Raw genomic sequence first — 72089 nt, 5'->3', positions numbered from 1 at the left:
CCTGGGTGGGCTCCAGGTCTTGAACAGGGTTTTACACAGGTATTTTAGGTCTCTGCTGTACAAGCAGAGGGATAGAGGGTGGAGGTTTGATAAATACCCCCTTTCGAGAAGGAGAGGTTGGGCTTCTGAGTCCCTCTGGGAGGTTAATTTTTGTTTAAGTAAAGTGTAAGGGGCTGTGCGAGGGAGAAATTCCTGCCTGACCCTCGCCGCATTCGGCTCATACCGGAATTATGGGCTTTAATTAATCTTTTCTGGGAATAGGACTTCATATGTAACTACATATGTAATGAGAGGTTATAAGATCTTTAATGGATGAAAGGACTTTACCTATCAGTCCCTGATGTAGTGCTACCAGAGGTATTATGGTGGTATAATTACTTTACATTACCACGTGAGTGATGTTAAGTTACTGTGATGGGAGGTGTTTCCATGTGTGTGGGGGGGTGGAATTAATTTCCTTTACGGTAATATTAACTTAAGTAATGGGGTCTGTGAGAAAGTAAACAAGGATGCAACACAATAGATTTATATAGAAAAAAAAAACCCAAGATTGCATTTGAAAGTCAATGGGCTTAGCTATTAGCTATAAGGACCTTGTCTCCTACCTCGAGCTTTGTTTTCCCAAATCAGGAGGCTGGAGATCAAACCCACATAAAAGGCTTTGGGATGGAGAGGGAGGATTCGACCCACCAGAGCCGGCGGGGCTGGAGGCTGCTGCCCCAGGGGGTTCTAGCCCTGCAGGAACCAGCCTGGGTGGTTACCTGTTGTCTTTATTTTTTCTTTCTTTTTAAGACGTATTTTTTTTCAGGTGCTTTCATGCTATAAAGAACAAACAAAAACTTTCAAGAGCTGCTTTACTTGGTCAGTGCTTAACTTCATCAGGAGGTGTGGGGTTGGAGGCTTTGGGTGGAACGTCCCAGCTGCTGAGGAAACTGCAGCTGATTTATGGGGGCTGCAGCCCAAAGACGGCTCCTGTGCTCGTGGCCCCTTTTGTTCCCCCTCCTCACACGGCTTTCTTCTCCTGCCTACAGCTGCCTTTCCCTGCACAGCCCTGGTAGTGCTGGAGGGACAAAACCACCAGCCCCAGCACCTGACACCGGGCTGTAGCTTCGCTGCACGCTGGTGAAGCCCCTGACCTTCTCTTTTGCCTCTGAGCTTCTCCCCTTCATTGCAAGTTTGGGCTAAGTGGCCACACCAACATGAATCAATCATGCCTATTTTTTTCAGTAGAAGCTGATATATTATTCATTGCAAGGGGAGGGAATCCCCAGAGGAGACCCCAGCTCAGTCCCAGGGGAGACCCCGGGACAAGACGAGGTGGGGGACCAGAGCCCAAGCCCACCTGGTAATGGATTTTGGGAAAACACAGGTTATAAATCAGGTGCCTGGCCCAGCAGTCTACTTCTGCTATTTTTACAGAGTATTTAGGATATTAAAACATTGCCTAACTGAGTGTTAACTGTTTCATTAAACTTTTTGGATTTGCTTTGGTTTTACTTTTTAGGTTTTTTAAATGAAGTTTAAATTAAATCAAAAACTGTCCGGCCTGTGAAGAGGGTCTTAGGTGGTCTATGCGCGGCAGAGCTGAGGCCGGTGCGCTATCCTCATGGGCAGACGTCAGCTTAGAGCTGGCAAAAGGACTTTGAAAAGGCACAAAGGCACTTAGGGACAGAAACCTCTTTTACTGGGTAACAGATAGAGCTGGGCGAACCCCTGAGGATGATCAATAAGCAATCACGGGAACGGTGGCGTGGATGCAGCTTCGCTATCGTTACACGTTTCTTGCTTGTAGTGACATTTTGGCTGCCGTGGCACTGGCAGGGGCACTCCTGAACAGAGTGAGGATGCTGCCAGCCCCCAGCCCTGGGTCCTGCCCTGCAAGCAAATCCTGAGTGAAGTTTTTCAGCCTCAGACTACCACAAAAAGCCTCAAAAAAAACGGAGGACCATCTGCCTGAGTCTGCTGCCAGCCTGGAGCCTGATGTCCCCATCAGGCAATGCCACACATCTGCTTAGAGAGCGGAGGGGAAAAGCATCAACACCACTCATGTGAGCAGTTGTACTTAGCCAGCAGAGCTTAAATTTTGACCATTAAATAATTATGGCAAAATACTCACCATCCATCTACAGCCAGAGAATTATTTACTAAAGCTATTCAGCAAATAATTGGGAATAATGAATCCATCAAAGGAAACTGTATACCAAAAAAGAGGTGAAATTCACTGAAGGGATTATTCTCTTCAACTTATTCACTCAGCCCTGCTAGTAAAGAGTTGAAATATGGGCTTCAAGGAGACTGTACAGGCACGGGGGACTGTATGCAGTGGAGGGAGAGAAGGGTAAGAAAAAACACAGGCTGAAAAAAAGCACTGCACCAAAACGTACCCATTCCCATGGCTCTTGCTGTCACCTAATGACCCTAATGATGCTGGCACCTGCTCGGGAGTGCCAGGCTTCTGGCAAAGCATGGCTTTAAGCCCCCAAATATATCTTCTGGTGTTTGACTATAATATGGCAGAGAGGAGAGCATTGTGCCAGAGTCCGAGCTCAGAGCAGCAGCTCCCCGTAGCCACGTTACGTACCCCGGGCTGAGAGCTGTAATGACAGAGGAGAGTTTTCCTTGCCTGCATCAATTTTCTTTGTAATGAGATGCAAGTGGTGGTTAGTTCGGCTGTCATGGGATTTCACTCTTGCAGACCTTCAGTTTTATATATCCGATGAGCTTCATGTTCAAATAGGATGCGTTTAAAGTACACTAAAAGCTTTGATTAAGTAATGCGCAAGAAAAACATCCCTGTTCTTAAAAACAATGTCCCTGCACCCAAGCACTATTGCCTATAAAATACCCTGCCCAGTTTTCCTTATCCTGTTTTATTCAGGGACTCTGAATTTCAGAAATGCTTCTGATTTACCCAGCGTGGCAGTGGAAGGGCCGGAGTCAGAAGGGATTTCTGGAGGTGATGTGTTTTGCCTAAGTCCCTTGCTGCAAAATTTTGGCCACGTTTTGAGCAAGCAGTGCCCCTCCTGAGATGTCTCTCCCAGGGAAGCTGAAAATCATAAAGTAAATGCTCATTGGGGATGGCAGGAGCTCTGCATCTTTCTAGGTCATAAAAGGATGAGAAAAAAGCAATGTAGGAAAAAAATGCTTTAAAATATCATGTTTTCATTGACTGAAACCTTCCAGCTTCTGCAGTGACAGAGCTCCCAAACATCACGCCCAGCGTTTTGAGGGGAAAAGGGAGGGAATCAGAACAGGCAAATGTGGCGGTCAAAATGCACAGAAATGGCCTGCATGCATCATCTGGATTATCTGGATTTTTTTCTGCAGCCTCTTGTTAGACTTCGAAAGCAAAAAAAGAAAAAAAACCTAAACATATTTCAGAGTCATTGAACTGTGCTCACAGTAACTTACACTAAAATTATTTTTAATTAAATGAACTTCCCCTGTTTGTAGCTGGAAGGCACTTATGTGAGATAAAAACTCCGTTCTAATAACGCTGAGACTCACCACCACTTAATTAGCATCACAACTCAAGGCAGACCGAGCAGGGAGGCGAGCAGGGAGGTGGGCTTGCGCTGCTGGGTGGGATTTGGGGGCGAGATGCTCCCTCCTACGGCAGCCCCCATCCCAGAGCCCACCCAGCGCCACGAGGCACGCCAGGAGTAGAAATCACACCTAGTATTTGACACAGTTTGTGGCAAAAGCAATTATAATTAACATTATATTAAATATTAAGTCAAGATCATAAAATGTTGATTGGTACTGATTAGCTGTATAATCCATAATTAGAAATCACTGCACCCTTCACCAGGTACTGTAGTGCTTTGCTTATGATTTCACCGCTAAATTAAGCGAGTGATTCAGCTTTTGCCCTGAGTTTTACTTTTGCATTTAATTTAGGTCAGAACCACATTCAGGTGAAGAAAGGCTCAAGCCTTGTTCCCGCTGGGGCTGTTCCCGAACGCTCCATCCCAAAGGCAGCTCCCCATCACTTCCGCGCCGGTGGGAAGGCGACGGCCAAATTCTCCTTGACCAGCCCCAGCACTGCTTCGGTTGTGGGTGCAAGATATAGGAAGATGAAAGCTCCTTGTGTATTTATTCACCCTCAAAATGGCAAATGCAAAAGGTAGAGCCGAGGCCATTTGTGCCCCCCTGGCTGTTCTCAAGCCAAGGCAGATAAGTCAGCATTAAGCAGCTCCGAGATAATGACTTATTGCTAGCATAAACTAGGAGTACACTGGTACCTTAGCAAGGAGGGAGCGAGAGAAGACTCTTTAGTCAGATTTGACTTTAGAAAACTGAACCCATCTGTGCATCATCATTCATTAATGGGATGGAAACACCAACCCTTTGGCAAAACAGTTTGGAGATGGTGGTGGCTCTGGGCTGGCGAGCTGCTGTTTTGCTGTTATAGATGGGGTGAGTTATTCCAGGTGCTTAGGAAGGCTGGCTGCAGCAGCCCTGCCTCCCTGACCAAGGCCTTCTCCTGACTTTATGGGTCCGTTTATCATGGATAGCCATTTATAATGGATAATGTCGTCGTTGCACACTAGGAAGCATTCAAGTTTTGTTACAGCGAAAAACAAAATATGCTCATTATAAGATTTTATGTCTTTGCTACTGTTTTTCAGGGACTGCCCTGGCTGGAGAGCTATCCGTGCTATTCCATAGCATTTCTGGATAAAATGAATAAAATTTGGTGGATAAAATCCCAGCCTTCGGCTGGGGCTGCACGGCTAGAAGGCGCATCCCCTGGGTGGTGGATAGGGGATCCTTCTCTGGAGGGTGCACCGGATAAAATTGAAGAAGGTGCCGCGAACCAACGCAGCCTAAGGGAAGGCCACCCTGACAGAAAAACCACTGGCCCTCCAAGTCATGGGGGCTGGGCAGGAGGCCAACTACCTCCTCCCGGGAAAAAAATAAAAAGTTGCAGAAACGACGAGCATCAACTCGAGATGGAGATGGAGAAAATCAGTAATGAAGTGAGGAGGAGGAGATGGAACTGGATCGGTCACGTCTTGAGGAAAAAACCAACAGAAGACTGCGCTGTGGCCCTTGGGTGACTCCAGAGCACGCAGCCGCAGACCGATCGAAGTGGAAGAACGATGTTCGCGCCTTGTGTGCCTCCTGGCACTGAGAGAATTCGGATCAGATAAAATCCCAGACCTGTGGCAGCCTGGCCGTCCGGAGGAAACCAGCTGTACCTGCTTGAACTCCGGCAGCCTCCTTGCAGCGCTGCGGGCGAGCGGGTCCAGAGGGAGCTTCACGGGCCGAGCTCGGCGCCCGCTGGCAAACCCAGGGCTAGAAAAAGAAAATACGCTGCAATCATTTTTCTTTTCCAAGGGTGCTCTTTGGAGCCCGATGGAAGAAATCTCTTTATTCCTTCTGCAACTAGAGCACACGCTGTTATCTTTTGCACCGATTAATATTGCCTGGAAGTGGAGATGAGATGCTGGGCAGAGCCCGACGCTCTCAATCAATTAAATCAATGCAGTCGTGACGCTCCACCGATTTTCCCTAACCAAGGGTTTGGCCTAAGAGGCAGCATACACAGCATTACGGAGGACACATGGAATCACAGATAACGTGGCTGCCGGTCAGGCTGAGAAAAACAGAAAAGCTGTGCTCTGGGTCCTCATTTCCCTGCGACGGGCGCCGTGGGATGCAGCCCTGGACCGGGTTAGGGAGGCACTGCACCCCGTGATGCTCACACACTCGTTCTCACACCCTTTTAATTATTCTTATTATTATATCAATGGGTATAGTTTTATTTAAATGATGGCTTTAAGCTTGGATAGCTTGTCTCCTTCTTTTAAGATCTGCTTTGGGTTAGTCCAGGGAAACTCCACTGCGGTCTGTCCTTCGCAGGGACTGCCCTTGCTGAGCTCCTCCAACAGCCATGTGTCCTGGGCACATCTTTACCTGTCCTGCTGCAAAGCATCCAAAAAACCCAGGGTCACTCACCTCCTTCCCCTGAGCGTCCGGCAACCTGAAAAAAAACAAAAAAGAGGACCAAACCTTGTGTATTCTTTGCTGAAATGTTTGTACTGTAGGGATTACCTCTGAGTCAGCAGATAAATAGGCAGATATTTGAGAAGATTCCTATGCCACGACTATCCAAAGCAAGGTATTTCTACTCTTTCAGCACTCTCATTAGGGGGGGAAAAAAAAAGGGGGGGAGTAAAAAAATGCAGAATCTCCTCCCTGCGTATCACCCTTACGTGGGCAGCATCGAGTGCAGGCGGCTGCCACGCTGCTGGGCACAGGGTGCTGCAGCCTGCTGTAAAACTGTGTGTGCATCCACTTTACAGCCCTCATCTCCTACCTGTGATGTACAACAAATCCACCCACCCAACAGCCAGCCTGTTGGCTTATGAATACCAAAAAATGTCTTATTTTTCGCCTGCAGAACCAATGCATTAACTCAGAGAAGTGCAGCAGAATGAAAGCCTGGCCTTGCTGCCCACCCGCCTGCCCACCTCGGGGGGCTCCGACCGCTGCCACAGGGCTGTGCGGGTCTGCCCGCCCGGCAGCCGGAACGCCGCTCAGTAACGGTGGTGGGATTCCTGCAAAAGAAAGAAAAAAAACCCCTCCTCTCCAAAATGGCTGCAAAGAGTAGGTCTCCACAGTCCCTTCTTAAACACTGGATATATTTTCATTTAAAATTATCTACTTAAAGGCAGGTTTAATCTCAAAACGGCCTTTTCCAGGTTTTTTTTTTAAAAGAAAAAGTAAAAAATGTCTCAAGTTATTTCTCCTTCATTTTTTTTTTCCCAATTAAATTAATTTAAAATGAGCGAAAAATGTTTCATGCCCTAAGATCCTGAAACCTCCGGTGTCAGCTGAAACCGGCACTTCTGCTCTCAGCTTCAGCCCTCGCTGCAGGCACATCTGCTTTGAAGCCTTTGAAGTGTTTGTGGCACAGGCAGAGGCTCTCTGCAGAGAAAACCAGTCATTTTATATATATTTAATGTGTAAAGTGTGTGAGTGCGTGTGTTTGTATTAATATAACATGGATTTTCACAATGCATATGGAAAGATGTAGAAGAGTTCTGGACTTGCAGAACAAAATTGCAGGAAAAACCAGTGCCTGCTTTGCTGAGAGCATCCATAAGGTGCCTTTTGCCCGAGCCTGGGTCACTTCAGCATCGTCCTGAAGATGCAATTGAAACTATCTATCTGCTGACCTTCAGAGAGACTGAAACAGTTCATTTAGTTGTGCCTGTAGGACTCACTCGCTAGCCCCTCTCCCAGCATCAGGATTCAATCTTTTAAAGCTTAGAGGAAATAATGCCTCCAAGAAAGCACAAAAACACCAGGAGCAAAGTGGCTGCGAATGCCCGCCCCGGCTGGGAGCTGCCAAGCAGCTGCCATAACTGCCCTGCATTTATTTTGGGGATGTGACGCAAGAGCAATGCAATAAATTTGAGTAACGGCTGGGTTTTGGAGCTAATTATTTGACTCACGAGGTAACGACCTTGATTCTGGAAACGAGGTGTGTGATTTGAGAGGCAGCATCTCTGCCTGCATAAGAAACGACCTGATGCGAAGGCTCCACCTCAGCAAGCGGTAGGACTAATTTGGTGGCTGATTTGTTTAAATTGTTAAATTTCCCTACTTTTTTGGCAGGGACAGATTCAAAATTGATGCCTCTATTTCGGAATGAGCTGCATTTATTCACCATGCCCTGCAATTATTCCAGCTTGTAACTGATGAGGTTTAATCAGTAACAAAAAATTCAGACTTTAAAGCAGCCAGTTCAGGCTATGTTATTTGCGTAGCACTTCTGAATGGTTTGGTGAACGACTTCTCCCACGAACTGGTTTTTAAATAGAAGAAAAGTATAAAAGATTTCTAACAACATCTGAAATGGAAAAACAATTACGTTCCGTGACTCTGCAAAAATATTTCTGAGGACTGGTAATATATTTTGCCAAGGTAATGTCCCTATTCTAGGAGTGGTCCTTTCTTCTCAGCATTTGTTGCTTTTTTTAATATGTAAGCCACACAGGGAAATATTGGAAAATGCAGAGGGAAAATATAATTAACCCTGTGTTTTTCACACAATTGCCCTTTGTGCTACTTTATTTTTATTTTTCCTAGCTTTTAGGAAGCCATCATTAATCTAGTCAGCCAAGGTCAGGCGAGACTTTTTTTCTTCTTTGCAGACCCTGAAGCTTATAAACCTTCAATCTACTCTTCCATAACCAAATGTTTAGTACCTACCGGTTGGGTTAATTAGAGTGCATTCTTTACAGCTCTGATAATAATCACTACTACACCATCATAGCAGTGGCTGTAGACTATTTTTTCATTTGTTATTTCTTTTTACCAGTAAGCATTTACGTAGTCACGCTGTTTAAACCACCGATTCCTTTGGGTCAGCCGAGGGTTCATGTGCTCATACCTGGAAACATCAAGTTCCAGAAGATAAGAGCATCACCTGCACTCATGACAATTCCCAAACTAAATGCAGCATAGCACCTTGGGTATACCTCAAAAATAGGTAACTTTTCTTTTTTAAGAGGAAGAGAGAATATTCATAGGAAAAAAAAAAAAGAAAAAAAGATAAGAAGAAAGAGAGAAGATCAGTGAATGTCCAGCATCGATTTAGAAACAGGCTTTGCCAAGCAGGGTGAAAAGGAGCCTTCCCCGATCCATTCGATGTATGGTTATTAGTATTGATAACAGGGCTCTGGCTCCCAAGAGAAAGAGTGGTGAATGAATTAGGAAACAAATACATTTCTGTAAATAAAGTTTTTCCAATTCAGATTCTTTTTTTTAAGAAGTGGGAAAAAAAAAATCTGCTTCTCAAATGTCAAGTACTTGAAAGACTAAAAATAGATCACCGGAATAAATAAATTAACCCAGAAGACAGGACTGATGCTCTGCAGGCATCAGGGATTAAATAAATTCACTAAATTCAAAGTGGTATTCCAGATAAGAGCTCTTTGTGCTGCAGCATGTACAGCTTATTGATTATAGGATTGAGGTGCTGTGCACTCTTGTAAAATGTACTCTGGCTGATACGACTTAATCCTGCGGTAATGTACAGCCCGGTGCACAAAGCATGGAGTTAGCTTATATTTTCTTATTTATTTTAATTTCATTTGCGTCTTAATTTGCCACACCACATCTGTGCCCTCTCCCACCAGCACTTCCCTGGGCGGTGTTTGCTCAGGATGAGTGACGAGAGGCACCTCAGAAGGCGCTGACTCAGCAAGATGAGGGCTGGGCTGCCCAAGGGAAGCCCGCAGGACACTAGCCATGGGAATCTTCCTTGGTTGTCTTCCATAGGGATGTAAAGCCTGAGCACTTCACTTTTCCATTGCGTTGCATGGGCTGGCTTCAAGGATGAGTTGCCCGGTTGATGTAGGGAGCCTCGGGGAGGAGCTCAGATGCAGATACTTGTTCTTCAGACCTCCACATTTTGTTATGTGGGTGCACCAAGGCAGCAGAAGTGTGTCTAACCAAGGAGAAAACACTACCTTCCAGATAAGATGGATTTTTCTGGACAAAAAGTAGAAAGTTTTGTAAATCCTGTTGGTCAAAGCAAACAATCCCAGAGGGGCTTTTATACACCTAGCTGGAATGAATTTTTGTTAAGTTCCAGTTAACCCATTTTTCCATAGTAGAGGGTGCTTTCACCCTCCTGGTCAGATGTTGACCTGCCAAGGTCACTTCACACTAGTACAGAAAGACATTTCTTTCCTCCTTTGGAAGCTCTCCTGCCTCTGGTGCTCAGCCCAGCTCTCCTCTGCAGGTTGCTGTGAAGAGCCAGCAGACCTCTCTGAACGTGGACTTTTACCATCCAGTTTACCAAGAAAGAAGAAAACCTGCAGGCCTCCAGTGGTGTGGGAAAGCAGCTGGGCACAGCAGTGATGCTCTCATGGTGTGCTGGTCTCCTGGTGTGTCTCTCCTTGCGGTTGCGGCTCATCACCCAGCACCTTCCCAGCCGGGGGGGCATCCTAGTTTTCTGAATTATTGGTTAAAACGTTGGTCTAACCAAGAGGAAAAACTTTTATCATTAATTTTTGTCTCTTTCATATGAGGGAACAGCTGAATGAAGGATCTGCAGGGGCTTGGTTTTTTGGTAACCTCCCCAAATCCCCATATCTCCCACAGGTTTAGCAAATCTCCCAATATCTTACTTCACCAAAATCAAGCCTCTTAATCTTGACATATAGCCTCTACTGTGTAACACTGCTTCCTGAGCATGATCCACAGGGCCTGTATTTTAACACCCAAGATTCATTAATATTTCCTGCAGAGCGTTCAGTAAGTAGCAAATAAAGCAGGAAGTGTCCCAGATGTTGGAAAGACAAAATGGAATTATTCATTGCTTACTAACGTCAAATGCTAATGTGAGAAAAGCATCCTTGAAGAAATCCTTGACTAAAATTCATCAGAGTGATATGAAATCACGGTTTTAATTATGCATTTTTGAATGTATTTATTAGTCCCGGTTCTGATCTGACTTACAGATGTTTAACAGTGATAAGGGTCTACTGCAGTCTTTGGAATTACTCATGATTTATAATGACAAAACTTGGATCAGAATTAGGTCCTTGTCACTACTCTGTAATATCCTTTCATTAAACTTCTTCACATTCAACAGATGAAAGAGACGGTGGTTTCTGCAATTTCAAACCCTACCACTGAGTCCATTAGCTTGTTTTTTGAAATTTCTCCTCCAGAAATGATGATTCTCACACAAAATTTTGTCTGCTTGGGTTATATTTGCCACAAGAAACTTGAAAGCTGAGGAATTAGACTCTTTAGTCCACCAAAATGATGTGTTCAGTTAACACTTGTGCTGGCTAAAAATGTTGCATTTTAATGGCAGAGGTAATTAATTTAGTTATGCTAGTCTATAATCGCATTCTCTGTATCCTTATTGTTGTCACTATTAGAGTATGCTCAACACCAGAGGGCTTTTTAAAAAAAAAACATCTCCGTTCAAGAATGATTCAAAAAGAGTCATGTGTTTTTCAAAAGAATGATGGAGTTTTAAACTATTGCTCGTTCTAGAGCTGATCCAGAATGAGCAAGTCTCTAGGGATGGTTTACTCCCTAAGGCATGAATGCATGATTAAGCTAAATGTATTCCATAAATGCCTTGATGACATTAAACTAAATTTTTTAAAGAACAGATGGAGAAAGTTAATAAATATTTCATTCTATAATATAAAACTCACTTCTATATTCACAAATTCAGGGATCCTCAGCTTCACAGATATCAATAAGTCTGATGGATTTCTTGCTGCATTCTCATTCTTCTGCCCTGGTGTCTCTTATGGGATCATCATTTCTGCATGCTTGGATTGTTTTATGGGATCAGTGAAAGGCAAGTGACTGTAAATCTTGACCTCTTCTGCTCCTGGATTATATACTTTTATTCTTTGTGACCATAAGTGCTCATCTCTACACTGAATAGATAATTAAATGACAAAAATTATTCAAAGGGAATTTATAGTGAGAAATTATCACTTGAAGAACTGATGGGACGCAGGCATAACCCAAGGAGATATCGCGAAAAAAAAACAGTTTAGAATGGCCAAATAAAATACTGAAATATCTGTGTATTTGTAAATGTCATGAAACATCTATTCACCAGGAAAAAAACATGCTTTTTACCTGTGTATACCAATTCTACTCAAATAAAATTTCTATCAAGGGAAAAGAGTGTGAATTTTGTTTAAGAACTGTAGACCAAGCCTGTTAACTCATATGAAAGAACTAATCTTTACATGTGGGAATTACAATTTCTCACTCTATGTTTGCCATGAATCTTGTAAAAGAATAATTAGACCTTGCTCCAAAAGGAAAGAAATGCCAGACTTGAATAATATTTTAGGAAGAGCATTAACAAACATTTTTATACTGCCAACAATCTTCACTGCTTTCTAGAAGAGATTTACATTACATTATTAATTAACCATACTGAGTCAATAGTACGACATAAAGCTTGGGAGATATATGTTTAGCACAAGCTATGACATTCAAGAGAAAAGCGTGCATTTTTAGGAAGTTTGATTTAAAATTTATGCAAATGACTTCAGCAAGCAAGGGCCCAACAAACTACTTCAAAGCATCAAGATCCAGCCCAAAAAAACATGACAAGATCAAATCTTTGTCATTTCCCAAGTGTCTTTACAAACCTCTGCATATGCAGCATAAATTACTTCGCCTCCTGTACTTCGATAGTTTGGCATAAAATTAGCATGCATCACTCCGTGGGACCGCTGCAGTCTGTCAGACAACGTACACTGGAGCGACTGCAAGAATTTAAAAGTATCTAAATGGTATATAATTTGTCTTTTTGGAGCTGACTCTTGTGCTACGTCTGTAGAATCCAACAAGGTCCCGTGGTCTACCATAACAACCCAAAAATTAATAGCGCTACTGCTCCCACTCCCTTTCCCCTAACTCTGACCATCTTTCAGTTTTTGGGTTGAGAATCCCCACAACACTGCGTCCGGGGCAAATATTAAATGGAGAGTAATGCGGTGCTGTAAAGAAATACTAATTAATTCATCTTATGTTTCATGCCACAGAAATTGGTTTATTCACTTATTGAAAGTTAGGTTAGGTCCAGGTACATTTGTATCTTCTGAATCAGGGCTTTTAATGAAAAAAAGTTTCTCATGTTTCCCGACATCCCATTAAAATGGTTGTCCTTTGACGTCAATTAGAGGCAGCTAAAAAAAAAAATCATCCTTAATTGCTTTTCAGAAATAGACATTATAGCGTACACCATCGCAGCCAGATTCGATTACCTTTTACAAGAAACAAGGATGCTGGGAACGCCATAAAACTCCAGCCCTGCTGAATATGGATGCGGGGCTCCGCCAACAGCCGGGGGAGCTGCTTTTCGCAGCGAAGGCTTTTCCTTGGGCTGCAGAGAAAACTGATGCAAAACCCATAGACACCTCTAAATTTCTCCAAAGTGTAAAAATGCTGAAGCTGGACCTTCAGCTGGGGCTGGTTTGGGGCTGACAGTGGTTGGCTGCTCAGTGCTCCATCCCTGCCTCCACGTAAGAGTGAGTGTAATCATGCACCTATGCTGACAATTATAGCTACCAAAGTGATCTAGTCCTCAAAACTTGCGTATGTTTCGTTACAAGGAGCATCACCTATTTTCTCAAAGGCCTTCTCCAAATTTTTCTTACTCCAGGGACTTCATAATGTCTCTGCCGACCAGGTAGAAGAGGAGTCCGGAAAGTAAAACCAGGGGCACCCCCGCCGCGGCGAACATGAACGACCACCCGTAATACACGTGCACGGGTACATCGTCCATGCACTTCTCGCTTCTCTCCAGAAGGATGTACTTCTGAAAATCAGCCGCAAACTCCTTCCATATCACGAAGAGAAATATGAGCAGGAGAAATAAGCCTCCTGGAAAGAGAGACAAAGATGAGTTACTCTCTGCTTACAACCAGCATATGAAACACAGAAATAAAATTGAGAAAAGATCACAACGGATTTCCATTTATTCTTGCATGTCCTTTGCATGAAAGCTTAGCATTGCAGAATTATTATTCATGTCATTGCTCTGCAGGTTCCTGTGAGAGCCAAGCCCACTCGCCGTGGGAGAGACCCACACCACCGCGACCAGCTCCCGCCCAGCCGCAGCGCGCTGCCGCCGCGTGCTTCAACCGCCGGCGCTGGTGAGGGCTCCATTACAGCTGGATACCGCCAGGGAGAAACCATCGTGAACACGGCTCATGTTCACAGCAAGGATCTGCACGAGGCTAACTCTGCATTCCTGTCTTAAAGGTGAGTCGTTTTGCCTTTTTTTTATTTTTAATCTGTCTGAGAAAAGTGAGAAGGCGAGACTAAGACTTACTTTTTCCTTTTTTTATCTACCCTTCCAAGTAGCGTCAGATCCAATTTGCACCAGAAATGCAAAGATGTGGGGATCAATCCTGCTGATGGCAAACGTTATCTGGCATTGAACCTGCTACCCCCAGCACCGGTGCAAGCACAGCCCGTCCGTGCAGGCGCCGAGCGGCTGCTGCAGCTCGTGGCAGTTCCCCTTCACGTCTTGTGTTACCCTTCCTTAAACAGAGCTTTGCAACCAAGTATTAAAACACATGGCAAGGAGTATAGATGATCCTGTTTTGCAGAGAAATAACACATAATAGAGTGGAAAAGGCATGTAGCCATGAGATATTAATCTCAGATGGGCTACTAAATAACAGAATAATAAAAAGAATAACAAACAGCTTATACCACGAGGCTAGAAAGTCTTTTTATTGGCAAGTGAGACCTCCTTTGCCCTCCCCTGGAGCCAGACGGGAGCGGGGCTGAGGCCACACTCAAGCCCATGCAGTGAGTGCAAGGTCAGCATCTCGCTTAGAGAGGGTCCGCTCTCCTCGGAGCCTCCCAAGCCTTGCAGGATGCCTGTGACCCGAATAGCACATCTCCCATGAGACCTCGCGATCTCGTGTTTCCAGATGCATACCCGTCGAAGGTCAGCGTTTGCAGGAAGAGCTCGGTCACATCTGAAAATCACGTGGCGAACAGGCACCTCCTAGACCTGGCACAGCCCCTGGCGGGTTTGGGGGCTTCGGTGGCTTAATAGGAACCTCCTTTCCCCATAATTCAAAGTGGTGGTGGTCGGAGGCTGCAGGTCTAGCTCCCTCGTATGAAGCAGATGACAAAAACTAGAGTGGCCCCAATATTATTTACTGTGTCACATTAAAGAATATATATAGTGCATTTTAAAGTCAACATATATTAAAACTAGATAGTGACGGTGTGATGACAGATCTGAAAGCACTTCAGTAATATCTGATCTTGCTACATCACAGCTAGAAGCTTGCTATTTTTAAATGGTGCCATATAACATACAGATATACGCACATATGCACATATATATGAAAGAAATACATCACAGATTATAATATTTTTATAGTAGAAGTGAACAGTTGAAATTAATTCAGTTGACAAGTTACCACACAGTTCTGTGGATGTGTTGTGGCTTCTGCTGGATTTAATTTCTCCCCTTGCAATTTTTAAATCAAAGGTAGCTTGTACTATATTTAATTATTCTTCCTGGCAGCTTATACACTACAAAATCCAACTCCCATGCTAAGCAAAGGAAGCGAGTAAAGCTTGACATTGATATATCTACTTAGCAATGGCGGTTCCTGAAACCTCGGTCAGAGAAAACACGTCAGTGTTTAACTGTATTTCTGCTTATAATGGATATAAGGACAACTGCTGCCACAAACCTCTGCTTCACATCTTGTGGCCAAAAATTAGACTTATGTGAAGGGACAGAGGGTTCAAAGTCCTCACTACTTGTTATACAGAAGTTGAAGCTACCCATCTTAAGCTGTTATGTCTGTTAAAATGCCTCCTATACCCTAAGACTGCAAATTGAATCTTAATGATCAAAAATTGATGTAACCATACGAATATACTTTACATCACCACACGCTGCTATTTCAAGCCGTTCTCCCTTACATGGAAAAGTCCTCGTGTTTGCCGGAGAGGCAGGCTAGGAGTTAAATAGCAGCTGCTGTAACATTTGCATGTTCATTGAGATTTTGATACCACTTGAAATTAAGTGCACAAATAAATATTTTACACTTAATATGATAGTTGTATGCTTAAAATACCAATTATTCTACTATAAGAAAACGATTGCATGTTTAAATAGTCACGTCCTTTACAAAATACAATATATTGATAAGAAGGCAATTAAGTCTTTATTACTGATGTAATTTAAAATTAAATTAATTAGATAGCAACTGAACCTTGAAAAGTGCTCTTTTAAAGATCAATTTCTATTTCATTAACTTATAATACCTACCGTAAGAGACGCAAATAAAAACGTAGCCCCAGCGGGACAGAGGACACGGGTACAGTAGCGCACTTTTGAATTCTACTTTTCTTTAAATAATCAGGAGTTTTGCGTTGAATTGTCCCAGGACAATTAGACGGCCTAAGCCTCATTTATTGAAGAAATCAGATTAAAACTGAGGAGGGTGCGGGGAAGCCCCGTGTGGGTGGCACCATCCCCGAGCTCACTACGAGCCAAGGATGGGGAAGCGGTCCCTCCCCTCGCCCCAGGAGAAGCGCCAGCTCTCGATATGGAAGGATTTATTATTAAACAGGTACTGGAGGTGATGGCACGGCCACAGCATCTAAATTAAGAACACTTTCACACTCTGGGAAAATGACAAGAAAATGTAAAGTAAGCAGCCTTCTTCCCTGGAATAATTACAGCTGAGTGGCGAGGAGTCCCTGGGATTTACACCGTCTCCTTGGCGAGAAAAGAAAATCAAAAGGGCAGGTGCAGCCAAAGAAGGACGGTAGAGGTGCAGAAAGGGCAGCTCAAAACTCTTTGGCAAAAAAATGATTACTTGGAACAATCACAAATATTCATGAAACTGCCTAAAATTTGTCACGCTTTTAGACATTAGTAGACTCTTTGTAATGAGACTATCAGGATGTTTCACTCCCATATTACCAAAGTAAGTGTTTGGTATTTTTGTTTTAAAATGCTATTTTATTTTGGATATTTCATCTTTTGAACAGGTCTCACTTTACCACCTCCTTTTTGGGGCTTTTAGTCTCAGCCACAGCAGAAGGACATCTTCGGTTCCTCCCAGCCCCAAATGGCTTTTTATGTACAGAGACAGGTTTCTGCCTGCCTTGGGCAGCAAAATGAAAAACTGAAAAAAATCCAGTCTTCTCCCCAAGAAATGAGCGTGGCATCGGTACACGCGCCTGAGACACAGGACGTGTTGGGTTTGGCTAAGTGTGAGTGAAGACCTCAATAAACCAGACCATCCCCACGCTCCTCTCACCGTCCCGGTGGTTTATACCACTGGAAAATTAGCCGAGTGATCTCTTTCTTTCTCTCCCTTTCCATCTTTGCCTCTGTTCATTAGGATGGTATGGAATAAAATTAACTGCAAAATTCTGTCTCGTAGCTGATGAGGTCAACGGCATCTTCTGGGGAGGGGCTAATTGCAAGAAAATTGAGGTGGGGTATTAAATCTTTCTCCTTCGTATACTGCTAACTGCAGGACGAGGAACCCCGGTGCTCCATCTCCCCCTCCCAGGGGAGCTGCACCTTCATTGTGAGTAAATTGGAGTCGGGTTTTTTCTTTCTCTCGCTTTATACCCTTGTGACACCTTTATAGCTGCTAATTGTAGGGACAGGTGAGAGAACTCCATCTTTAGCTCTTATTCTGTGGAAGCTACTGAACTTTCGTGTAATCTGCTAATTACGAGAAAAATGAACTTTGACTCATTCGCCTTTCTCACTAGTTGCCTCTTAAGGATGTTAATCATGAGGAAACGGAGGAGTGATCTTCAGCTGCCCTTCCATAACTGTGAGTTTTTACTGCACGTGGCGAGCCTGAGATTGCCAAAATGGAGATGCTTGATTTGGCAAGAGGAATCTGAGCACAAAATTTGGCACTTTTAGTCATAGGACTGGTAAAGTGGCCTTTTTTTTTAATGCAGTCAGCTCACACTGAAGAACAGGTTGGTTTCAGCACATGCCGTGCTCTTCTTGCAGGACCACGACACGGCTCTAAAAGTGCGGGAGAGGCTTTGTGCTGCCTTTGCCCGCTGGAAACAGCCCACAGCCATAGCGATCCTGTGGCTGCGAGCACGCCCGTGTGCACCACACAAGTGGGGATGCTGGAGAAACAGCCCGGGACCACAGCGGATGGAAGAAGTGTAGACTGTACATGGTTCACCACGTACTTGGGCTTTCTGGTGTAAGGCAAGCTGATAACAAGCTCCGCTTTAAGTTGCTTAACATTACCTGGGACACGCATCCTTATTGCTTGCTTTGAAAACGCCGTACGCTCACGCTTTGCCTGTGCATTCCCTCTGGAGCAGCCTCCCCACCCCTGAGCAAACCCCCAGGTAGAGCTCAGGTCATTTTTTTCACTTAAGCCTACAGCAATGCAGCTGGTCCAGATGTGTTAGGGCAGCGCTGCAAGCTCAGTGATTGCCCTAGGTCTGGATGAAGCGTGGGCTCACTTCTAAGCTAAAATGCCCAAAGGAAATGAAATCTGAGGAGCACAACTACAGAAAACCAAGGAGCACAAGAAAAGTTGTCTCGGCAATTCAGTTTCCAGAAGCTGCAGTGTAGCGTTCACCCAGCCCTCTCGGTGACATTGTAGTGATAATTAATCATATTGTCATCTGACTATTGAAACAAGGGGACAATTAGTCAGCAGGCAGTATCTGCCTGCCCGGTGCAAGCACTGAAGCTTAGTCTGAGATGGCAAATGTTGGAAGGAAAGCAGCACGCCGGCTATTTGCTCGTGCAATTCGGGTGCTTTTGGGAGCAGGCTGGCAAGGATAACTGCTCAGCTGGGGCAGTAGATGTGCAAATGCAAGCAGCAGCAAATGTCAGATGGGCTCCGGCTGTATTTCCCGAGTCGCCCAGCAAAGGAAATCAAGGGGGATGGCTCCGGTCCTTTGAACGGGCTCTCAGAAACGCCACCCACCGAGTACTACATTTGTTACGGTAGCTGGCAGACAGTCAGATTTGTCCACTTGAAGGTACAGTAAATAAAAGGCATGTCGGAGAGGAAACCCAAAGGGATCTAATTGAGCGATAACAGTCATCACCCTTAGGCGCTGAGCTCCTCCCAGCGACGGAGGGGCACACGTAACTCCTCAAGATCGTGTCAGGCTGGTTATCCATAAATGCGCTTGGGAGTGCATTTGCACCAATAATGTCTTTAGAGCCTTTTAGTGGCAAATGTTGCATCATTTTGCAATGATTAACCATGGCTGTGATTTCATGACCTCAGCGTGGGCTGCTACCAAAAGGGGGAGAGGGAGTTTAAGGACAGAATAAAGTCGCAGATAAAGGATGCCCTGCGAGGCCGGGGCATCTTGCAGCCGTGGTGCCCCATCTCACCATCCGACTGCCAGACCACGTTCCCACTCTACAAATTGCCAGCATTTTCACACTTCCTCAAGGAGAGATCATTTCTGCAAGGGAGGTTAATTAACACTGACCCGCAGGCCATGATTAGAAGACAAGACACGCTTTCTCCTGCGTCGTCTCTCCACATCCCGCTATCCGAAGGAAAGGGATGGCTAGGGAGTTGAAGCTGTATTAAACCTATTGTTCCTACTGCTTAGCGCAATTATGCAAAATATTTTTAGAAGGGATAGCAATAAAATAACCATGGAGGGATGCATCCTGAATCCATCAGGAAGCCAGTGTCAAGCAGGATCCAGAGGTCTGAGTTCGGGATACCTCCCCCCAAAAAAAGGATCAGCTGAAACTCTTCTAAGCAAACTTTGCTGAAAATGCTGAAATACTATTGCATTCTCCTAACTATCATTTAGATTGGAAATATAGCAGGAAGTCTCTTCCAGCTGAACTCCTTTCTCCTAATGACAGTTAATAACAATGATTGCTGTTCAGATTGAAACTGCATTAATACAAACTTCAATTTAAACAGCAGCATCTTTGTCTAATGCCAAGAGGTTTATGTGATGCATAATCAGCTCTTCTAAAAAGTGTCACATTCTATGCCCCAGCCTTTTAATCACGAAGTAGTCAAATAAAGTGCAAAAACAATGAAAAAAAAAATGGAGTACAGTAATTCAATATTACTCGGCATCCTTTTCTGTGTGATATTTTACCTATCATCTGGCCAGTGTCAGAAGGTGACCGATCTCAGTTTTTCCATTTGGGCTGAAGGCTGAGTGTTTTGAAGAGGTAGCCAGAGTGTCACATCTGAGAGGATTCAAATATTCAGCCCTAGTCTCAGAAAAAGAGACTACTTCAACGCATACATACGTCAAGCGGCCACCACTACTCCGTAGACGGCATTGATACCGGATGGAGATCTGATAGCAAGACGTCAAATGAAATCCGTGTGTGTAAAACCGCATGAAATTTGCCTTTAGAAAAATTAAGCCCAGCCAAGCATTTATTAAACTATATAAGAGAGAGATAAGCAGATACCCACAGGCTTGCTGCCCTCACTTCAATAAGTGAAGACCTGGAGGCAAATGGAAAATTGGACAAAATGCAAAGCGAATTAGAAGAGGCAGGTAGGGCCACATTGATTTAGTGCCTTCCAGATTTTTTAGACAAATAGATAGCCGTGGTTAATTATTAGTACAACTGGAGGAGATAGAAATTAGGAAAGGAGCTATAAAATGGATAGGAAGCTAAATAATGGGGGAAAAGAGTAAAAGGTAAATATGGTAGGGCACAGTGAGACTGGAAGGAGTTTAGCTGGAGTTCCTCCAGGGTCGGTGCTGGGACCTCTCTTGTTAAATCTTTTCACTGATGTTTTTGGCCCCAAAACACTTGAGCACACTCAAAGCCCAAGCTGGGAGCAAAGACACCAGCTTGTGTTTGATTCATGCCATGCATAAGGAAGCAGGACCTGGTACAAGATCCATAACTAAACACTGTTTTTTCAGCGAAAGGCCTGACTTCATTATGAAGTTCTTCACTTGGCATGGCTCAGCTGAGCTCCAGCCTTTAGCTGCTTGAGTCGCAAAAAAAGCTTTTTTCTGAGTTTGAGTCACAGTTATAAATCAAGTACTTCTACTAGTTAAGCCAGTTATTCCTCCTCAAATACAAAAAAGGAAAAAGCCCAAGTGATAATTCAGTGGAATCATTTGTAATGGCAGTGGGAATAATGAATAAATGCCTATTTTTAATTCATTTTCCTGCTGTGCCACTGCTTTATCTTTTCAGGTTTTATTAAGCCAGCCCTCCCATTTTGAATCGCCGGGTATGCCTTTCATCGCTCAGTGGGTTTCCAGCTCTACCAGATGTTAACAGCAGAGACAGGAGAGGCCCAAATGCAAAGACTGACTTAGGGGAACAGAGCGTGGCTGATTGCTGCCCAGGGTTAACGCTGTTACGGACTTTACTAAAATAAAAGGCTTTGCTCCTCTGCGCTGCATAGATGAGTAGGGAAAAAAAAAAAAAAAAGTATTTTTCCCAAACGCTAGTCTTCCTAGGACTAAGGACTATCTTGCTAAAGCTTGGTTGAGCATAGAGATTTATTTCGAGTAGGGAAAGAGGGAAATCATTTACTCCAAGTCAGTGCAGCTCCCATCAGAGCCCCCACCTCCCTGCAGCAGCACCTCGTCCCTGGCTGCCTCCCCTTCCCCTGCATGCCCAAAGCGGAGCACGGCCGCTGCGTTCCTGCCCCGGCCCTATCCCGTGACCGCAGCTCGGCAGCTTACCCGAGACGAGGAGAAATCCACCTCCGACTTTGTAGGACCGGGGGCTGACGAAGGGCACGCCGCACACCAGCAGCAGCCCTCCCACCAGCCCGGCAGCGACGGCCAGCATGATGAACGCCGTCCAGAAGCCTCTGTACACTGCACGGTCAAAAAAAGTAAAGTTGGGGAAAGGAGAAGACAAGCAGTTTTCAGAAGTCCGTGCTTAACTCCTGCTTCAGCAACAATGAAAGCAATAACCTGTAATGCTGCTCTACGTTAGGCAGAGCTGGAGCTCCTACTTTGCTAACTCCCTGCCACGGCATGGGCGCAATGTGCCTGGAACCGGTGCAAGTTCAGGTTGGATGTCATGCCCTACATAACGGGATTGGAATGGGTACAAGGGGTTGGAAGGGTTTGCCAGGGAAGCACGCCACAAAAGGGGGTGAGAGTAAAGGGCACTGTCCTTAGCTGTGCCTGTGGGGGATGGAAGAACTTGGCAAGAAAGGAAAGAAAATAGCAAAATTTGGAGAGATGGAATCAGACCACATCTTTGTTCCATTTTAATTAACACTTACAGAAGGTGCCAGATTCCTGGTTTAAAATAAAGGCAGTTTTTGTTAGCAGGACTGCAGGGAAAACAGGAGCTCATGATTGCCCCCATTAATGGCCTTGCTTGACACCAAGTAAAAGAGCAGGGCAAGAGAACAGCTGCCTCTTCAGCCACTGAATTTGGGGGTTTTGCTGTGACTTCATGCAACCACACCAGCCAGCGCCGAGCAAGCCTGCATCCATACCATCCCATGGGATGGGACGTAGCCCGCTAATTTCAGTCTCCCAGTAGCCAAGTCTCTTCCAGTCACTGCCGTAAACCTTGGCCAAGGGTGGTGGCCTTCAGGCAGAGACCCTCTGATACCCTGCTCCCCGTTGCCCTGATTTATCTCATCCCCTCGGATGACTGCAGCTCACTCTGCCTGTTGTTTTTCAGAAGCACTAGTTAGAGAGATTTAAGCCGAGCACGAGCAAGTGGGTAATGCTGAAATGATTCACACTTGAAAGAAAAATGATACAGAGAAGATGCGTTTTACTCATTTGAAACCATTTTGTCAGGAGAGCCACTTAGGGAGAGATAAGTATCTTGAACTCTCCAAAACCACAGAATTCATTTTCATGTTTAACCTCCCGTCACCCATTTCTCTCAGGGAGCCTAAGAGGATGCAGATAAGGCAGAATTATCTCTGGAGCAGGTAATAGCTGGAGGACCCCTCTTCTTGGACAGCCTCCTGTTTTGTCATCATTTGCATATGAGGATGGACTGGTTTGAAACAAGATGAGCGTCAACGACAGAAGCGTCTGCTCTCTGCAGATGTCTGAATGCTTTGCAGCGGGGTAGGTGCAGCAGAGGAGCCCAATGCTCCCGCTGCCCTAAATGTGGGTGCTGAGACATCCTCATCTCCCCCGGGGCCATAGCGGGGTGGGTGCGGGCAGCCTCCGGGCAGAGCCCCGCAGCACCCCGGGGTGCAGCCCCTGTGCAGAGCCCCTGCCCGGCACCCTCCCGGGACCCGTCCCAACAGACATTTCCGAGAAGCAGCTGGAGAGGGTTTCATAGCAAGGGCTGACAGGCAGGGACAGATGCCTCCAGGGCCCTTTATTTAGTACAGAAAAAATAGTGTGTTTATCAGCAAGATCATTCAGAAACTAGACGTCATGCCTGCCTCTCCTAAGCTGAAAAAATCCCATTGCTTAACCCACATGGTTGCTGCACACAGCCTGCGACGGGCTCCTCCTTCTGCCATCGACAGGTCCTTCGTATCCATTTTACACTGCAGCGTGTTCCCCGAGGCAGGAATCCTGCACAGCGCAGCAAAAGAAACTAGCTGCTCTCCCTTGCATGCTCCTACCGACAAATGTGTTGTTTTTTTTTTAATTAACTCCTCATAAACAAAATATAAAAATAAAAAAGGTACTGCTAAAGGTTAAGGAAAAGGTCAAGATGTTTGTTTGTGCAGTATGCCTGCCCCAGATCCCCGGAGGCAACGCAGAGTGATGCACACTATTTAAAGAAATCAATTCATTTCAAAAAAGATCATTGAATTAATTCTAGCTGCTGCCACCAATTTAGCAAATTAAAATTCCTAACAGCAGCCGATTCATTAAAGAACTCTGAAAATATAGAGAAACATAAATAAAAAGGGAACCAGTTGAAAGGAGAGCTCTCCAACTGTGTTGTATTCGGTGTATTAAAAATAAGCCAGTCACTTACATGGATCTTCTAACAATTTCGCCTTTAACTGATTTTCCAGTGCTTGTTTATTTTGTCTTGCAACAAATCAACACTAGAGCAAGCCCAGGAAGCCAGACTCTGGAAACAAATCAGCGCTGGACTGCCACAAGCCTGCAGCCCAGGAGAAATTATTTGCATTGCTTGCCCACAGGGTCTGGATTTGGCCACGGGGCAGAAGCCCCTTCCCTCCAGCTCCTCCCAGCAAGTGAGGAGGTGGGAGGAGGGAAAGGATGGATTTAGCATCCTCCCTTGCTCATAGGAGTAGGCACCGAGCACCCAGCGGGAAGGTGCACGGCTCATGGCCCGGCATGGCTGGCTCTGGAGGAGAGAAGGTGTGGGAGAACATCTCGATGTGCTCATGGCTTGGGGCAGTCAACTAAGCAAGGCCATTTTGTAAAGGAGCTTTCAAAAATCTTGGTCATGCTTGGCCACGTGCATTTGCAATGGGAGAACCACAGCACTGACACACATCGTAAATCCCTGCCCGGTCGCTTGGGAAAGGAGCTGCTGAGGGAGCCGGAAAGAAACCCACCTGCGGTCGTGTCGTAGGAAGGATGGGGGAAAGGTCCGAGCGCAATTGGCATGGGAAAGAGGTAGCCATGCATGCAGAACTTGGGGTGTGCTTGGCTGGCTGAAAAAGAACAACAACAAAAAACGGTTTGCTTTTATTTTCTGCAAGGTCACAGTTACAGTATTCAGAGGGCAATGCCCTAGTCTGCAAAATCTACAAAACCCTCACTGAAGGCAGAAGGCTGGGGAGTAAAGAAGGATAGTAAATCCTGGTTAGAAATAAAAAAGAAAAAGGAAAAGAAGACTGATGAGAGAGGGGAGACATAACAGGATCTGAGACTGCTACCTGTACATCAGCTCATCTTCATAACCTGAGTCTGAGGTGGACACAAATCATGAAAGATGGAGCAACTCAAAATTACTGCAAATATTCCCGTTGCTATTTTCCTCCAGAAAATGGGTCAGACCATCTGGAAGGGACAAAGGTATTTGGGTACCAGAACAAGCTACCTTACGAGACCTCCAGTTTGTGAGAAGGGAAAGCACAATTAGAATGGAAGTGCTCCATCAATATTAATACCACTGAGGCTTATCATGATTAACGGTAATAGAATGAATGTTAAATGAATTAATTAATGGTTGGCCACTTATTTAAATATGTTCCCCAGCTCAAAGGAACACTTTATAATAGGTGGACATTAGTTCTTGCTAAATTGACTATGGAATACCTATTGAATTAATTATTACATCCATGAGAGCAGCAAATTAATTTGCCATGATCAATCCTATTATAATAAATACCTAAAGAAGTAACACAAATTTGCCAGTTATCAGAAAGAGTCATTTTACTTCAGGTAATGTTATATTATATCATGTATTTCCATATAATGTAATGAGATAGCAAACTCCCTCTTCTCAAGCCTGTCCTTTTTTACCAAAAAATTTCTGTGTGAGAAATCTCACGTTGTTCAGTTGAACAGTGGCAGTAATTGTTCCTGCAAGATTTTACAGGAAACACAGGTCAGGGACTGGGAGACAGCAAAGTCATCTGAAATTTTAATCACTGCAGAGTAAATTTATTGTGGGAACCTGCATTATTTGCAGCCCGTTGCCCTGTGAGGCGATCACGCTGCTCCACAGGCACGTAAGCATCTTTGAGCGGACCGAAGCACAGGGTCAAGGCTTTTGCAGTGTTTAAAACCTTTGCAGAACTTCTTTAAAAATCTTTTTTTTTCATCCTCAATACTCCTGTAGGGTTGTGGCATCCCAGGGAAAGGCTGTCCTCTAATTACCCACCGTGCGCTAATGCAAGCGCGCTGGTTGCTGGCTCGGCCGCCAGCGGGGCCGGTGCCAGGCATGTTGTGGGGTGGTCTCACTCCTTTGCTCTTTCTGGTGGGAGCACCTGGTTCACTGGGCCAAGACCCCACACTTCACTGCACGTGGGCCACCAGTCAGCACCAACTGGTGTCGCAGAACAGGTTTCACCTTCTCCTTCAATTTTTTTTTTTTGCAGAGTGAGTGTGCTTGCAGAAAAAGAATGATTTTGCATCCATCTCCGTTTATTCACACATGTAATTTCAACGACCTTAAAAATCAAAACAGGCAAGATCTTAAAATAAAGGTCTTGTGTGCTTAAGAGCATAAACATCTGTGGTTATGGCTCTCCATGGCCCACCACTGCCCACTGCTAGAGGTCCTGAGCACCCAGGGAGACCACACGTGTGCATGTCCAGCCTTCCCCGTGCTGAAACCAGTGGGAGGTGGGAACACTCTGATGGCTGAAACTGCTAACAGAAGAGCAATGCCGAGGGCCAGGAAAGGCATGGGCTCAAATTTAGCAGACCTCAGCTGAACACAAACATCAAAAGATATAGAGGGGGGAAGAGGAGTCCTTACTGGTGGAAGCCACCACTCCATAAGACTTTGTAGGTGATATATTAAATGGCATCAAGAGGCTCCTACATTTCTGCAAACAACCCTCTGAGAGCAAAATCCAAGTCAAAAAAAGAGCACAGAAAGGGTGAGCCAAGTTTGCTTTTGATAGAGAGACGATGGGAATGAGAAAAAGAAAAAAAAGAAATAAAATAAAGACAACTGTCTCCTCATCCCTGGGAGCCCTTGCTGTGCTTGTTTGCAATTCAAACTGTGAGCGAATGCTGTAAATGTGGTGCGGTGGCATCGTACTCACTGTACCAGAAGGTCCAGATGGTCTCCGGGTGGCCCTCGCCAAAGAACCAGCACCGCCAGAAGAAGCCCTCGTGATGGAAAGTGAGGACCTCCTTCCTGACCTCTGTCAGTGTTTCAGCCTGTGGAGGAATGAAAGCCCAGGCTGATACGGGGATGATCACAGTGGAAAGTGTGTATTTTTTCCTTAGACAGTTGCTGCTTTCATTTTTTGTTGGGGTTTTCATTTGTTGTTGTTTGAGTTGGTTTTGGAGGGTTTGGGGAAGACAGAGGCAGCTGCTGTCCTTGACCTTCTGCCGTATCAGAGCTACAAAATATTGTGATAACAAATCATTCTGCAGACCTTCACAAAACAGTTTCTTCTTTCTCTAATATCTTTAAACCACTGATTACCAGAGCTGGACGGGTATGCCAGGCAGCAGAGCATGCTGGCTGTATTCTACTTCTTTAATACTTTCCTTAAGGAAATTTTACTGCTGTTGTAACCAGTTGCAAGCAGGTTGATTACCAGGTAAGCAATTTTAGGGGTGACCCAATGCAACAGTTCAGATGTCCTTGCTACTCTGCAGGATCTGTGTAAGGTCTGGCTTAACCCCAGAAGACAGCCCAACTCTAACGCTCCCATTGAGCCTCTTCCAGTCACCAACCCAAAGATTTTCTTCTTTCTCTCCCTCTGCTGAGCCCAGCAGAAGTTATGCTAAACCTACATGAGACAGAAATCACTCTTTGTCCACCCCAGCCTTCTCATAGACCAGGAGAGGGATGTTGACAATTTTTCCTTTTTTGATGAGTCTACTTCAACCCCCAGACCAGACCCACGAGCACAAGGTTTAGACTATAACCAAAATCAATTTTGCCTTTATCACATACAATTTGGTAAAGGAGACATGACTGTTATAAAATTACATTTTGTGGAGGATAGAGAAACTCCACACAGGATTGAACCCTGTGAACTGGAGAAAGCAGAGGGGACTCAACGGGGAGTTGCTAGAAGATACCTCCCTCGCCTCGAGGTTTTTGTGCATCAAGTTACGACCGCTTCCAGAGCTCTGACCTGATTCTCCTTTTACTTTCAGGATAAAATACTAAGACAGCGCTAACGTGCAGCCCTCAAACTTCATCAGCTGGATGGCTGCTGACTTAGTGCATCTACGGCACGTTTAATTGCTGTTTGGCAGATAGTCAAGACTATCCTCGGACAGGATTTGCCAGTTTAAGAAAGGGCAGAGAAGGTAAAAACACAGCCCGTTGTACACAACTGGTAACTGAAATAGAGATAATAGAAACAGTGTCTGAAACAAGTAAAATAGCTCAGAGGAAAGAGTCAGAGCAGTTCCTATTTCTGCCTGGCACTTTTGAAGTCGCTCTGCCTTAGTGATAGGCACACTAACACTTGGCCAAGAGCGTATCTGAAATGTTTGAGATGCTTATTCGTGTCGCGCAGTGCAACGTCTCTAGTCTCTCCACTTTAAAAGACAACAGCACAAACAAAAATCTGAAACGATTAACATTGCCATTTCCCAAGCGCGCAAAAACTGAGTGGCACTCCTCCGTCCGTGACTCTCTGCCATCTCCAGGGCTTTACCGTGCTTCTTTAAACAGTAAAGACAGTGTCTTCTGCCAGGCAGTTTTTCTATCAGAATTTCTTTTTCAATAGAGAAAGTCATTTGGAAACATGACTCAAGCGAACAGTGTCCTACATTTGATTATGGGATTCTGAAATGAAAGAAAATATTTCTTGCTGGCATCATGATGCTTACCCAGTGTGACTCACCACACCAGAAAAAAAATCAAACCTAATTGGATTGAACTTTGGAGTAACAAAAAGTCTGCACACAACAAGGATCTTCCTGTCATTTTGTAATTGAAACCACACATTGATTGGTGCAAAAACATTTTTGAAGAGTGGGTGGCTCAGGGAGCTGAGCTGGTTGTTATTTCATTGAAGGGTTAGACAATAGCAAGTGCAGCTAAAATCAAACTTTCCAAAGGATCTATAAACAAGTGATACCAGCAGTTAGCACTAAAATACCAAATTGTCCTTTGAAAATTACATTTCCTGTTAACTAAAATCCTATATAAATCTCAATTTTAAAATACATAGTCCTCTTCTTGTTAGATGGGCAGGAATTCTTGACTACTCCATTCTGCATCTGATGTTTGCTTTTGTTTTCTGTCTGTGCTGTAGTCATATCACTTCAGATGTAGATGATTGCCAAGTCCTACACTTTAAAAGATGAACTATTTTTAAATGAAGAAACTACAGAGGGAGAAATCTTTTAATGGCAAATACCAGGAGATATCTTTTGTCTTTAGAGGCAAATGCTGTCAACAAGTAAAGCTCTTACATTTTTGCCTTTCGTTCCCTAATGTTCATATCTGCCAGATTACAGAGGCGCTGTCTTAATGTTTCCTAGACGCGCTTTACTTCAGTCAAAATGCTAGATACTATGGCAATGCTGGTTTGGATTATAAAGCTAGCTCAGGGTGACATTTTGCACTAGCAGGGCACTTTCAATGAGCATAAATATTATCACAGACTTAAAACTATAAAAATCTAAAATTTTAAATTATTTAAATAACTCAATTCTTTTAAAGTAAGACAAGATTTCAGAGTTTACCTCCCCGGTCTGCAGAGTGTTATTCCCATGCTCGAAGACACCGCAGGTCTCCGTAGCTAGAAGCCAGTAGTCCGTCCCGAAAGCGATGAGAAAGAGCAACACGCCGGTGCCGCCGAGGATCCCGGCTGCGAGGGCAGCGACTCCAGCCTTCATGGGGCAGCAGGTAAGCAGCAGAATTGGAAATCAGAAAAGAAGAAAACCACTGAAGTTTCCAGGGTCACTGGAAGAGGGGGACGAGAGAAGTGCTATTTTTGGACACGGATAATAATCTTCTCCTGGCTGGTGTGAGTTTCAGTGGGTGGTGGGAACTGGACTAATAAAAGCAGATGACCTGGCATAACCAAACAGCTGTGGCATTAAGGAACACGACAAATAGCTATTGAGACAGAGCAGGAAGATTTCCAAATAAACACATGGCCGTTCATTTCAGGAGAGCAGTGCAGAGAGCCCTTGGCCTCGCCTGGTCCGGCAGCGTCTGTAGGTCACAAGTAGTTACGATGCAGAACTGCCGAGGACACTGGAGAGTTTTTAAAACCCCATTTGTGCATGAGATTGGCAGAGAGGCTGTGGACGGCTTGAGCAGAGCTGAACTCAAAGATCTTTACCATGGCATGGAGCCCCCAGTTTCTGCAGCAATTGCTGTAAGGTACCTTTAGCCGTGTCCTCACAAGTGCAGTACAGAAGTGGCACTTCTGGAATACGCAGCTCCTTCAGCTCCTGCTTCTCTGAACGAAACGTTAATGGAGCTTTCACACAAAGTAACCCCAGAGATCCAAGCAATAACATCAAAACGCTGGTGATATCTTAAATATCTTGGTGCTCTCAGAAGTGATGCAATCAACCCATGCAAACATATTTAAATCAGGCAGGTCCACCTCTAGCTAGACAAGGAGCATTAAAATGAGGTGTACCTACCAATATACCTAGAGTGTCTTGCTATGCAGTTGTAGAAAGATGTTCTCTCTCCTGCCACAGAAGAGCGGACTATATAGCATCCATACCCCTCCCACCGCCCCAGCCTGCTGTGGAAGAAGTGTCTCATAGGGACGAGGACATCCTGCATGGAATTTTGTTGCCATTTGGTTCCTAATGTTTTTGTCTTCTGCTGGAGCATCTGCTGTAGATCACTGCCAGGAACGGGATGCCAGACTAGGAAAATTATAATTTCTGTAGGGCAATAACTATATTCCTTTGACATGCCAGGAGGCTGGGGGAGGAAATTTAAATCATAGTGAAAATTCAAGTTCTGATTTTCTAACCTTAGCCTACATCATGACCTGTTCTAAAAAGGGGATAGACGAAGATGTTGACTTCCTTATCCTATGGGATTTTGTGTTGCCAAATTAATTTCCAAATCAATTTAATAGTTAAAGTTAACTGTGAACATATGGGTATCTCAGAGAAACTGCACACTGGTTAGGGAAACTGGAGAGGGTTGGGTAAAATTTTGACTACACTTCTAGCCAACTGTTGAGGCATATGGACTGATGAATATGCTAGCTCTTCTTCTATGGGCACAATAGACTTTAAATTATAATAATTTATTCTATCCTCTGCACAGTTCTTCCTTAAATATTGCAGGCTGGGATAGCTTTTAAATAATACATTACCCCTCTCCTCCTCACTGTCGCAGGGGCAGAGCTGCTGTTTAACCTGACTGTGAGCACGTGAGGCATCCACGAGGATCCAGGAAAGAGGTCCCTGCCCAGAGGAGTCCCTGCACTGACACGTGGAGAAAGTAAAGGTGGGCCAGGCTGCTGACTTACCATCGTGAAAGGTCAAAACCCAGCCACAGTCCCCACAGCCCCATTAGTTCGAGCTAGAGCGGGGCTGCAACGGGCAAGAGCGCAAGGAGGGCCGAAGATGATATTGCATCTGGCATGGTGGGGCAGGCAATGGGTGAGCAAGGCAACGGGGAGCTGCGGGACAGGGCCAGCGGGTTGTCTCAAAGGTTAGGTTTACATCTTGGTTCGTGGCTAAAATGGAAGAATGCCTTCCGAGGTTTGCGTAACGGGATGAAAGTCCTCACAGGAGGGCTGAACGCTGCTCTCGGCAGGTAGAAACATCACCGCGTGGCCTTCAGACAGGGAGCGGTGGATGTGCATCTGATGGGAGAGCTGCGGTACAAAAGCCATTTTCAGGGACGTGAAAATATACATCATGTTTTTGGCCTGCTTAACCGTCCCTTTTCTTCCAAGCAAACTATTTAGTCAGCTAAGGGAGAGGAGAAATTATTCTGACATGATACAGCCTCCCACCGAAACCCTTGGCGTGCCCGTGGGGGAGCAGTGAGCAGCTCCGCTCCTCCCGCGCTCTCTCGGCAATGCTGCTTGGGAAACGAGCCCTCCTCAGCCCTGTAATTCTGCATGAATAAACACGCACTGTCCCTCCCCGGCCACTTACTCGCCCTCCCACGTTGAGCTATCATCTCCGCTGGAAGCAATCCCTGCTACTGCGATGCGTTTGCACGTAGGTGCTTCTGGCCAACCCTCCCATCACCTTCGCTCATCCCATGCCTACACGTATTAACCCTCTCCCAGCACACCCCTGGGCAGCCCAGCACATCAACTCCTTTTCCATAGTTTTGAACTGCAATAACATACTCATCTCACAGTTACTCGGTTACTTCGCAGGCAACAATTACTGCAATGAGACGACCTCTTTGTATTGAACATAAAATAGCTGATTAAATACAAAATGCAATATATCTATCACCTAATTAATCCTCAATAAGTGTAATTTCAATCAGTTGCCATTTAACTAACATGTAATACTGGTTAAACCTGTCTGAAGTGACAAGGAAAATCAGTTGCCGTCTATTCTTCTGATCTTTATCTCAAAGCTGAACACCACTGATGGGGGAGCTTTGGCAGTGCTTGAAGGAGCTCGGTGAAGACAAGGGTTTGCACACCAGGAGTGAGGACTTTTTTTGCAGATTGCACTGCAATTGCATAAAATTAAAATGCAAAGTGGGCACTTGTGTATTTTAAAAAAAAGGATTAATGCACACTTCCACATTTATGTGTGTGCTTTTTAGTCAGCTGTATTTGGCATTGCTGTATTTATGCTAATGTGTATTCGCAAGTTAGCGCTGTTTGCCATTTGGAAGGTGTCCTCAGCAATTCTCGGGCCCATTGGCAGATAAACCCCTGCGTGGCTGCGGCAGAGGAGTGCTGGTGCCCAGCCTTGGCTCCTCACGGGCTATTATGTGCCCAGCCAAACATTTTCCAAATTCTTAGGCTGTGGAATAGGAATTGAGTTTGCAAGGTCAAAACATCTCTCCATGCAATGAGTTTTCCCTCCTCCTTGGCACACCCCCACACACGTGCTCATCACCATTGGGATCTGAAAAATTCCTGGACACGATGGACACCGAGACCGTGCCTGGGGCACCGGCAGCTGCAGCTGCACCAGCAGCACGTGGCGGGAGCACCCAGGCTTGCTGGGGACGGCTAATGCACTTGATGGGGCTACAGCCCCCTTACGTTTCCTTCCATTCAGCTTGATTATTTTTTTTAATTAGACGTCAACCCCATTGCGTCCAGCCAGCCCAGAAGGCGCTGGCTCCGCACACCAGCAGGCCGTGGGAGCTAGCAGAGGAGCAAACTCCTTCAGCCCCGCTTGGCCAGGGGTCACCTCACATCTGCACCCCCCTCACTTCTCTATTTCCCCGGTGCTTGGAGAAAAAAATAGGTAAAATTAAAATCCTTGTAATAGGGACGTTTTTTCATAAGACTAATAGAAAAAATGGTTCCTTTACTCTTCAGAAAAAACAGCTTTATTAATTATAAGATTCAGACCCATTCCGGTTTCAAAGTGTAAATTGGTTTTTTGGTTTTCTTTTGTGCAAGCATTTTGTTCATATAGATTTTATACAATGCAGTAGACAGCCTTGCTAATAGACAGGATGCACATATACTAGAAGAAAAGAAAGGGAAAAAAAAAAAGAAGAAATGGCAAGAAAGCCACCAATAAATCATTCCAGCCCCCCTCTCTTCCTCTACAGTTAGAAAGGGCTGGGGATTTTCTGATGAACTAATCAGAAAATGTGAGGTTTAAAAACCCACATCATTTTTGAGGAAGGGCTGGGGTGAGTGAATACCTCTGGAAAAAATTTAAGAAAGGCGTTTCTTAATTTTAAATGTTTCATTTCAACATTTTCAAAGAAAAAGTTCCATTCTGGAGAGGAAAACACCTTTTGCTATCTATCAAAGAATGAAAGCAATTATTAAATATGTAAATTGATGTAAAATTTTTAATAAAACATTTTTTAAAATTATGATCGACTCATCCATATTTTTTCATCTCATTGTTTTCTGGGCTACTTTATGATGTTGCCTTTGCATCTGAACTCTGTGTGGAAATGTTGCCCCTGTGGAAAATGTGTAAAGCGTTGGGGGTCAGACTGCAGACCTGGGGCCACACTATTAACAACCAACGGCCGGCACTTGTTACTGGGAGGCCATAAAGAAAGCACAGCGGGGCCATAAGGACAGCCCAGTATCTGCCCAGCCTGAGCTCCACAACCTTCTGTGTGTTTCCAACATGTTGTAGGATGGGGGGAGAAAACAGGAATAAAAATGCTTTTATTACACAAAAATACTGTAGAATGAATCCTGAAATCGATAGTAGATTTTTCAATTTCCCTAACATAACGGCATTTCACTCTCCATCTCTCGGCCTCACCAAGGGCTCAAGGAGCCCTGATTTTACTCTTCCAGCAGAGGTGATCTTTAATTTAGAGAAGGAAAGAAATGATTTCCCAGCCAGGAACAGCAAGCCCTGGTACCGACACTCACCCCGCTGGCCCCAGGTCCCGCAGAGGCTCTGCCTGGTCCATCCCACCCCTCAGCACAAGGTCCAAGAGGCACCTCCAGAAGATGATGCAGCTCTTGGTTGGTCAAACAGGCTACCTTCTACCTGGGCGCTGGGCAGACCAGGAGCTCCTCTGCCTGCAGGCAGGTGTTTGTGTGGGGGAGTCATGGAGAGGAGCAATCATCCCAAACCAGTCTACAGCCTCCTCTCATCACTAGCCGGTGTCTGAGTTAATATAGCACCCCTGGAGCACTACAGCTACAGGCTTAGGACCCCCATCCTAAAAAAACCCAACCAACCAACCAACCAAAACAGTAAAAAAAACCAACAACAACAAAACCAAACCAGAAAGTAACATGCTGCCACACTTTCTAAGCCTATAGAAAATGGTGATGATGTTGGTTGTCCTTTGTAGCTTATGTTGGGATCTCTGGAGTGCTACACCAAAGCTAGGTAGGTGCATTAACTGACCATCACTATGATCTGCGCAAAAGTCAGACACAAATATCATTTAATTACCAAGGAAAACAACCTTCCCTTTCCTCCCTTACCTCTTCTGGTGCCGGAGGGGCGCTGCCTTCAGGGTCTCCTTATCCAGAGAGGTCAAACAAGAGTGCCACCATGGACAGCATGAGGACCTAGCTGTGAGGAAAGGGAAGTTGTATCCTAGGCATTTTAGTGACCTTTATTTCCTAGTTGACCCTAATGATGATTTTTTTTTTTCCCCTTAAGCTTTTAAACTGAAATTGTGAATCCAAAACATACATACTTAGCAAGGAACTGGGGCTAGTCAGCTCAGATTTTTCACAGAATCAGTGTTTTACCTTTTGATTGATGAAAGACTCCATCAACACAATCTGAGTTATCGTTATTTTTTGTGTTTTGATCCATGCTTGCAGAAAAATTATATATTATGTAGATAGATCAACATATTTTCACTCTCTCATGCTGAAAGCTGAGGGTTTCTTGCAACTTTTTAAACAGATATGATTTCAGGGCTGCCTTCAAAGACTTCCCCGAGTCCCTTTGGAGATCTGCATACCTTTCTGCATTGGCACTTACCCTGATGATCTGTCATGCTCTGAAAGATGTTCCACGCGGTGTTTCCTTAGGTAGATGGGGTGAATCTCGCTTGTGGATCTCTGCCGTTACTGTTGTCTCCACAAACCTCAGAACAAGAAGAAACCCAGCAGGAGAGCAAAGCCATCCAGACCACAAGTGCTACCCAAGCGCTACCACCTTTGCCTTGGAAATGCCACCAACATCCCCAGACAGTTTTGCAAAGAGCAACCCCCCGGTATGAACTGCATGGGAAGGGAGAGGAATAGATATCCATATTGACATTTGCCCCTTTAATTCCGCATTAAATTTATAATCACCGGTACATATCCATCACATGCTCCTTTTTCAGCTCTCCCGTCTACATGTCTCTTGGAAGAAGCACATAAGCCTGGATGTTGAAAGATCCTTAATGTTTCTTATAAGGTTGAATACCCCCAGTACTTGATGTCAGGAGAGAAAAAAGCTCAAATTTGCCTCACCTGCTTCTTCAGTGTTGCCAGTACTTTCCAGGATTAAGCCATTATAATCTCCTTAAGCAGTCATGAAATAAAATGAACTCAAGTGTGATTTTCTGGTCAAAATAAAAATAAAAATAAAGTCCACGTGCTGAACACAAATGCTTTTCAGAGTTGCGAGTGCAAGGGAGATTTATAGCCTGATTTTTAAATGCGGCTGCTTGATCTATGTGCCCAGACTTTTCTGATGCAGTTTTTGGGCTCTCGCTTTGCCATTGAGCTACTCCCCATCATTAGCAACTTTTGCCTATTTTAACCTTAACTTTCAAAAGACTCCTGTAAACTTCCAGAGTAAGCACAGAGCAATAACTCTCTGAAATACTAAAGGAATCAAACTGATGCAATTTATTTCCACAGAACCATGCAATATTCAATGATACACTGAATCTATGTTTTTAACACTTTTTAAAGGACTAAAACCCTGGAAAGAATTAATTAGGCATGCTCTGAAGCCTGAGCATTTAACCGTTTTCCACTCAGTTGTAGAATTTTAAGACCACCAACACTGGATACTGGCAAAGATTATCAAAGGTATTCTGGGCTGAAATACATACTAGTCAGAGGGCTTGGCCACTAAGCAACTGGAAAATGCTTCATGAAAGCTTTAGCTGTGCTATTATATTTTGTAAAGAAACTTTAAGAAAAAATCCATAGTATCTAGAAGGTTAAATTTGGGGCAGAGTGACTCATTGGGAAAGTATGTACTGCACAGAATATTGTCTTCTCTGCAGATCAAGCAAACTGTTAATACAGCAGAGAGGTATTTATGGTCCCAGCACTGCAAAGCAGGGTTGAAAGGGATTAATGGGCTGGGATCTGAGCAGGATCCGGCCAGTGCATGGGCACAGGGACACGGGGCCGGCTGGAGCAGCCTCTGCAGCCATGAGCCACTGAGCCGCACACCCGGACCCAAGCAACATCTGGAATTCCTAGAAGCTGGGAGATCTTGGCATCAAAGTGTCTCTTGTTGCGCTAAAGTGAGAAGAAAATGTACAATTTTGAAGAAATGCAAGCAAAATGATGTTTTCTTTTTACCACATCAGATAAAATTTCAGTTCCATTTTCTGGAAGTGTCCTGATTTTTCCAACCATTTCTGTTGCCTACTACAGTATTACAAAGAAATCTACACATGCCAGAACAGCCACCACTTGATAAGGTCCTCGGTAGCCTGTAACAATACTGCAGAGAACTCATTTTACGTGATGGGAAACTCAAACGGAAAAAGATCATTATTTAAGAACCCAATGCCCGGCAGTGTGATGGATGCTGTACAAGACAAAGATGGTACAGACATCTAGATATTTTGGACAAAAGCAAAACAGTTCAGAGGCCAAAAGTTAAAACCAAAAACAAACAAACAAAAATCCCCCAACACCCCTCAAAACCCAAGCAAGAGTTGGCCAAGGGATTCACAAAGTTTCTATACTTGATTAAAAAAAAAGTTGATTAAAAACTCTTTGGCAAGCAACTTTATTTATTTTCCTTTCTGCTCTCCAGCTACAGAATAAAAAGGACCCATCTTCGCAAACCTTTCCATGGCTATTTACTGTGCAGAATCTAAGGAGAAATTGTAAACAGGTAAACAGTAGACATTTCAACCCCAGATAGGCGAGGACCTTCAGATTCAGTATTTTTTTTTTCCTCTCGCTTGTATGCAATTGCTTACGCCAATAACCAGACCATTTTTCTCACTCATTCCAATTGCTTGCCTTGCCCGTGGTCTTGTGGTCACTGACCAAGGGTCGCACGGGGCAGAGCTGAACGCGCCGCTCTTCAAAGCGGATCTGCCGTGCCGGACCGATGACACCTGGAGAGACACCCCCACGTGTCACCAGCTACCGCTGACATCATCACGAGCGTGTTGCAGATGCAAGGAGGTAATAAGTCTTAGATGATCTCATAACACAGCATATTTAATTGAAATAGAAATGTAGTACATTACAACGTATTCATGTATGTTGTATATTACAACATATCCAAAGATGGGCAGTTTTCTAAACAAAGTGTAGACAAATCCACGACTCTCATGCAAGACTGATTAAATTAAGAAACAAGCCAAAATTTTAATAAAGTAACTGAAGATGACAATGGACTTATACTAAAATCAATAAATACAGACATATATATATACACACACACACACACACACAAAATACACACACAAGGCTAAAAGGACCAATTTTCAATTGCAATGAGGTGAATTTCCAGTGATGGGGCAGTGAAGAGTGGCCTTCAAGTCAAAACGACCTGCATCAGCTTACGTCAGGACACAGTAAAGGAGTTTGTTCAAATGAAAATGAGACCTCCACGTCATTGCAAAGCAAACACACAAAATTTTGTGTCTTTAATTTAAAATGAAAGCCCCAGTGTACCAGGGGCAGCGGTGTCCTAATGGAGTACTTCTGCACGCAGGAGATTGGCTCTGGAAGTCCAAAAATATCACGGAGGGGAGTATGCGAATTCCTAGTTTCTTTTATTTTTATTTCAGAATGAGCCATTTGTTCAGATTAAATACTCTTTGATCCTTCAATGCAGAGGAAGGGGAAGAGAAAGAAAAAATGCCTATGTTTGCCATAATAAAACTTACCCTCTCAGGTTCAGCTAAGGACAAGAATTTGAAGGCTTGAACACTTACCTGGAGTTTCAATGAAAATTTCCCAAACGTGGCGATATCTGTCTTCCTCAAGTGCTGTCCCTGGAGTTTACCTACATCTGCTCTGCAAAGGGGATCGCACCTTCCCTGGCAGAAGCGCTCCACAGCAGCGAGGTTTGGGTCCCTCTCTCTGCCACATCTTTTAAGGAGCCGCGGTCAAACCCCCTCTGCCCCTGCAGCTCTCGGCTATGGCAGCCGAGATCATCTCCGAGAGCCTTGGCAACCTTGCTGCAACCAACCACCCACAGCGCGAGGCTTGCCCACCTCTTTAAGGGCTGGCACGCTCATCTCCTGGTATCGCCATGGATTTGGAGCTTCCCTGTTTTATTTTTTGAGATGAACCCTTCTTGAAATAAATTTTTAAAAAATCAGTAAGACTATATTTTTAACACAGCTGTAATAAGTTTTCATTAAAAGAACTATATCTAGGTGTGGGACAGTCCCTCTGGTAAGACACGCCTTATTTAACTATACGATTTAACTTTGGACTTCACGTGATTGATGTTCATAGTCAGGACCCACCAGCTCCTGAGGAGCAGGAGAGATCTTTCGCTGTTTCTGTGTCTTTCCTGGTGGCATGCTCCGTCGCCTAATAAAACCCTCCTTGAGATTATAAAGTTTTTCCTAACATATAATCTAAATGCTCCCTGCTGTTTAGTCTATCCCTGCTGACTAATGAGATCTGATATCTCACCGTACTAAAACATCCTTTCTTGCAGTTGTAGACAGTTTCAGCAATTTTCCCAGACTGAACAGACTAATTTTTCCTAGGCGTTTCTCAGAAATCCTCTCTCAGGCATCACCTTGCATTGTTAGTGCTCAGCTGTGCAGCTTTTCCCTCAATTCCCGTTAAAAACCCAGCGTTGTGCAATAAGAGCACATGTTTCCATGCAAACCACTCAGGATATTTTGCCCTGCCCATGCTGTCCTTTTCAATACGCATCTTATTTACATTATCTACATGCACAGTAGCCATCCATGAAACAGCCAGATCTCTCACGGGAAGCCAGCAGCATCACTTGTGCTTTTACATCTCCAAAGTCAGCTCTTTCTCCATTTCTTTCTTCTCACCCCCGGCCGCACCGCTGGGCTGCGGCGGCGGGATGACACACACCGACTTCGACCGGTACTGTTTCACTTCCCGAATCTTTTCCACATTCCCCACTGCAGGAAGAGAAAAACACCAACTTGTATGAGAAATGTTCTCCTTTGTGGGTCAACAGGAATGAAAAAATACTACTGAGGTAGCCATTTGCTCATTGGGGATGAGCTATTCCACTGCAAGGATCACTTTTCAATTATAAAATAGATGACAAAGACCAGTGTTTCAATGGAAGAAAAAGAAAAAAAAAAAAAAGACAAAAAAAGACAATTTAAACCCTATTTTGTACTTTGAAATATGTTACGTATCTGGATCAATATCATCATTCTTTTGTCAGTCCCCACCAGCAACTTTGCAGAACAAAAATTCGTATCAGTGACTACCATAAAAAAGCTTGTCAAGATGCAGGCGTCCTGCTGGAGCACCTGTAATTTCACATTGCCACATTAAGTGATTTTTTTTGGGGGGGATGTACATGCAATCACCATGGAGGGTTACAGTCTCCTTCAGCCCTGTCGCCAGGGTACGTCGGGGACCGTTGTGCTCACATTTTCCCTGGGGGGAAAAAAAAAAACACCCAGAAACATTGCTTTTTAATCACTTTTCTCTGCTTACACTCATGTTTTTCTTCAGGAAGAACATACTTCAAACATTTATAATAAACTGTGGATTAAAATAGCTACATCCCCAGCAGATGGCCATGTTACAAACACACGAACGGCGCATAACTGTGCTCCTTCCATCTACTCTTGCAAACCTGTAGTAAGACACCTTTGTGCGGAGAAAGTGCCACCTCTTCACAGCTCTTTATTCAGCAAGTTTTTAGTTCATTGTTTAAAGAAAATTACAAAGGAAGAAAACATTAGAAATAGAAGGACACAAAAAGATTGAAAGGAAACTTTCTTGCTTCTTAAATATTTTTCCAATACATATGTAATAAAGAAATATTCTGTCCATTCATGTCAGACCCAGCCCCTTAACCTATCTCAGCCCATGTTGGGAGGCAACATTATTTTTTTGTTATTTTCAACAAACATTAAATCTTTTCAATCGTCGCTTTTACAGATGTGATTGTGCTAAAAGGTGGTGTGCCAAGCATTGTAAAAATTCAGTGCTCCGTTTCCCACTGAACATCTCATTGTGGTTCAGAGGCTAAAATGCATCTGTCGACAGTTTTGACCAGCTATACCTTCTGTGAGGCTTCATTAATATTAAACCATCTTTTTTTTTAAGTGTGAAAACCAAGATTTCAGTTATCTAAAATCTGAGCTTGGGCTTACGAAAACATGAGGTCTTGTGCCACTGATCTTTCTGTAACAGATATTCAAAACAGACAGTGCTGCTAATGGGGCACTCAAAATGCGTTTTAATAATACTTAGCAAGCAAAAGAAATAGATCTTAATTTTTGGAAAGCATTTGGGCACAAACTTCACGTTTTGAAGGATCATTCATTATTATAAGGTTTTAGTTTATGCATTAGCGTCCCCATAGGCAGAATGATCTGCAATTACTGCCAAACATCTTAGCGCTTGGTAGAACATGAAGAATGGTACCAGTTTCAAATGCTTGCCTGGCTGGACATGGGAGACAAGAAAACTCTGTGCAAATTCACGCACCCCCTTCCAGCACACAGGTAAGAAGGAGGCCGAACACCTGGGCCGGGACGCACTTCTCACCGCTGTGGTTCCCAGCACCACCGCCTGCCCCCGAGGAGCTGCCTGGAGCTGTGGGATGGAGGGCAGGAGGCTTTGCCTTGGCTGTCTCTCAGATCCCAGCCCTGCAACGGACATGCCATGGACCTCCGCACATCCTCCCCGTCACCTGCTGGACCACCCCACAGGGACGGGGCAGGGCGAGCAGGGGAGGTAGGAAATCACCGCCGGCACCCACCAGCCCCCAGCTTACCGGTGAAGGAGCGGCACAGCTTGGGCTGCGTGCTGGAGTCGCCCTGCGCAGAGTCGGAATCATCCTTCTGTGATTAAGGAAGAAAAGTACTTTAATGCATTTATGAAGATTGCTAGCAAGTCTGTTAATGACACTCATGCTTCACAAACAAGCCATTTGCAATCCCCAAGGACTCCGTTCCCACTTGTTTTACTTTTGCCAAGAAAAACAAAAAGAACTGTTGCTAAAAATAGACCAAATAGATGGCAGGAAATATTTACAGACGCTGATTTGTTTCGAGTTGGTGGAAGAGGTCTGAGCTCTCCAGGAGCGATTCGGTGGATAGGATGGGAAGGAGCAGCCCTGGAGCGGGGAGGATGGGGCAGGCAAGCGCGGGAGGCAAAGCCCATCCCCAGGACATGGACATTTCTCACCTTAGTTGTTCCCCACCTTGGCTGCAGGCCAAGGAGGCAGGTAACGAGCTTGCACTAACAAGCTCCCTGTCCTTTCCCTCCAGTGCTAATCTCCACCCTTCAGGGAAAAAAAGAAGAAAAAAAAAATAAATAAAAAAAAGAGGTAGCACAATGCTGCCTGAATTTTTTGGTGCTTCTGTAAACTGGGAATAAGTCTCTTACACAGCTGTGATTTGGCACCTCGGTCCAGAAACCCAGACTGCCAAAATAACTCTGGACACCTCCCAGCGTGGTTTTCTGTTTTGTTTCGGTTTGTTCTCCTCCCTCCCCTAACGAGGACCGATGCCCTCCATCCCTTGTTCACACTTTTATTGACCATTTTAATAACAATGCCTTCCCGGCTCCAGCAGCAGCGCCTGGCTCCCTGGAAAGCCATTCCCAGGGGCATTTAACGATTCTCAGAGCACGCTCCACGAAAGAGCTCCAACATAATTACCAAAGGCAGTATGTCATTTACACACATGGCTTACAGGCAGCTCCAAATAAGCTCCTTCTGGGGGAGCGTACTCGTGTTTTGGCAGAAGAAAAGAGGACAAAGTTGCCTGGCTACAGGTGCAAGGATTTTCTGGGTGCTCAGTGGTAAATAAAAGCTATCCTGGGTCCCAGAAACTGCCCTGCCAGGGTATTATGCATTGGATCCTTGCCTAAAATAAGGCAAGCCCAAAATGCGGACAGCGTTCAGAGCCAGCACGATGCACGGCTCCAGGAAGCGGCAGCCTTCGGCAGGAATTTTGTCCTTAGGCAGAGGAAGAAGGACTTTCTACTGGAAATAGATAGTCTTGGAGTTAATCCTCTGGGCTACAATTCAGATCTGAAGTCACCTCATAGTCTTGCCAAGGTTTTCCTGCCTGGTGTAAATCATTTAACCTGAGCCGTTGGCTCAGGAGGGATGAGGATTGTTCTTTTCTTCTTCTCTCTGCCTTCCCTGTTCACTCTCCAACCCCTCCTTGGCAGGGGCTTCTAAGGCAGCCTAAGAGGCATCTCTCACTACTGTAAAAGCAAAGGTAGACACCTAAAGTCCAGCAGACCCCTGAGGCACCTAAAGCCACCCAGGTTAGAGAGAAGAGGCAATTCATCCTGGCAGAAGCCTGGTGTTGGCCATGGACCGGTGCCTGTCCTGGTGAGGACGCCAGTTTCTCCCCACCGCCTGTGGAAGGAGACGGCTTGTCCATCAGGCAAGATGAATTTCACTCTTGGCTCCTCCCAGCCTGGTGGAGCCAGAGACCTACAGAAAGATGCTCTTCCATACATACCTTATTTTTGTGGTGACTGTTAGAGGGGGGAAAGACCAACCAGCACCTAATAAATTATGAGACGACTAACTGAGCTACAACAGCTTCAGATTTTAATAGCGAAGGACTAAGCAACTTCACTAAAAAAGAAAGATATATATGCCGACAGCCAGCGAGCAGAAAAAGCAGTGTTTCTATACTGAACCAAAGGGATTTTTTAATGATGCACTCAGCTGATAACACCTGATTGAATGTATCGCCAAAGCTTTTCGCAAGCAGACTGGCAATGGAAGGCGCCCAGGCGTCTCACCAGCACCGGAGGGTTTCCAGCCGCCCTTTGCTTGAAGTTTGTTTCACAGTTCCTTGATTTCCAGTTGGGTTTGCAAACACAGTTGTAATGCTTCCATCTCGTGGTGAAATGCAGAATAGAAAAATGTGTGGCATGAGAGTGTTTTTTCTTGCTGACTCAAAACCTGTAAGGCCAAGCCCTTCCCTTTGGGACTACAAACGATGGAGTGTCTGACAATTACAAAGTCTCAAACACTAACTAGCTATATGTTTTGTTCATCTCTTTTTTTAAACAGAAAAATGCCATTTGCTTGTCAACTTGGCATGAAACTAAATCTGAGCGGCTTAATTTTTTTCCCAAAAATTTAAAATATTGAGCTGCTTTTAAGGGGCTGAAATCTACTTTTTAGCACAGTGTTCCTTCTTTCTGCTGACAAATTCTGCAATCTGTCCTCCTACAGCGTGAAGGAACAGTGTTCGCCCACCCTCCCACCTCATATTAATATTCCAGGGCTCTTGTAGAACATTATCCCATCACTTTTGGGTATTACTTTATTTTTATTTGCAGCAAAATGAGGCAGCTATTCTAAAACATTAGCAGATAAGCTGCCGATCACACAAAGCATGACTGATTTTTCCTTTTGGCTGCACAGGGATGCTTCTTGGGCTTAGAGTCACCCTTACAGATGTCACTGGAATCAGCTCTTAGTATTTACATCTGGTTCACTGAGACTGGCACAAAGCAAAGGTAGCTGCTGTTAAAGAGGTGTAATTAGCACCAACAAATGACTCCTAGGAGGCAGCAGTATTAAGCATTAAATTGGCTTTTTGCATAATCCATAGGAGCATTCGCCAACCCCATAGGGCTTTAGCCACCATCCACGAGTCAGTAGAGTGAATTCTACTGCTTTTGCAATTCCCCAAAAAATATTCCGTCCTCTGAAAGGCCAGGTGTAAACATTCAAAGTACGAGGAGAAACGGTCTTCCCAAAGGTGCTAAATTTCCTACCAAATGCACCGCAGTACCCAAAATGGGAGCAGCAGAGAAGGGGAAAGCAGGAGCACAAGGGTTAACAATCAAATGTCCTTAAAGTATGTAACGTCGTGCTCAAAATCAGCCCTAGTTTGATGTTGTTCTTTTGAAGTTTAATTATACCAAATGTTCTACAGGAACATACCGTGTTCTTGCCTATCTATTTTGAATTGTAAGTACCAATCAGCATGTAAATGATCAAATTAAATCTTTTAAGTTGTTTGCAAGAGCCGGAACACCTTTCTGTGAATGGAGGGCTGAGAAGCAGCAGCATTTGGTGCATTACTGCCGTTCTCGGTGGGCTCTTCAATGACTGGCATTTGAACAAAGAAATCAGAGTGGAAGAAAGCCTGCGGCAGTCCCGAGTTCTTGTGTTGTCGTGGAAAATCACTATCTAAATAAAGATAAATTATTTCTTTTTAAAAGGTCATTCTGTTCTCCTCAGTGATGGAGTCTCGCTGCCCAGATTAGAGACCACAGTCTGTGCTTGGACAGTGCTCTAGCTCGAGCCATCAAAACCCAAGATTCGGAGAAGTGAGTGAAATCTGGGGATGGCTCAGCAATTACTGCTGCAGTCCTGGGAGTTTGGGAGCAAAATACTGGGGGGGGACTTAGTTGCCATTCCTCTAGAGTAAGAGTTACAGAAGATGGGAGGAATTGAAAAGACCAAGCCTACTCCTCGTGCACTATTCCCAGACCATTTTGTCTTTCCATGGGGAAACGTTTGCCCAGCTTCTCTCACCGATTTCCAAAAAAGTCAGCACAAGTCTTCACCAGCCACAGACATTGTATTTACCTTGGTTCTCCTCTAATTCAGAACATGAATTGATGTGGAGCTGTGCCAGCAGTAAATTTGGACTTAAAGTGGTTCTCCCAGGAAGCTGGTATGCAACATTTCCCTGGATTTTACTTTCTTCAAGTCTGTCCAGAACTGTAGCTGCTTTTAAAAACAAAAAGCTCACCTCCAGAATAAATAGGAAAGCTCACAATAATGCTTCTGTCCTTTCAAAAGTGTTGGGGGGAAAAAAAAAAACCACTGAACAGTTTCAAATATTTACAGTCCATCTGGAGCGCTGACAATGGGTGTACCAAATTCCCGCCTTCGACGAAATCTCCCAGAAAAGAAAACATGGGAAAAACAGACCTCTGAATCTACAGACTGAAGCCCAATTAATAACATTTGCTCAGTAAATAACTTTCCTAGCATGGACGGAAGCCTGTGTTCACAAAGCGCTGAACGGCGCTGCACCCAAGATGGCTCATTTGTTTGTCAGGAATTGGGTTGGGGTTTTTTTTCTTGCTATTTCCTACTCATCGGAATGCAATTTAGGATTGAGAGACACTTTTTGGGTTTTTTTTTTTTTTTTGCAAAGGCAACAGGATTTGTCTTTAAAAGGAAATAGCACCAGCAATAAACAGCACTCTTCCTAGCGCTTGTTATACCTGCATGAGGAAAGCAGCCCGTGCACGGTCTCTGCAGGTCCAAGCCCTCCCCGCTCCCTCTTACCTTCTCCCTAGAGCTGGCCGTGTCACCTCTGCTCACTTCCACCCGCAGGCTCTTGTGCCGGAGGATCAGGATCTCCTTGGCATGCTCCACGGGCTCGGTCTCTCCGGGAAGGGTGTGCCTGTTGTACGCCGGCCCCTGCACGTCGCACCACAGAGACCGCTGTTGGAGGTGGGACCATCCCTCCCTCCGCAGCAGCATCCCTTCACTACGGCCTGCATCTTCCAGGGTTCTTCAACCCCGCTGTAACCACCCTGCCTAGTAATGGGGATAACTCATCCACCCAAGCACGAGAGGTAGCGATGGAGGGAAAGAGCCAAAGAAGGAAGACGGGACTCCAAACTCTCCTTCTTTATGCAAAACTGCCCAAGCGATCACTGAATGACAAGACTGAGATGCATCTCTATTAGTCCAGGTGACACACCAACCTAGTGCAAGTACTCTGTTCGAGGTGTCTTCAGCCTCAGCGCCTCTGCCCAGCCCTCCAATATTTTATATCAGCTATCAGCTCCACCTTCATATATAAATCACGCAATCAACAGGAACCATAAATCCTGCTTCAAAAGCCGTAAACCAGCCAAAGTTAAATCTCCTACTACCATCAGCAGGAGCTCGGATAATTCTGTCACTACAAGGGGCGAGGCTGGATTTAGGCAGGAGTAAGTGCAAACGGGAGGTATGCCTTCATCTTCACCCCATTCACCATTTCTATAGGTTTCCTCCCAGCCTTATCTAGTTGCTTCTCTCAGCTCAGCGAGGGGACAGGAGGGGGTGGTTGATCCCTCCGTGCTGAGCTGCCCACACCAGCCGCATCCCCAAGGACTCAGTATTTCGTGCGTAATCCGTAAAACAAAGGCTTAGGTGGATTTTAAGGATAAGGCCCCACGTATCACCACGTGAACCGCAATTACAATGCACAGTCCTAGGTGCTGTGTAAAACCTCAGACAGATTATTCATGACTTCTTCTGTAAACAGCAATTGGTTTCTATGCTATTTACCAGTTGTACCAGTTTCATGGCAAAACTGCCAAGTGGTTTTAAAAGCTCTGCAGATTAATCCTCACTCGCAGCTCACTGACTGTGCTCTCTTCTATGGGAAAAAATGCAAAGTGAGGATAACCCCACCCCTGCTCTGCCCTGTAGGTAACCAGGAGCGGCTGCAACTGCTGCATCTGCTAACCTGATGCCTGAAGATCCACGTGCTCCTCCTTTCTCCTTTCTGGTTCTGGGTACTGATGCCTAAAATACTTCATGAAATTATAGGCTGACTGGGTGAACCTTTCAAAAGCTGTCATGCTGCAAACAGAAATGTGCCACTGACTTGGAAACTGGATCTGGCTTCACACAGCCAACTATTCTCTGCTCACAAAGAGACATCATTAGTAATTATGTAAATATTCATAACATCTGCTCAGCCTGTTAGGATAACTGAGATAACTTTTGTTATTGGACATCTAAAATACAGATCGAGGGAAGAGTTATACCGTTCTCCTTATTCGGTACAGGTTCCTTGCCAATATTTCCTGTATATTTTCCAGGACATCCGGATTCAGAGTATCTTCCAATTTTTTGTCTGTTATGACAATCCTGTCGTTGTTGCTGCAAAGAAAACCACAACGCCTTATTTTGGAAGATGCACAGCAGCAGAACCAGCGCATCCCCAAAGCCCAGAGTTCACAGCAGCCCTTTCGGATCCCGCACCAGCGGACATGACCAACAGCTAATCCTTGCAGATGGAGCTCACTGCAGAAGGGGCATTTGGTATTTGCATCAGAGCTGTGCCATCCCTGTGCTCCCCGGCAGATAAAGGAGCCGTGGGGAGCTGTGGCAGAGCAGAACCGGCTGTGAGAGATGAGATGGCCATTCTGACAGGCAAATATTTGACCCTGCTGTCTCAGCCGATGCTCATTCTCGCTGTTGGTTCCTTCAGTAGCAATGGTGCAAAGCCATCAAAAAATGGTGCAAGAGCCTCTTCCTCAGAGCACCATCTCTATGTCATTCTGCGGGGGATACAGGTGAGCCTCCATGTACAAGATCAAAACCTGTGTTCATCAATGCCAGTAGATTGCTCATCTACTGGATCATTTTTAATACCCACCTACTAATCTTTAAACAGTGTTTACTTTGCATTTGTCCAAGCTATGTTGCTCTTTCCCATGGGGTAGCCCAGCAGGGAAGAGCAGAGGAGGCAGAGAAGTTTGCAAAAGCTTTTCATAACTGTCCCCTCCGGCGGGAGGGTTGGGAGGAGTGACGGAAAGGGGACGACCGCACTTACAGCAAGGATGGGTGAGACGGGGCATGACCCAGCTGCCCTGCTTCTGCCAGCTCAATGGCATGTTTCCGCTCCAGCTTTTCATAGAGAAGCACGATACTTGATTTTGGCTGGTCGTATTCTCGAAGTAGGATCTTCTGCAGGTATTTGCTGTTGAAATATTCTAATCTGTTTGAGAACAAACCAAGACAGGCTTAGCCTCCTCCCACGACTCCTCAGCACCAAAAAGGACCCGAGCAAGCCAGCAGGTTCATAGCCCATGACTGCCATATTCCATTATATTCCATTACCTTCTTTCCAGAAATCAGTGGTCCAAGAGGTCAGTCCCTAATTATTTCTGCACTACAGTACATGAGCTCAGATACTGAAACTTTGCCAAATACAATAAAAACTCCCCAAAGTGCCAGATCTATCATGAACTCTACTGTAAGTGCTACAAGTACTCGCAGTAGCCTCAAGGGATGCAGCAGATTTAAATGCTTCCAGATTCCCTCGTGAGCCGTTTCCTCTCACTTTCTGCTCAAATGCAGCACAACATTTGGGAAAGATCTAGCTGGTATCAAGTACTGACGCTCAAGTTTGGCTGCTGTTAGCTGTACACAGACCTGCTCGCAAGGAGCCAGGACGCTCCTCAGCAGCAGCGATTCCCATACCCTCTAGTGGCACTTCCAAGCACTGGCATTCCTAAGAAAATCCTTGCCAGCTGCATTAATCACAGTCCTTATCACGACGGTAGCTGCATCTGTGTCTGCACAGCCAAGGAATTAAACCTGGTAGATCGCTATTAGTATATTTTCTGTTATTTGTATTTAAAAATAAAAATTTCCTGTGTGTACAATCTACAAAAATTAAGCACTTTGCTACAGAAATCTGTAGAGATCCTCTATAATTCATCAGTCCACAACAAGCAGTTGCCCCTCCAAGTGCTGCAAGCTCGTATTTTGAACGTTAATTGTGCACGCACTGGGTTGGGGTCCTCAGCTCCCGCATGGCCGGACAGGCAGGGGGGCACGGGCAGCGGCGCTGCAGGCAGGGACAGGCTGAAGCCACACAAGCTGTGTGCTGTGCTGGCATGGCCCTTTCTTTTCCAGCAGATTTCTTTGGACAAGAAGGGACAAACACAATAGGAGAGGAGAAAGGAGTCTTTTTAGGGTGAAGTACAATATGTGACCTGCAAGCGGGGAAGCATCCCGAGAACCTGGTCTCGCCCTGGACAAGGAGAAGCTGCCCCTCTGTCACCTGCCTTGTACCGCAAGGATGAACAAGGCTCAGCTGCCCACAGCTGAAACTTAGGGAATAGAAACCAGCCTCATTTTTTTCTACACATGTACACAGTTGTATTTTGGCAAATCCTTACTTGTCTTTCCAGTAATACTGTCCCCAGTGTCCAGATATATCTTCAATGCCAGCCAGCAAATGATCCAAGAACTAAACAGAAGAGAGGATTTTTGCTATACACCGGTTGCATGTATTGCATACATGATGAACTCTGTCAGCAAACATCAAAAGCCAGCAGACAAAATGGGAGATGCTTTCAGCTCGGTACACAACGCCGGTAAACAAGGAAAGGGGATGTTGGGCTAATTCCCCATCCAGTCATCCACGCATATCCCTCGGTTCCGGAGTACAATAAGTGGTTTGGCTGCTTGCTTTCAGGTCTGTGCAAGCAAAGAATAATCGCTGAGGGCCGTGGACCTGCTCTTTGTGATACGTAGAGGAGGGCTGATGGCTTGCAAGTCCTGCATATTGGGCCTTGACAAGCAGGAAATTCTCATATTGAGGGTTTTGAGGACAATTTGTCTCAGGAGATCGGTATCTTCAGGGTATAGGTGTAGATAACATACAAATGATGCTTCGACTTGAATAATAAATACTGCCTTCCCCCAGACACTTCCCACTAAGTGAAATCATTGGCCATATTGTGCCTTATACAAAAACATTATTATTGTTTAAAACTATATTAAAAATACTGGACAGGTTGATTTTTCCACCTATAAGTTAAATCTCTAATTTCCCAAATTGTTTTCCCTCCTACTGGCATCTCTAAACTGGGAGAGGTCTCTGCTCTACCACAGTCAATGCCCCTCCACACTCAGGTACTGGTGCCCTTGGAGCTTCCTCCAGCTCTTATTTAAAAAAAAAAAATATTTTTTGTGGGGTCAGGGACAGAAAAGTTTCAGAGTGGTTCACTCAGCCCTGCAGCCTGGTACGGGTGTAGGGTCCTCACGTTGCTATTAGCTGCTGTATGGTCTGAGGACCGACAAATGACCCCCCCACTGATCATCGCTCTTGAGAGCAAGAATGCCCCGACTATCCGGCCGGAGAAATAAATGCGAGGAAGAAAGCTGCTTCTGGCTTCTGCGTGCCTGGTTTCCAACTATCTGCATTGTTACCTTCTCTACTTAATTGGTACACAGCCATTTTCAGTTCACATTTCCTAATAAACACATTTCCAGAGATGATTTACTATTCACACACTAACAAAAGAAGAAAGTATTCTCTGTTCGTTATAGGAAAAGCCTCTTCAGCCTGTTGAACTGTTCTGTTAACCTCAGACAAAGCCCTGTAATACAACCTAATTGGGAGGGTGCCAAACTGTTTTTATAAATGTCCTCAGACCTAATGTCTTTATTTCTAGCTACCCAAAAAGACGACAAAAATATTCCTGAAGAAGCCATACCTACAGAAATGTGACTGGGCATAAATAATTAGATTCAGAAACATTATTTTACATTGGATGCAGGGTATCACCGCATCAAAAGTCCCAGGCCAGAGCTTTCTATCAGGTTGTAAGCCCCAGACTGAAGGAGAGCTGGTGCAAAGCCTCTCCGATTTGTTCCTCAGTGCCCCGACAGCACTGCGGTGGGATCCAGCCACGCTTCCCTCGCGCAATGCAAAGCCTCAGCTAGGCGTGCAGAGTACCTTGCTTTCTCCTGGAGCTGACCCACGCTCTGGAGAAGTCCTCTGTAACTAGAAAGGCCAACGTTTGGATGGCGAGAGCAAGGTAAACTAAATTCCACCTTTGGGTTATGGTGACTTCAGTGGTTCCTTCTAATACGGTGTTTTCCTTACCCTCCCTTTCCTAAATTTTTTTGCAAAAATATCCAAACTGATGGTGGTGAAGTGACTGGGGAACACATGGAAGATCCCAACCCTGAAAGCAACCAAGTCTCATTTTCTTTCTTTCACTCTTTTCAGAGAAACGGAAAGGTTGGCGTTAGGTTCAAGTATAAACTTTTGGGCGAGTGATTACCTTTTCCTGTCGTGTTCGTGCACCACCTAATGCAACACCAGCCTGACTGAGTCGGTGGCTGCTATTCCAATGCAAATAATAACCCATGGCTAGGAAGCTGCATAGGACTTCAAACCTGGAAAGGGACCGACCTGCAGAGGATTCAGGTAAAATTGCAGACCTGTAGAGTCCCCGGAGGCACACCACATTTCAGAAGGACCATATTGCCACCAGCAAAGCCTATTGGAAAGCTCTGGCCATGTGTTGATGGATGCATCACTTACCCGAATATGGATCTGCTCTCCCACTGTGGGAGCACTCTCTCTTTTCCTCTTGACAGCCAGCAAGTCAACGAGAGGACGGATGGTCATTCCCTGCAGCACAACCACAAACACAAAAATCAGCCTTTCTTCACATCAAGCGTTCTTAGCGTCAACAGGAGCTCACATACGGGCTTCAGGGTGGGGGTAGGCAGAGAGGAGAAATGCTCCGCTCTCCTCATCTGGCATCTCAAAGACCACAAAAAGTCAACCAATAACTTCAAGGTCAAGCCTGTGCTTTGCTAGTGCTTGTAGCCTACCAGATGGAAAGGGGCTTGAAACGTTCAAAGTTCAAATGCCTGAAAGGATGATAGTCCTTGAGACTTCACAGCGCACAGCCTCCACCAGCATTTGTCTGCTAACTTTTTGAGTATTATGTGTCACAGATCATTACTCCAACGATCTTTGATGGCTAGCCGGTGGCTAAGTTTACTAATCAAAGTATCCACCTGGTGGGAAGGGTCAAGGGAAGAGTTTTAATGTCCTTTAAGCCTCGTGAGAGAACTTCTAAAATGCTGCTGTGGTGCATTTCTTAGTCTGGCTTCGGTATGAAATGACTTTTCTAGGACATGTTTACAGCAAAAATGATGGAGTAGTTGATGTTTATGACTTCTGAATGTCACAAATGCTGGCACGGAGGAGAGTTGAACACATTTTTAATTGCAGAAACAATTAATGTGTCATTTTAATAGCTAATAGCAATAAAAAATGCATCGCTATTCAGAGTAAACAACATAAAACTCACAAATTCAGAAATAACAGATATTACAAAAATTAAGTAGAGACTATCCAATTTGGTCTCTTGCCTTCACTGGATAATCAGCTGCATTTGTTTTCATTTTAAAGTGGCATTTTGGAGTTTTGTGACCAGGACTCCCAAATTTAGAAACACCTGAATTCCTTTGGCCCTTCCTGACCTTGGGAGCATTATGGGAATTTCAGGCCACGTCTCATTTCACAACGCACCTGTAGGTCCCCAGGATGCTCCTCCACCCACCAGGGATAACTCAGCTGAAGTGCACCACCCGATGCTGACAGCTCTATCATGGCTCTCACAAAGTTTTTCTACCGCCAGCCATCCAGTAGCTAACAGGTCAGCGTAGGCAGCAAACAAACAAACCAACCAACCTCTTCGCAATTATTATATTTGCTAACAATTTCATGGAAGAGGTCAGAGGCCAATAGGCTGAGAGAGAGTGAACTTCAAACAGAGAACATGGTATTTCATTTTTAAACCACACTGAAAGGCAGAACAATGAGGGCTTTTTGTGACATTCCAGAGAAGCCCACAGCTCCTTGGAGGACTTGCTGGGCTACGTGGCGCATATCCAGGCCTGCCTGGAAACGCTGAGGACTTGACAATTGCTCAGTCAACCTTCTCAAAATTATTAACCAGGTTTGTTGTGGGAAGAGCCTTATGCAACTGAGTTAGGCCAAAATAGATGAGTTTCCTGGGTTTTGTAATGCACTGAGACACCCTTGTACGAACAAGCCCAACTGCCTGCACATTGGGCATTAGTCTGTGTAGCACGAGGCTTTTCAGACAGCGTGGTCAGGATTTCCAAGAAAATGAAGTGGCTTTGTGCTCCAACAAGATGCCTTGCTGGCCCTCACCAGATTCTTCCCTAGTTTCTGTCCTGTCTTAACACAGACAGCCCCTGCCAAGTCTGTATTGATATCACTGTGAATATAAAGAAAACTTATTGCACAGAATAACAACAACAACAGAGTCCACTATCCACAGAAATTGTTTTATAGCCAATATTTCACTTGTCCTTTCCACCCAAAGTGACATGCACCATGAAAGATGCTGGGATATTAAAGACATTCCCTCTGCAGTCCTGCATCCATCGATGTGGCTGGCAGCAGTGCCACAGACTTCAGAAGCTGTAGGACTCATTTGCAAACCCAGGTTTCTGAAGGTTCATCTTAATACCCATTTCTGTTATATTTACCTATGTTTTCTGTGCTGAGCTACAGCAGTATCTTTCTGGTTCAGCTTTTAAGCAAGTTTACAATTTCCCCCCCTGCCTGTTCTCGTGGTGGCCTCAGCTACACAATACTGCAGGTATCTGGAGCCCGAGCAAAGCCTGTCTTTATAGATGCTATGTTCTCGCTGAATGGCTGAAGGTCAAGGGGTCGCCCCGCCGACACGTACCCACGGGGGACCCTGTTTAACTCTCACCCTTTCGCATGGAGATGACATCACCAGTTGAGCTTTGAGGTTACACAAAAGCCCTTTTCCCAGTCCTGGGAAGGATTTTCCGAAGCCTTGGCAGAATGGAGTTGCTGCCTTAGAACAACCTTTGTCTGAGACTCAAGAGCGTCTCTGCATGAGCGGACGTGCCTAGTGACCGTATCTTTTCAATTTCTGACCCACATTTGCATCTTAAAACTTGTCAACCTCCACCTAAGTATGCTCCCCCCACCCCTGGCCCCTGCTCTCTCCTTTCAGCCTGAAAAGTGCGCCCGGTCCAGCTGCCCTGCGGGTCTCCGCTCCGAGCCCATCGGCACGTCACACTTGTGGACCATTTTTTCAGCTCATGATGTGGATTAGGTGGACGTGGGGAAGCAGAGAGTCAACCCCATCCCTCCACATTGCCCAAGTGCCCAACACCCACACCTGAGGGGCTCAGGGAGGCCAAGCAGAAGGAATTTGCTCTCGCGGGGTGATGCCGAGCCACGGGGCAGCGGTCACCGTGACCCGCCATCTCCCAAAGCCCCAGCAGCTGCTCTGCTCCCTCCATCCGAGGGCAGGAGGGCAGCAGCCCCGGGTCAGCAGCTCCGCATGGACCTCAGGCCCTTGAGCAGGAGCTCCCGGGGAGCTTTTCCGCATGGCGTCTTTCCCAGACCCCCACCCCACTTGCTTCCGCCCTACGGAGCCCCGCTTTTAACTTCTGGGGATAGCGCACCCCAGGTAGACATCAACCTTGCTCACTTTGTGACCAAACGACCCCGATTTTTCCACCACGTCCTCCTCCCACTCCCACGGAAGGCTGCAGGAGCGCCGGTACCACTAGATGTCAGAGCAGGCTGCTCCTCCCGAGCAGGGCTTCCCCGCAGCCACCACCCCTCCACCTCAGCGGTGCCTAAGGGAGAGAAACCCCTTCTCCACCATCCACCTGGAGGGGTGCTAATTAACAATCCGTGAAGAATAAAGGCATGTTAGTAAGGAGAGCAACACCAGCACCAAGTTCTGCCCCTGCCCAGCTGCAGGCTGACCAGCCCGGGTCCTTGCCCGCCATGCAACTGCAGGCAAGGGCCAGATGTGGCAGCTCCCCAGGAGCGGCTCAAGCTGCAGATGCTCCTACAGCTTTTCTATAGGATTGGGCTTTACAAACCCCCACAGCAGAAATCAGTCTTTAAAAAGAAAAAAAAAAAAAAAAATAATAGTACATTCGTGCTTTAAACAATAAAGCAAATATCTCTCTCTCCCACCCCGGCAGCGGGGGGTTACCATGTCCACGGCCACCCCGTGATGCGGGCAAGTTGCACTCACTTCCAGAAGCTTTCCCACTGGGTGGGAGACAACCCAAGAATCACTAGGACAGAAGGAGAAAGCAGGTAGCAACAGGGCTTAGGGATCAGTTATAAAAGAAAAGCTAAAGGCAAATAAATCAAATGTGCTATGACTTTTTTATTTGCTTCTGATTTTCATTGCTTTTATAGCAAGTAACGCACCCAAATTTTTTTCCAGTGGAAGAGTTAAATCAATCCCCTTCCTACTGCATCATCATAAAGTAACTGCAGCTGCTGTGCTGCATGAATGTGAAAACACCTCAGACATATATACAAAATATTTTGATCAACAGCTACTGATGGTTGTTGCTTCAGCCGTTGGATGCCCCCATAAAATGGAACTTAGTTTCAGAAAATGTTAGGAAGCCAATCCTTCAAAATTAAGTCCCTTTAAATTGTCCCACTTGTGAACTACCAAAACTGAGATGACCAAACCATAAACATCTTTTAAAATTCTTGCTGCCCATGTTCAGAGGGTTTGGAGCATCTCCAGTATCTTCTGTCTTCTCACCTTTGGGATCAGGAAAACTGACCTTCATTACTGCATGGCTCAGGCAGCATTTCATTTCGTGACAAGGCCTACATAACAAGTGGTTCTTACCTTCCTCAAAGAGCAAACTAGTTGCAGAGGTTGATTTGTGTTGACTTTGCTCTCACGTAAAACACATAAAAGCCCTACTTCAGAGAGGAAACCTATGCCAGCATCATTCTTCACAACTCTCACCACTGCTACCCCATACGGACGGACCAGATCAAAGATGGGACAAGTTATCATGGAAAATGCTACAGCACATGTTGTAAGTCAACAATTGCTAGCCAGCCTCATGAACGTGTGACACATTCTCACGCCTTCTGCCTCTTTCAGTAATAATTGTACATTTTTATGTGCCTAACCACTCAATGGAGGGAAAGTTTTAAATGACCGGTGAATCCTTGTATCCATCTAACGGTTTAGTACTGGTTATTTGTCTGGAAAAAAAAAATAAATCATGCTCATTCTTTACATCCGCTGGTGACACCGAGATCGTTTTTACCTGTACAAACACGGTGAAGAGGATGACAACAGTTGTCGCTGCAATGAAGAGCTTCTTTCTGTGAAAGTCAGGAAGCAAGAAAACCAAAGAGAAACAAATGGCTCCTCGGAGACCCCCGTACGCTATAATGAACTGGTCTTTGCTGGTGATGGTGTTCACGTGAAATCTGTTCACAAAGAAAGTCAGCACGAGAACCCCTGAAAAGCAGGAAAGAAGATGGGAGCACATCAAACAAGAACAGCAATTTGATAAAACTCAATCTTACGATATATTTTACACTAAAACATTACTGAACTGGTAAACACCAATCACAAGGAACTGGCCGGGGCCCAAGGTGGTATATTCCCAATACACCACTGGAGAAGGGTTTTTCTTTCAGCCTGGTCCAACAGGTTTGCATTTGATTTCTCCAGATAAAAATTAATCCCCAACACATTTCTGATTTGGGGGATTACAAACACCATTGACTGGCCACAGTTCTGGGGGCTTGCACGACTATAAAATTTTAGGTAGCTCATTTTGTAGGAAATTCTCTTGTTTTTTAACTCAGCCTTGTGCTTACCACAGTCCAGCTGGGAAACCAGAGTTCCCTTCAGAAGGGCTCTGAACTCTGTGCGGGAGTTTTAGCGTCATCCCGCTCCCGTCACCACGGACCCCCGGAACATACCGTTTACCCGGGGACTCCACGCTAAGCATCAGCTAAACACTGAACAAATAACTATTGGCAACATAGGATGTATTAGCACATTTATTTTGATGGTAGGTAATTAAAGTTTTTAGGGCAATTCTATAGTCACGTGCCAGCCGAAACTTTACTAGTATAATGATACGGAGCCAGGTTCCGAGAACCGAATTAAAAGATTTATTCTAATTGGTGATAGCAAATGATTGAATTGCTTGGATTATAAACGCTCTCGAGGCAAATCATCAGCAACAATTTAGTCACAAGTTACCCTCCAATTTCCAACAGTTTCCAGGCAGCAGCTTGGATAAATAGCTATATTCTGCCTGCGTTAATGTTGTTTCGCTCAAAGATTTATACTGTATGAATTTAAGGCTACATGAGGTGACACAGCAATTGATGTAATTTATAGTCATGCAAATACATAAACAGATGCAGAAAGGTACAAAGAGTCGGGCCTTAAATCGGTAAGCTGTGATCTTAATACCAATGGATATTATAAAAACTTATCTCCTGAAGATTAATGGTCATTTTGGAAGCTGATGACACAGAATGTCATTGACTTTTGCTAGAAATTAGCTGGATCCACATCACTATTGCTCTTCTAAAGAGTGTTTGTAAAAGAAATAAACTTCAAAAATAGTGCACTTGTAATGTACTTGTCAGACATCTTCCCACACACATACAACTAAAAATATCTAAATATCTGAACTTTGGTTGCACATCAGACCGGTTTGAAGAAAACAAAAAGCTAGGGATGCTCAGGAATAGAGAACTCAATGAACTGAACCTTGCAACACCTTCCCCATCTCCGGAGCTCGTGCCCAGACCAGCAGATGTGAAGTACTTCAGTTTCAGGGTTCTTTGTAACTTAAAAAAAATACGTAAATAAAATAAAGCATACCTCGGATCACATCTGCAGCTACTGTAAAGCTCAGGCAGTGCCGATGATTTAAAAGAACAAAATTTACTTGAGCTGATATCCTGGCCTTTGTCTTAATTTAATCCTTCCTCATAAATTATTATTAGCATTCCCTAAACTAATTCAAGGCCAGTTTGCTCCAAGAAATGACATACGATTAATCATTTTGAGCAGAATACATTTTCTTCTGGAGATACACCTTGAGAAAGAGCAGAAGGAAATCTCCCTAGTGCTTGGAAAACAGTGGAATACTAGGGCTGTCATGCAGTTAATGTATTTTGCTTTTCAGATGCTCTCTCTTATATCAAAGTAATTCCAGTCCCCAGGCTTCAGCAGAATCATTTCTCATTGAAGAGCACCGGGAGGGTCCAACAAAGGACTAGAGCACAGCTTACACGCCAGCCCCAGCACTCTCAACCCAAAAGTCCCCAATTCCTGCAAGCAAACTCTACGGGTGCCTCCCATTTCTGGACCAGTGCCCTGAGCACGTCCAGAGCCGCAGGTCAGGGTCTAACCTCACCCACCACCTCCACAGCAGGAGTCTCCCAGCCCGGCCTCATGCAGCACCCTGCCCGGCTCCCGCTCTCCCGGCACACCTCCGGCTCTCCAGCAAGGTGCTGCAGAAAAGGGACACCCTATTCAGGATCAGACGTGCGAGACAATTTTCAGCCCCGGTTTGTGTGTTCTTGTTTAATTCAAGGGGGATTTTGAATGGAAAGAGGGTTTCCTTTCCTGGATGAGGTGCTGAGCTCTTCTCCAACAACGTGCTGCATAATTTGAGAATGCAATCAGAAGAGCTGTGTTTAGAGAGCCAGAGGATTTCTGGTGTGCTTTTGTAACATTACTGTGTTCCTTATGTCTTGCAATGAAGAATTTTTAAACTAAAAAAAAAGTCAAACTCACTCAGAGCCTCTTTTCTTTTGAGCAAATAGTTTAAGAGAAAACCACTCAATCGTGATAAAACATTTGAATGTACGCACAACTGACTAATAAGCATGTTTCCAAGTGCATTTATGGTGCACAGTTATTAAAACAAACCTTGGCATGTATTAACAGCTAATAAACCCCATTCTGCTATGTCTTGCTAATCATGGCCTGTCCTATTTAAGCAATTTCTTGAAGTGTCTATCAAATTTGAGTTCACTCTGTTTGACTCAGCGTTTTGTAAACATAAATCCTGTTGAATGTTTCATAGCTCTCAAATTCTTGGCCAAAATCTGTGCTCTGTTACATTCACAGACATAGTTAATATATAAAGACATCCATAAAGGAGAAGGTAGGCACTCTGCACTCGCTTAGGTGACAGTGACTGCACAGCGTATGAGGCAAGGGAGAATCAGCCTCTCTGAACACCAAATCAGCGCAAGATACAACGGGGGACAACGGTAAAACAGCGCATCTATTTTCCTGGTCATTTACAGTGCATGAAAATGGGATCCCAGAGCATTCTGGGACCAGGACTCACGTTTTCATTGTAACTGATCTCAAGAAGATTATCTTTAGCCACTATTATCAGGAGAGTATTTTCATGTATAGCTCTCTTCCTCTTGTTATCATTAAGTCTTGGTCACTTTTTTACTGTGAGGTTGGTCAAACACTGCAATAGGTTTCCCAGGGAGGTTGTAGAGTCTCCGTCTGTGGAGACAATCAAAAGCCATCTGGACGCGGTCCTGCCCAGCTGACCCTGCTTACGCAGGGGGTTGGACCAGATGACCTCGAGAGGTCCCTGCCAACCTCAGCAATTCCCTGATTCTGTGCAATTCTGTCATTCTCAGTCCTTACCTGGAATTCTTGAGTAGGAGCAGAAGCACGCTCGCATTTTCAATCCCAATTCTCATGTACCCAGCAGTAAGCTGGGTAGATGCTCTTCTGTAAAGCAGAACAGCATCTCCAGGGACAGCTGTTTGAAGGTTCCTCCAGTTTCCCATTTAAGGAGGCTGCTGTGCGCAAACTTGTTATGAATTAAATCCCTTAAATCTCTGCAATTCAGAATATGCAGTCAGAGGCCCCATGGTTTTACACGGCTCTCTGACCCCAAGCTATGTACTTACAGTCTTCCCTCCTGTTGTGAAGATACCAGGGACTAAGATACACTGAAATGGAAGAGGAGATCATGGCGATCAAAGGAGGGTCTAAGACAGAGGTATCGATAAAATAGATGTCATGAGAATTTTTATTTAGCACCAGTGCTGCCTACGGTGAGCGCACAGACTAGGAAATTGCAGCAAAATGCAAGACTTGCTATTGAGCAAGTGATGGAGGAGGAGGGAAGCATCGGCTGGGGTGTCCCGCTTCAGTCCTTGCGTTCACATCTGGGACACCCACACATCCAGAGAGAGCAGGAAAGGATGATGGTGGGGGCAGGAGCATTCTCTCATTTAATGGAATCACATTTTTCATTCCCATAGATAATAATATATACAAAAAAATAAAATCTATAATTTCACCATACCTAGTGCTCTCCAAATGAGACAGAAAATGACAGTGAAGCAGATGTATGGCCAGTTCCACTCATGATTTTCTCCAATGGTGGAAACTCCAAGAAAGATGAAGATGAGGGTATCACTAACACTGCTCCACATCTTCATGAAGTATTTGACTGTGGTGTGAGACTTCAGAGAGATGTTGGCCTCCACGTAACGTTTCATGCCCATGGCACAAGCAATGATGCTGAGAAAATTAAAACAAAACAATAAATTTTTCTACTTAAGCACACAAAATTGACACATTGTAATTTATAAAAAAAAATAGGCTTCATCAAGTGTTAGATGTTTGCAGACATCTCACTGGGTAGTGATTTGCTTCCTACATCAGTCCAATGACATCAGGAGGAGCACCAGGACAATACGATGCTATATAGGTTGACCAGACTGTCTGGATCTGTTTTTTAACGGCTAAACCACTCACCATCTATTGCATTTATCGTAGCCACACAGCAATACCTACAATTAACTACACCCAACTCTTCCCATCACAATACGCTGTTTTCAGTTCTTTAACTTTGCCAGACTCTAACCATCTGGGCTGAAGAGTTTCACGCTTAGGAGCCCACATCACCTCTTTCGCCTGGATGAGGGAAAGACGTTTGAGGGAATGGGAGACTTGTTTCTCAGCATGAGAGATGTGTAAATAGGACTCCTGTGAGTTTGGCTGATATCTGGTCACTACAGCAGGTTCTTGTAGGACTCGGAATCGGTGGCAGCCCAAATGCTGTACTCCTTCACCCAATGGACCAAAGCTAATCTAAAGTTGGAGAAACTCAAGCATACAACGTACCTCACACTGCAAATTTCTAAGCCTGACTGGACTTGCACTGGATATTACTTGGGCGCAGCTAGGAAGCCATTGACTCCATGCAATCAAGAGACAATAAAATGCTCAAGCACACTCATCAGGCTGCACAATGAGCCAAGAAATGCTGTTGCTATCGTCGGAACATCTGACCTCCTCAGGTATCACATATCCAAGGTCACTTCAGAAGTGTGCAGCACCAATTAAAACTTCTGCCTTGCAATTTTTCATGGATAATTGGGTCTTCAAGTTACAGAGTACATGTGGTTAGCCTAATTCATCAGCTTTTCAAATCAATACATTTTCAGGCCAGCAATCTTGGAAGGTCAAAACGATTGAGCGCTCAAAGAGTCAAAGCTCCATTTTTTATATTTTAACCTGGACAGAAACATTTTGTTCTAAATATCGTACCAGCAATAGAAAAACGGCCTTACGTTTCTGAGATCTGGTTGCCATTGGTATTTGGTAAGGCCATCCACATGGAGTTTTATTGCATTAAAAACTCCTTTCACAGAAGACATCATGGTAACTCTCTACCTTATATCACACGCAGACAAGCCCACAGAGAAGCAGATCCTTGCCTTGCAGAAGTGCCCCTGGGTCTGGCGGAGTGAGTTCAAACACCAGCTGTGACCAGGACAGGTAGGTGACCCGTATAGATGCAAACAGGTGTTAAGATAGGTGGTGGCCTCCGCAGCACATTACCCATAATGTATCCTCTCAGCTAAGAACTATTCAGAAAACAGCCACGCAACTACTGCTTTGCAGGGAAAACATCACATTTAACCCCAGAATTTCACAAAGGAGAGTCTTTGCATTATTTGGGATTGGATGAAAAAAAAAAAAAATAGTGTTGCCTCCTGGCCCCAGCACGCAGGACAGTTTGCAGATGGGCAGAGCTGAGTGTGCTCTGGTTGTGGTTTAATAACCTGTATGAAACCAAAGACCCTGATTCCCTCCTCCACAGCTATTTAATTATTTCAGGAAGATTCTGTCGGCCTCTGCATTGCGGCTCCTAACCTGCACCGCTGCTAACAAAAGCGGAGCAAAGGCCACTTTCCTCCTGGCTCGTCACCGAGTCGCTGAGACATCGCCACTGCCACAACTCTGCGTCCATTGTCGGCCCAAGACAAAGGAATGAACAGCAGCTACACTCAGTTCTGCTCTACTCAAAGCGCTAAGAACATCAGCAGCACTATTACAGGAAAATACTTACCAGATATTCAGTTGGAACAACAAATAAGAAATTACAAAGGAAAAACAAACAAACAAACTTTTTCAAATGAAGATGCACTTTCACCCACGGTGAGCTGCTGATTACTGGGCTTTGCATTCAATCAAAAAAACCCCAAAACAAACAAACAAAAAAACCCAACAAAAACCAACCCACACCACACAAAAAACCCCAAACCCACACATTTCCATTTCTTCCATTTAAAAATAATTATTATTTGTTTTTCCTCATTGCCATGAAAAAACCCATACATTTTTTGAAGAAGAAAGAAACATTTGGGTTTGCCTGAAATTAAAACGGCTTCAGGGAGAGGGCGGGTAGTAGAGGCACAAAAGGTCAGGCTCGGAAAAGCCACAATGCTCGTACTGGGGAAAGAGATCCCGTTTTATCCAGCAGCACGAGACCAGGATTCAAATCCTTTTTTCAGCTAATGTTCTTTGAGTTCCCGTCTTTCTTCTCCTAAGAAAATGTACCGATACTTAAAATATTCTGAAATCAGTCTTTTTGGTTTATCCTTTTCAGACTGACCCACTTTGCATAAAGCACTGAGCCAGACAGAAAGAGGAACAGGGATTGAACCACAAGCTTAAAAAAAAATAAATTCTTCTGTTTCTGTATCTGCCTCAATAAATAGTGGATAAAATAGTTCCAGCTAGGAATTAAGAAATCCAACAAGTATTTATGGGAAGTGACTTCCAGAGCTGTGGTTTAGGAACACTTCTTGGGAAAAGGACATGGGTTCACACCAGATTCACAGACAGGGAATAAACCTGGCCTGTTCTGTCCTGGCTTCAAAGATGGGCACTGCCACTGGGGCAAGGGGGGGGGGGGGGGAAAGAAAAAAAAATAGAAAAAAAACATTTGCAGAACTGTTTAGCAGATTGGGTTGCATGCACAGATTTTTTGGGGCTATGTAGAATTGATTTTTTTGGCAATCAAATTATTTTTCAAAGAAACAAACTGCCAAGATCTGCTTCTTATAATGCAGTATTCCCTGGTCACAAATGAACCAATTGTTTGAAATCAAGATGTATAAAAGAGGCATTTATAATTTGGCAATTATAAGAGCAGCAGGGCAGGAATCAGCTGCCTTTGCAATTGTTTTGCTTTAGAAACAATGCATTATTCAAAAGAATAGAAAATGGGTTCCATAATGGGTACAGTAGATTGTGATTGATAGAAGGAGACACCATTAGGATTGAATGTTTTCTGCTCCACGATGATTATGCAGCATATTTATTTCACCGTTCTGTCTTACGCTCCTATAAATAGGCTTTCTCTTACCTACTCCCAGAGCTGGAATTGTTTTCAGTAATGCTAGAATATTGCTCCCGTTAACCATTCGAGGAAAAAAAAAATCTGCAAGATATAGGAATGGTTTCTATCCAAAGCAGTATCATTAGATTTAAAATAGATCTCCCAGATACTCCTGTGTCTGCTGGTACCCCACTTAATTTTTTTTTATTTTCTTTTTATCTTCGTTATTATCAGATTTACAGTTGTTTACACGGTAGCTATCAATGCAGTCTAAGTGCACTTTATAGTCTTTAGGGAAATATCAAATAGGTGGTTGTGATCCTCAGCACCAGCTGACTTCGTTTAGGCAGGAGAACCAAATGCAACAGATACCAGCCCACAGAAACCAGGGCTGAATCACTCTGGTTTTCATGTCTTTGCTTTCCAAGCTGAGCTTTCTTTGACTGTTAGCATTATTATATCCATTTTTTTCTCAGCACCTGTTCTGCAAGGGCAGCGCACAAGGTAAGCCCAAAGCTCAGTTAACTCTCTTAAAACTGAAGGATCTGGCCCAAAATTATTCATTTTGTTGAAAGACTTATGCAGTAAAAAGAAAAGTAAATTAACTGTATTATCTATAATTTCTGAAGGACTGAATTTACAGAAACAAATAGCTTCTCTTCTTCTCTTGGTCCGAAAAGTTGCATGGGAATACGCGAGGCGGCATCTGATACAGCATGGGCCTTGGCTGCAGGACACAAGCAGCTCTCGTCTGCCCCACATTCCTACACCCTGCTTGTACAAAACCTCCCAGAGTAAACCCTTCCGTGCTCCACAGTGGTTTTTAGGTTGAAGAGCGCGTAGGACTGACTGTGCTGTAGTAAATTGCAAGCAGTTTGGGTTTAGTACCTTTGAAACCTTGATCTCTGACAACTTTGGCTGAAATTGGCCAGCAGCGTTCAAACATTACTGGAGACAGAGATGATGGACGGCACCCAGACTCATGAGCTGTGCCTGAACTTCTGGCAGTAAGTCTGAATCTCCAAAGCGGAGGTTTCCATTAGAGCCTTCCACTCCCAAACAGTGGGAATATTTCCAGGCTTCAGCTCTGTAGGGGATACACAGCTCCCACCCCATCGCTCACTGGCTCTGTCACCCTAAGGTCTGCCTCAGCACGCCTTGGGGGCCACCACCCAAAGCTAGCCGGTAGGTAGGGCATGCAGGTCAGGAGGAGGGTGCTAGAACAGACGTGCTGGAAACTCAGACCAAACCTTTCTGAGGATTTGATTAAATCCTCCTTGCAGCTCTTCAAATGTTAGTTTTGACTGGGCCACATATGGAAAATAACAAAATATGCCAAGAAAGCCTCTTCTGGCTCTGCCAAACCCTCTAGACATCTCGTTGCTTGAACATTCAGGGTTTCCAAACGAAAAACATGGAGCTCAAATAAACATTCCTCAACAAACCGACACAAACCGATCAGCCATCTGAAGCTTGCCCAGCAGTAATCTGGATTGCTTGTGACTTGCAGCTATTACCATTGATGTGTAATTGTGTAATGTGTGAAATGGGGTTACACCGCTAGAGCTTTTATACTCTCTGTTCGCTGCCATACACAGATTTCCAACTAAGCAAACTTACTTTAATTTTTTTTCTGATACTTTTTCAGTAAATCTAGCCAGAAAGCTTTCCCGGACAGACGAGATGCCTGGACATACTTACGCCACGATCCCCGAAAGGTGAAACATTTCGGCAGTGAGGTAGGAAAGGTAGCTGTACAGGAAGACAAAGAGCGGTTCGATGACACGGATATCCTTGGTGAATCGCGTGGTAAAGGCGGCGGTCATCCCAAAAATAAGACCTACTAAAACTCCTCCTAGCCCAACCACAAAGAACTTTCCAACTCCAGCAAAAACATCCACGCTTTTGATGGCTGGCATTTCACAGAAAGATCGAAATAGCTTGTAGAGCACCTGGGTGAAAAATGAAAGAGGAAAAGCAGCCATTAACAAGATATTCATCAGACATGGCCATATGTAGCCATGACAGTAAAATACGCTGCCGGGATTTCTGCCCGTGCGGGGTCAGCATCCTTCTCTGGAGGTCAGGCTCCGACCAGGGGAGTGCTGTGGCACTCACGTGCATTTCTATCTCCAGACACACAGTCGAAGAGATGTTCACCTGAAAGCTTCTCAGGACCTCAGCCAGAGAAGTGGACCAGGAGTCCTCTGCTAGAAGAGGCTGTTGATGCCTTTTCCCTCTGCAAATCCCACGTCCCACCTCTCAGCATCAGCCCATCCTTCCTCTGAACGCTAAATACTCAAAATAAAGGCTAGTCCTTACCACCGTCACCGCGTCATTCAGGAGCGATTCGCCAAAGACCAAAATGTGTAGCTTTTCATTGACGTGTATCTCCTCAAAGACGGCTAACACCGCCACGGGATCCACGGCGGCGATCAGGCTGCCGAACAGGAGGTTGTGGAGCAACGACACGTCCTGCAGGTGAAAGGCTTTCACCTGGCAGATCCCATACAGGGAAAAGCCGATCCCAAACACGTTCCATATCGTCCCCACGACCGCGTAGAGGAGAATAGTGCCGATGTTCTCAAAAAAGGGACGGCTGGGCATGAAGTACCCTGCATCTAGGACGATGGGTGGCAGCAGGTAGAGGAAAAAGATGTCGCTGTCCATAACAGGCGGTGACTTGTCGTTTAAGCCGTAGATGATTCCCCCCATGATGAGTCCTACAAATATCAATAAACAGCTTTCGGGAACGACAGAAGGCAGCTTGTTATATAGATGAAACCCTGAAAGGGGATGAATAGGAAAAAAATATATTACCTCATCAGCCCAAACTGGCTGAAGAGCACCAACCAGCTCCTCGCTGGGGTGAGGAGGATCCCCGGGCTCCCACCTTCAGCAGGCTACGCTTTGGAGTAGTAGCAATAAATGCACACAATTAAGGTGAAGTTGCTCAATTAGAAATTGGCTAGAAAATCTGAAAGATTACTGAAAATACCAAACTTTCTAAAATTACTGTTGGTTCAGACTGCATTTCATCATAGTATAAGGCTAAAGATATATTTTTAGGTAATACGCAAATAGAAAAACTAAATAATCCGCATAAATGAAAAGGTATTTGGAATTATTTATGATGTAATCTAGTTAGCATGCCATCTACAGCACTAACGTAAATAGCAACTGCTAATTTTAAACACAATACAGATTCCATACATCAAAAAAAAAAAAAAAAAAGCATTCTCATTAATTATACATGGTGCCGCTTTTTAATATTATTTAACCATTAACACTTAAAGCTAAAGGCAACATTGAAAAAAGTCCAATCAAGCCAGCCTTGTGCAACATCAAATGTTGGAGAGAAATGCTGACAACCACTACAAGTACTCGAGGTGAGTTATCAAAAAAAAAAGTAATGAAACAAAGCAAACTGGAATAGGAATAATTAAAAAATAAATAAATAAATCTGTGATCGTTATTTTTTCACGCATGTTAACAGAGTTGAGATCTCATCATATAATATGCAGAATAGCAAAACGAAAAGACCATTTCCATCTGAAAGAAGTTCTGATCTAAATGAATCTCAGAGACTTCTCCCTTCTGAGAAGAAAAAAAAAAAATGCTATAAAATAACTTTTATAGCAGTAATTTAATAGAAGTAATTACAATTTCTGGAGAAAAAAATATAAATAAACAAATTAAAAAATATAATTTCCACTTTCCTATGCCCAGTTTTGCAAAAAAAAAATCAGCTGGCAAGCTAATCGAGACGAATGCACACCGTGGTGTGTACTGCAGCTACATAAAATCCCTGGAAACTCTGATGGTTTTCCTACTGATAGCAACACCACGCACAGATGTGAACTTCTAGATGGAAAACCATAATTTCCAACCTAAAATGCACCTGGGTAGTTATTTTCCGTGCGTGCAGTATGTCTGGCACACAATATGTGCATCCTTAGGACTTGGCACGTTATCTCAGGCTCCAAGGTTGGAGAAGAGGTGAAGCCAAGGCCACCCCTGCCCACACCATCCCACGGAGACCCCCGTCCTTCCTCACCCTCTCAAGATGCCTTACCTATTTTGGCCAAGGATGCAAGCATGATCCAGAGCGTGATTTCAAAGGGGACTTGAACATGCTGATAATCCAAAGAGAAAAACGCGTGCTCTGAGGATTCGTTGCCCCGGGCTTCCTCGGCAGCCCAGCTGATGTTCTCCGGGATCACGTCCTCCAGCAGCGGCATCAGTGGGGAGCCTTGCAGGGCTCTGACCCTGCTGGCCTGGAGGACGGAGGAGAGCAAGGACCCAGCTAGGAGAGCAGCTGCGGCTTTGCACCCTGGCCTCTGCCCCTCCATTTGCCCTGGAAGCCGTCTGCCACGGAGATTTGGCCGCTGGCTGCTCCCCCTCTCGCTGCCGCGGGCGAGCGGTTGGGAGTGCTGCTGCAGACAGCGGAGCTCGGCTCGCCCTCGTTGCGCGGGTTGCTGCAAAGAGAGGAGCAACCGCTCCACCTCGCACCGACTCTCCTCCCTGGTCCGTTAGTTTCCAGCTGGGAGACCCTGCTGGAAAATTGCACCCTTTGGCACCACGTGCCCAGATAGGCAGAGCCTCCTCCTGCAGATGCCGCCTTGAAGAAATGCCCTTAGATCAACCGCATATCTATGCCTGCTTGCGAAAGACAAGTTGCATTTTAGTCGTAACTCTTGATGTATTTTGGCTTCCAGTCTCTCAGAAACCCCTCTTGGACGGGGGGGGGGGGGGGGAAATCTTCACTGCTGCTGGAGCAGCCAGGCTTTGATGGAACAGGTCCCACCTAAACCAGCCCCATCCAGAAACGGGCCCACCTCACAGTGGGTGTCACTGGATTTCTCCAGTGCCCATGCAGAGACCACACGGCAGCAACGTTACTGATAATCACAGTTTCCATTTGGTAAAACAAGGAAAGCACCCAGCTTGCTTATGCTAAATACAGAGCTGCAGCGTTGTGCTGGATAGAGGTCACCTGTACTGCAAGAATGACTTTCACCGATTGCTTAAAGCTTCTTCCTATAATAAGGGCTAACAGGCAAAGTTATCATCTCTCTTCACTACTTGAAAACGGCATCGAAAACTGAGTGAGCTTGCTTAGAAAAGTTGGAGAGGCAGAAAAATGAAAAGTTATTTGCAACAGTGTTAGATGCATTAATAATACAGAGGGGAAAAAAAACACATTGGGCCAAATTCCTCCATTGTGGAGTTTCATTTAAGTTGACGATGTTTCAACGGGGATGAATTTGGTCCAAAGAACACATGTAATTAAAATACGGAGGCCCCAGGCTGTTGCTAGACTGATCGATGGCCTATTTGTTTCTCTTCAGCTGCCTAAACGACACCAAAACCGAGCTGCCAGTACCAGGCTGGTGACCCACTTTGCTGCCGTAGAGTCAGAACCCAGCACCACGCAGCCACGGATCCTGGGCTTCTCAGAACCACGCGAGCTCCCTGTTTCTGATCTGGTTTGTAAAGCAGGAGGAGGACAAACGTTGGGAGACAGGAGAGATGCAGCGATACACTCTAGGAGTGACTTCTTTCTACTTCACCATGGTTAATTTGAATTTCTAGCGTGCCTTTACCCCGCTGGCTGACTTTAAAGCAAAGCAACGCTCCTCTCATTAGGGAGGTCTTCTAGCAAACTAAGTTTTTTAAATTTGGTGCCACTTCTCCCTTTGCATATTTAAAAAATAAGCAAAACAGCAGGAGAGAGTCTTGGAGGACAGAAATCCCACAAGGTTTTCCTCCACCTTTGTTCCATAGTCCAGTTCCGTAGGGTCTGGGATGGGGAGGAGCGGAGGCGAGGAGACGGGATCCCTTGTTACTCTGAAGGAGGGAGAATACAGTGCTCTTAACAGCAGTTAAGAAGCAATTAAGAAATTGCTCAGCCAGAGCTCAGAGGAGTGGAAGCAGTCCTGAGCCCGGGCTCCCATGCCAAGCCATCACGTTTCCTCGTTCTGCCGAAACATTTGGTGCTGAACTTGGGCGTTTGAAGACTTGATCCAGTTTGGTGGCATGGGAAAGGAGTTTTGCCAACGTCCCGTTCTCCCCCACCCCAAAAAAATCCGTTTTGATTTTTGCTATTGTCAGGAAAAAGGCAAGAAAGTTAATATTCGCTTACATTTACCTGCAGCCAAAAATGAAATGTTTGCTTCTTGGATGGAAAAAAGACCTGCGGCGTGGAGCTCAGTAGCACTATCTAGAAAATGTTTTTATGCGTAGAATCAATATCTATTTGATAATGGAACCAGAAAAAAACAGCAGAGTTGGGACAGTATTTGAGGAAGGTCAACGGAGAGGATAACATTAAAATATGCTCCGTTTTTCAAATAAAGTTACCTTATAAGATCAGGACCTTAAGGACTAAGCAACAGTTAACAGGTGAAGCAAAAAGACATGCACGCACACTTATTTACCTTAACTGCTCACCAAACCGCTGTGTCTGAACAGAGCGAAACACACCCTGGCTCTGAAGAAAAAGGTATCAAATGTTAACAGAGGGGAGAAGAGCCTGAGCAGAGCTTTTAAGGAACCCGTTTCACTCGCTTCCTTCTCTGCTCCTTTCTGTAATCCCGGCTGCAGCCCTGCAGCCAGCTCCGCGCCTACGGATCGGCGCAGCCGCTCCCTGCAAACCGGCTTTCGTCCTGCAGAGCCTCCAGCATCTCCTCGAAAGCCCCATGGCCCTTCCCAGCCTAACGACGGGCTCGCTGCACCTAGAGCTGTGCAAGGATAACAAAAGGCTCTTTGCAAATATTTTGGGCATCATATTTCATTACACGGAGAACCTTCAAGTTTGCTTTTAGGGTTTTGAAACTCCTCATTTCTCTGTTTTGAATGGTTTTACCCTGAAGTTCTATATAAATAAGCTTTCTCCTTCCCTTAAATTCTTCTGTGTATTACTGTTCATTATATATCAGTCATAAATAAACAAAAAGCCAAAATATTTTTCCAAAGTTCTATGATAACAGAATATGTGTTGTTCCTCTTGTAATGGCCATTGATATTATTGAACCACTTTTTAATGCGAGTACCATTTGATCATATGCTTATTGACATGCTTTCATTTTTTGCTAACGTAATGTGCTTTCCCACATTTTTGGGTTTCAGGGCTAGATTCTGATCCCCATAATTGTACTGAGGGGTACCTTGCTCCTGCTGGAATGAAGAGGACTGCGAGAAGAGTCGCAGCTGAAGAGCTGGCGGCCGGTCCCCAGTGGTGTTCCCCAGGGCTCAGTGCTGGGGCCGGTCCTGTTCAACATCTTCATTGATGACCTGGACGAGGGGATCGAGGGCACCCTCAGTCAGTTTGCAGATGACACCAAGTGGGGTGGAAGTGTCGATCTGCTGGAGGGCAAGGAGGCTCTGCAGAGGGACCTGGCCAGGCTGGGTCGTTGGACTGGGGCCAACTGCATGAGATTCAACAAGGCTCAGGGCCGGGTCCTGCACTTGGGTCACAACAACCCCATGCAACGCTACAGGCTGGGGGAGGAGCGGCTGGGAGCTGCCCGGCGGGAAAGGACCTGCGGGTGTTGGTTGACAGCCGCCTGAACATGAGCCAGCAGGGTGCCCAGGTGGCCAAGAGGGCCAATGGCATCCTGGCTTGTATCAGGAACAGTGTGGCCAGCAGGACCAGGGAGGTGATGGTGCCCCTGTGCTGGGCACTGGTGAGGCTGCACCTTGAATCCTGTGTTCAGTGTTGGGCCCCTCACTACAAGAAGGACATCGAGGTGCTGGAGCGTGGCCAGAGCAGGGCAACGAAGTTGGTGAAGGGTCTGGAGCACAAGGCTGGGGAGGAGCGGCTGGGGGAGCTGGGGGGGCTCAGCCTGGAGAAGAGGAGGCTGAGGGGAGCCCTCATCGCTCTCTACAGCGACCTGAAAGGAGGCTGGAGCCGGGGGGGTCGGTCTCTTCTCCCCAGGAACAAGCGATGGGACGAGAGGGAACGGCCTCAAGCTGCGCCAGGGGAGGTTTAGTTTGGATATTAGGGAAAACTTCTTCACCGAGAGGGTGGTCAAGCATTGGCCCAGGCTGCCCAGGGCAGTGGTTGAGTCTCCATCCCTGGAGGTATTTAAAGAACGGATAGACGTGGTGCTCGAGGACATGGTATAGATGGACTTGGCAGTGCTGGGTTAACGGTTGGACTTGATGATCTTAAGGGTCTTTTCCAACCTTGACGATTCTATGATTCTATGATTCTATAAGAAGAGAGTATCGTGTGATATGGTAACAGTGACCAGAATTCAGGCTCCTGCAATGAAAACGTTATGTTAGATTAACACTTTTAGCTATTGCTATCATCGTCTGTAATCAATTGCAACAAATTATTTTTCTTTACTTACTTTGAGAGCAAAAGGAAAGATGTGAAGTCTTTTCTCTTACCTTCCCGATGTGTAATTACTTCGAAGTATGTTCTAACTTAGGCCTCCTCTTTTTTGCTATGAATGCATGTATCACTTCATGAAAATATAAATATTGTAAATTAAATCCCAATTTCCATCACCTCCTGAAATTCATATATCAACCACTGAAATTTATGAAAGCGAACTTTGAATAAGCTCATGCCTTGCATGGGGGGAAAGAAAAATAATTTGTCGTGCGCCTTTTAGCTACGGTACCGCAAAGACTTTCCATATTATTTGGGCCTCAAATCAGGAAACCATTTAAGTATTTACTCAACTATAAGTACTCTAAGTTTCACAGTTGATGGTTAATAACACATGGAAATCTTATGTTGGATTGGGGCCCCCCCGAAATATCCAGCACAAAGAATCACGCTGACTAATCCTCTCAAAAAATTTGCCAGGCTCAAAACTCACGGGATGTCTTCCTCCCACTGCCAAGGGGCTGCAGGATTTCCCACCGCCGCCGCTCCCACTGATTGCCACTCGTCAGTGCAATTCAGGTAATCCAAGCAGAATTATTTCTTCTTTCACAGAAAAAAATATTTCTTATTT

General features: G+C 44.9%; 2 protein-coding genes across 2 annotated transcripts; both read right to left on the bottom strand.

Annotated features, from left to right (window-relative positions):
- Positions 1 to 13168: 13168 nt before the first annotated feature.
- On the bottom strand, positions 13169 to 28941 carry LOC309595806 (transmembrane protein 182-like; the record flags this gene model as incomplete). Its single annotated transcript, XM_082323159.1, has 5 exons — positions 13169 to 13398; positions 21214 to 21351; positions 24006 to 24104; positions 26172 to 26289; positions 28789 to 28941. 5 exons carry the CDS (start codon positions 28939 to 28941, stop codon positions 13169 to 13171), a joined length of 738 nt encoding a protein of 245 aa, XP_082179285.1.
- Positions 28942 to 38861: 9920 nt separating this feature from the next.
- Positions 38862 to 67466, bottom strand: LOC309595645 (sodium/hydrogen exchanger 2-like; the record flags this gene model as incomplete). Its single annotated transcript, XM_082322878.1, has 12 exons — positions 38862 to 38998; positions 40843 to 40909; positions 45355 to 45489; positions 46836 to 46950; positions 47627 to 47791; positions 48981 to 49051; positions 51140 to 51229; positions 55729 to 55925; positions 59785 to 60002; positions 64816 to 65066; positions 65437 to 65900; positions 67190 to 67466. 12 exons carry the CDS (start codon positions 67464 to 67466, stop codon positions 38862 to 38864), a joined length of 2187 nt encoding a protein of 728 aa, XP_082179004.1.
- Between the last annotated feature and the right edge of the window lie 4623 nt (positions 67467 to 72089).

This window comes from Platalea leucorodia (genome assembly GCF_965183815.1).
Source record: "Platalea leucorodia genome assembly, chromosome: 10".
NCBI lineage: Eukaryota > Metazoa > Chordata > Aves > Pelecaniformes > Threskiornithidae > Platalea > Platalea leucorodia.
This window is presented reverse-complemented; position numbering and strand designations above follow the sequence as displayed.